General features: G+C 36.0%; 4 protein-coding genes and 1 long non-coding RNA gene across 6 annotated transcripts; 1 reads left to right on the top strand and 4 right to left on the bottom strand.

The window, feature by feature from the left end:
* Positions 1–1,759: 1,759 nt before the first annotated feature.
* On the bottom strand, positions 1,760–5,455 carry LOC127088267 (kinesin-like protein KIN-4C). The gene is made up of 12 exons (XM_051029183.1): positions 5,227–5,455; positions 4,877–4,990; positions 4,674–4,790; positions 4,487–4,567; positions 4,250–4,321; positions 4,051–4,144; positions 3,912–3,943; positions 3,716–3,789; positions 3,218–3,280; positions 2,954–3,101; positions 2,388–2,801; positions 1,760–2,222 (listed from the first exon to the last, which is right to left on the bottom strand). Exons 1-12 carry the CDS (start codon positions 5,350–5,352, stop codon positions 2,127–2,129), a joined length of 1,431 nt encoding a protein of 476 aa, XP_050885140.1. The 5' UTR covers positions 5,353–5,455; the 3' UTR covers positions 1,760–2,126.
* A 3,241-nt stretch (positions 5,456–8,696) lies between these two features.
* Positions 8,697–10,393, bottom strand: LOC127079189 (uncharacterized mitochondrial protein AtMg00810-like). Its single transcript, XM_051019610.1, has 3 exons — positions 9,915–10,393; positions 9,633–9,694; positions 8,697–8,764 (listed from the first exon to the last, which is right to left on the bottom strand). The coding sequence occupies exons 1-3, from the start codon at positions 10,391–10,393 to the stop codon at positions 8,697–8,699; spliced, it is 609 nt and encodes a 202-aa protein (XP_050875567.1).
* Positions 10,394–11,021: 628 nt separating this feature from the next.
* Positions 11,022–11,522, bottom strand: LOC127079188 (uncharacterized). Its single transcript, XM_051019609.1, has one exon. It carries the CDS (start codon positions 11,520–11,522, stop codon positions 11,022–11,024), a length of 501 nt encoding a protein of 166 aa, XP_050875566.1.
* Positions 11,523–18,158: 6,636 nt separating this feature from the next.
* Positions 18,159–42,589, bottom strand: LOC127088265 (kinesin-like protein KIN-4C). Of its 2 annotated transcripts, none has more exons than XM_051029181.1 (27): positions 42,011–42,589; positions 41,788–41,934; positions 41,541–41,693; positions 41,207–41,451; positions 40,944–41,083; positions 40,660–40,784; positions 40,272–40,308; positions 40,104–40,195; positions 39,900–40,016; positions 39,708–39,821; positions 39,520–39,603; positions 39,224–39,431; positions 38,452–38,552; positions 38,265–38,363; positions 38,069–38,182; positions 37,880–37,996; positions 37,576–37,656; positions 37,229–37,300; positions 36,756–36,849; positions 36,644–36,675; positions 36,372–36,457; positions 22,104–22,175; positions 21,771–21,998; positions 21,287–21,431; positions 21,008–21,100; positions 20,399–20,887; positions 18,159–19,051 (listed from the first exon to the last, which is right to left on the bottom strand). In XM_051029181.1, exons 1-27 carry the CDS (start codon positions 42,128–42,130, stop codon positions 18,611–18,613), a joined length of 3,846 nt encoding a protein of 1,281 aa, XP_050885138.1. In that variant the 5' UTR covers positions 42,131–42,589; the 3' UTR covers positions 18,159–18,610. The 2 variants fall into 2 exon arrangements, with proteins under 2 accessions (XP_050885138.1, XP_050885139.1); XM_051029182.1 differs by having other exon boundaries at positions 38,452–38,549.
* On the top strand, positions 36,829–38,014 carry LOC127088266 (uncharacterized). The gene is made up of 2 exons (XR_007790159.1): positions 36,829–37,130; positions 37,250–38,014. It is a non-coding gene; the product is annotated as an uncharacterized LOC127088266 (long non-coding RNA).
* Positions 42,590–58,187: the final 15,598 nt, after the last annotated feature.

Raw genomic sequence — 58,187 nt, 5'->3', positions numbered from 1 at the left:
GAATTGATTCAATTTAGGTCAACGAATTTGTGGGTCGACTCGCACCCATAAACACCATTAATAGACATTTTATATTACTATACCCTAATTTTTTATCATTCTTTCAATATATATATATATATATATATATATATATATATATATATATATATATATATATATATATATATATATATATATATATATATATATATATATATATATATATATATATATATATATATATATATATATATATATACCAATTCCACTTCTAATCTATTTCATAGCCAATACCATCTACATACTATTTCACATGATTATATACCAATTGTCACACTTAACATTTACAGTAGGAGACCACAACAAAACTAACATTTTAAAACATGTGACCACAACTAAGCTAACATTTCTAAACATTGGGTCCACATATGTAAAACAAAAGAAAATAAAATAACAAGGCCCCACAAATTTAAAACACGAGTTATTTCAGAAAACAACAACACCAACACTTTTTTCGGTAAATAATAAGATGAAGAGAATAGTTTTGTATAAGACAGAGAAAAACACACCTTGTAATATATTGTTGGTTACTCATTCTTAAATGATGAAGAACACAATTCAACAATTTACGGTTTCATAAAGAACATGATGTAGCTTTGTTCACATTTGCACAAAGATGAAAATGGACGCAAATCCTCTAACTTTCCCTAACTTTAACTTTAGGCACTTTTCTTGAGAGAGAAGTGAATAAGCGATGAAAATGGATGGAAACAAGATTGATGAATTGTATTATTAAAGAGATGGAGAAATTTATGGTGTGGTTTCCACAATAAAGTTAGAGGATTCAACTCTGTTTGCACGAAGACGAAGATATGGTGAATCCAAGAACAGAATGCGTTTTGATTTAAAATTTTAGATTACATAATGAAGATTTAGGTCTTAAAAGTGTTTCTCTCAAGATCTTAGATTTGAATCTTACAAATAATTTCGTTAGATTTGAATCTAATTTTAAAAGGAGGCTCCCGCAAAGAAACGGTGAAATTTTACCTTTGCATTGAAAGAAATTAAAAATTGAGAAATCACTAAGATTGAGACATTGTTTTGGATCAAAATGAATTTTGATTTGAATAACACGATTTTTCTTTTGTTTTTTTAATATTAATAAATAAATATATAATAATAAATAAAAATAATAGGATATAAATTAATTATTTCAATTAAGTCTTAATATAATCAAATAAGTGAGACGCCATTTAAAATAAGATTAAATAAAATGGAGATTAATTTTTTTAAATGAATAGAAGAATTAAATAACCTATTTTAAAAAATAAAAATTGGGAGACCAAAATACATTTAATCTTTATTTTATTAATTAATCATCTATTAGTCAAAATCCGAATAATAAATATTTAAATTTTAAAATTTGATTTCCTCACTTTACTAACTAAAGGAGCTAATTCCATAGATATTTTTAACATTTAGTTATTACTATTACTTATAGTATATGGTATATTAGTTAGTATTTTTTAAATAGTATAATGTTTTGAAAATTGTTTTCATTATAATAATTATTTTGGTAAAATGTTTCCTTATTGCAATAATACTTTTTGCAAAAAAATTGCTATAGAGGAAAGGTACTTGGTATTTCCACAGCATCATTCTAAGTCCCAAATTCATGGCTTTTACAATATTAAGTTTTAAAAGTAAAGAGCAACTCCAAAATTTATTAGGAGTGTAGGCTCTCTAATCCTACTAAGCAACATAATACATAAATGTGTTGATGAGAAACATATTTTACTATTAATTTTGTAGAATTTATAAAATCTTCTTTTTATTGAACGTATCGAATTCTGAAACCACACTCTCACAACTCCATACTAAACAAGACATCCAAATTAACAATGTAAAATCGCACTCGACAATTCAGCATGATACGAGAATAACAAATCCATAATAACTCTATATTATCCCCAGAACAGAAGAATGGGTGTCAAAATGGCAAGTTAATCAAAAAGTTAACTTTGCGCTACTAATGGAAGGCGCCATCACAGTTGCTCTTTCCTAGCTGGTTTCTTCACCTAGTCCAACCTCATTGAACTATTTTCCCATGTTACAATTTTGTATGTTTCAACACTTCTGTTGTTTTATGGCGAAGAGGACATTGGATCCTTGGTAACAAGGTGAATTGCTGGCTTCCGGACATTCTTTTTCCTGCCTTTCTTTTGAGCATCCATGTTACCCTGCAATCAAATTGTTCTCTGGATTAGAAAGCAAGTTGAGAAAACTGCAGAGCACATTTCAAACTTAAGCTGTATATATCTCAACCATGTTATTAAAATAGGTGCCAAGTGCAATAAAGGAATTTTTTCTGGTGACTGAGATCAGAGTGTTGGAATGGAGAATACCAGTGAGTTCTGAATGTCACATAACGGTTTCTTTTTGGGCACCTGGTTGGCAGGTTTTTGAACAAGTGCGTTCTGGAGTAGTTTAGCACATTCAGAAGCGATCACAGTTTCGCCATCTTTGTTTGTAGAGCATTCTGAATCTTCTAATTTTAGTGACTCGTTTTCTGGTAATGTGCCTAGCTCCCTATTTGTGCACTTAGAAAGTGAGCAGCCACATGATGGTCCACAGCTCCCACCAGTGGATCGGCATTTGCACTTTGTAGTCTTGCATAAGGACTTCTTACTACAAGAACAGCAAAGCCCTTCATCTGCTCTCCCCCTCTTAACACTATTTTCATTTGAACTAGTCCTTTCAAGGGTATCCATTTTTGCCGTAGCATAACTTGCTTCAGAAAGAGCATGGGCTAGATCCTTCTGAATAACACACCATAGTTTAAGAAATTAGCAACCTATTTTACTTGTAATTCATAAATAATTTACTTCTTCTCCCTAGTAAACGACTTGGTTTAAAATGAATCTAATGTTATATACGGATATAGTTATAATTTGATGTCAATGGCCCAAACCTGGCTCTTATCCCTGGGTTCATTCTTTTCCTTCTGCAATTGTAATTCTTTAAGCAGACAACTAAGGTTGTCTACTTGTTCCTTTAAATCTTGAATATCATCATAATCCTTCGTCGGGCTGTTGAGGTCCTCTTCGCGTAACTCAGACCTTGAAGTAATAAAGGGAGTTAAAATTCACCATCTAAGAGAGTCATAATTGGTACTACAATCTCGTAGAATTCAAGCATTAAATATGGCAAAATCTAACCGACTAAAAGTTTTCACCTTGAATTATCTTGCCTCTGCATTTCAATTTCTTCTTTCAGATGTGCATTCTCCTCAATCATCCTGACCATACAAGCTGTTAGAATAATATAATACAGAGCCAAATATTTCTTATAACCTACACCAAATATAATAGAATGCACCAATTACTGAATGTGTAATCATATTTGATTGATGTAGGTAAGAAAACTTCAAATTTCTTCAAATTACAGATATATTCCTCTCATGTAAGTTTCTTACCTACACCAATCAAATATAATTACACATTCAGTTGTAACAAAAACCAAATGTCCAAGCTACAAAGACCTCAAAAACATTTGAAGAATGTAGAGCCAACAAATAATAAAAGATAAATAAAATGGCACCTCTAATCTAAGTCTCCAACAGAATTGCTAAGAGTATATGACAATCATTGTTATTGACAGTTCAAACCAAATTATACACAGACTTTCCTGAAGTAAAATCATCGCAAAATCTAACACAATAGGAGTGACTTACTTTTCAATTTTGGATTCGTATTGGGAACATAACTTGTGCAGCTGAGTTGTGACTTCAAGTTCATGCTCAGCATCCTGCACCAGTCATTATATATACATCAGATCGAAGTGACTGCCTATCGACCTTAAATAACATTGTATCGTATGTTGTTTGATTTATATGCAAACAACAAACAATTAAGTAGATGGGGAATTACCTGAATTACTTGACTACTTTTATTTTTGGCACCTACATGAAAAACAGCAAATAACGCAAGGAAATGAATGAATGTAACCGGGCAAACACTAGTTAAATAATTTATCATTCAAACTAAACATATATTCAGATCTTCCAACCTGATGATCGATTTGATGTAGCTTTTCGTGCAGCTATCATATCTCTTAGACGCTTGATAGCAACAGAAGCTTCCTCAGTCTTCCGTTGCAATACCTTATGTAAGAAAAAACGAGAGAAAAGTAACATGTATTAAAAAACAAGACTATAGTAACAACCATGAGAGCATAAAAAGCCTGGAGTAAGATCCTACAAACTAACCATTTTAAGCCTCTCAATAGAAGTCAGCAAACTGCAAGTCTTGATTTCATTCCTTCTTCCTTCCTTCTTAAGCTAATTATACACAGAAACATATTTCCAAAAGATAAATATACTAGATAAAGGTAAAACCACTGAATCAAATTATACCGATAACATACATAAGCACTATTACATTATTACTCAGATTTTTCTCAGTCCAAATCTCAATCATGATGTAAGATAAGGTTAAAAACATACCTGGAGAACTTCTTTTTCAAGTAAGGCCTTGCTTAGCCTGAATCGCACAGACTCTAACTTGTTCGTATATTGCAGTTTGGCCTATATGCACACACAACCTTTCAATACCCAAAGCTAAAGAAAACTTGGCAAAACCAAAAAACAGCACTAAAACAAAAGATTAAAGAGAACATTCAAGCAATCTCACCTTCTGAGCCTTCAAATTCTGAATCTCATATTGCAATTGCCTAGTCGACTCATCGGCCTTTTTCCTATGAGTTGAAAATTGGGATTGAGATCCCAGTTTTTTCTTCAATTCTGATACCTGCAACAGCATAGCAGAAAAGCACATATTACAATCTTACCCTGACATTTATCATTTATCATTTCCCACTCGAAACTAATGTTTACCTGGTCTTCAAGTAAATTCAGCTTCTGAAGATATTCTTTCTTAAGCTTCTCAACTCCATCATTAGAATCTGAAGAATCATCCCCCTTTAGTTTCTTCAATTCTGCATTCTCAGTCTGCCAAATTACACAACACCAATAAATCATTTCCTCTTCATCAATTAATATTCAACTACAGTAAATAATACATCATCAAGTTTAAGAAATTGAATTAAACCATCTCAGTATCAAAATCCCTAAGAAATCAACAATCTCAGTTTCAAAAATTCCAAACATTATCTATACAAAAACTTCTAAACCTATCATAATCCAGATCCAAAACGAACAATACGCGATGAAATTCAAACACTGACCTCATATGCATTGTTCTCTTGTTCGAGTTGGCGAATCCTCTCTTCATAATGTTGCTTTTCGATTGCGAATGAAGCCGCGACATCGACGGGAGTAGATTGCTTGGATCTACGAGTTGTCTTCTTCATGGTGTTAAAGTAAAAAGAGAGAGATTGAAGATTTGATTTTGAAAATGGAACTGGTTTTCAATGGCTTCCAGAAGAAGATCGAAATTTGAAGCCGCTATATAACGTTCTTGTTTGGACCAAGAAGAAAACCAATGATAAAGTGACACGTGCGAAATGTAATTGAAACCCTATGGAGGGAAACTCCTTCATTCAAAATTTTATTTTCTTTCGTTTTGTTTTTCTGGACAAATTTATTTTTTATTTTCTGAATCTAACTTTTTTTTTTTTACCGAAATTTTCTGAATCTAATCTATAGGTATATACTATTGGGTTTTATAATTATATTGCACTTGTGGTAATAATTTTTTTTAAACTTATGTGAAAAGAATGTCTTGTTTGATTGTAAATTTAAAAATTTTAATCAATAAATTCTATGAAAAGAAATATCTTGTTTTAGTATAAAATATAAATAGAAATGTATTTTTAAAATTTTCAAGAAAAGAATAAAACTTAAAGAAAGTTAAAATATTTCAATATTTACATCAATTTTCATTCGATTTTATATATATAAAGATTATTTTATTGTTGGTAGTAGTTTAATTGACAATATTTTTAGTTCACTCAGGAGTAGAAAGCAAGAGAAGATGAAATGATAAGGAAAAGTAAATTTTACACGTTATTTATTTGATTTTATAGAAAAAATAAAATAAAATAAAAATAAAAATTGTTATATTAAAATTTTATTCTACAATTTTTATATTATACATTGTCACATGTATCTCCTGCATGTTAGTCGCCTGATTCGGGAATCATTTTAGGTGACTATAACTTTTAAAGCTTATAAGAGGGAGATAAGAATTCTTATGAATGAATGTAAGGAAGTTAACTTTTATCCAGATAGTTCTATTTGACGGGAATTAAGGTTGGAAGAAGAATGTGTGGAAGAAGAAGAAAAATGCATGACATCATATGAGAAAGATACATTAAGAATAGAGAAATTTGAGATAAACAAAAAATATGAGGAAGGAGAAAGAAGATAACTTGAAGATGATATAGTTATGGATGAAAATCCAAATTTAACAATTTGTGAAGATGTAGACATCCAACAAGAAAATCTTCAACAAAAGAGTATCCTTAAAAACTATTTTAACAAGACAGATGAGAGACAAGAAATTCATAAAGTATTGGATGTCATTTATGTCTTGTTCACTAAAATCAAACTGAAAATGATTTGGAAGCAACATCATAAAGTTCATGGGATTGCTACCAAACAAAAGGAAAAAAAAAACAAGATGTGTTATTTTGTGTCATATATGTCACTCTAACATGGAATGAGGCGTCAAGCTAATGACGGTAAATGAGCGCTTCTTGGAAGCCAACCCAAGGGAGGTATCTGTAGTTTTTTTATAGTGTTTAATTTTATATTAATTTTTTAGTTTTGATTGTTTTAAGTTGGTTTATTTTCTAGTTATTTTTACTTTCATCTAGTAATATGATAATTATAGCTTTAGTGGTTGTGTGTAAAAGTACCAAGATTAAATGCATGTGTGTCCTCTGTGCATGTTAACTCGCCAAAATATTTTATTATATACTTTTAAATAATCTGATTGGTTTAATTGAGTTGGACTGAAGGTTGAGCAGATTTACCACAACTGATTGAGAAGTCACATCGAGCAAGAGGTATTGCGGAGGTTGTCAGCTCTACCCAACATGATGAGAGCAGAAAAATCCAAACACAATGTACATCATAAGAGAGCATTCATGTATGTCTTTATCATTCAGAACTTACGTAAGTTACTTTCTGATTTCGGTTGCATGATTACACACATTGAGACACATTTTTGTTATTACCCCTAAGCCTTTCTAACCATCATTTTTATTATTATCCATTGTTAACTCCATCCATTTGTTTGCTTTAAAAACCACATCATATTAACTCATGTACCAAACACTTTCCCATCATGTTCAGAATATTTTTGTGAGTTATCAGATCTATGTTCATTCTAAGTTTGGGGGTGTTGTAGGGATACCAACCTTTAAGTTTGGGGTAGTTGTGCAACGTTAGTACAAATGAGGGCACTCAGTGATTAAAAAGAAAAGAAGAAAAACAAAAGATGAAAATTTGAAAAGTCAAATTGAAAAAAAATAAAATAAAAATAATCAGTAGGGAACTCGAAAGAATGAGAAGTCAGCGAATATTGAAAATAAAGATAAATCCAAAAGTTGATGCCTCGATAACAGTTGATCCTAAAGGACGAGTGCAAGAAATATTTTCAGCATTAGTCCATCAGAATGAGCATAGTGAAGATAACGATCATATTGACTCTGAACCTTAGCCTACTTTGCCAAAGTTATCCCATCTTAACCATACCCCCATTACAACCATAAATGCCTCAAAAAGTGTGCGTCGTGCACCTTCACATCAAAAGACAATTTATTCAAGTTTACGATATGATATTGCGTACTATGAATTTTGAGTGTAAAACATATTAACACCCGAGAGATTTGGTGAGAGTGTGAGTTGAGTTGACAGGTGAAGCAACACTTTCAAGTGAAGGTGTGGCCAATCAATCTACCTCTATAATCTAGCAAAAACCGAAGGTAGCAACAAATGAGAGCCATGGAAGATTTTAGAGGTATTGTGGTACGTGAAAAGTTTTTCTTTCACTTGGGGGTGACATTAGTTCTTTGTTCTTAAAGTTGCTTGAGGACAAGCAACAGGCCAAGTTTGGAGTTGTAATCAGTCATCATTTATGCTATAGTTATTATCATTTTAACATGTGAAAGTAGACGAGTTATTTGTATTTTTCATATAGTTTAAGTGGTTTATATGTTTGTTTCTTTAATTTCATATTTATCTACGTTTTAATCATTCTTTGTATTTTTGATTTTTTTGGGAAGGTTAACGTGTTTTGTAGGTTGGAGGAAGTCAATGATATGGTCGAAAAAGGAACATGGAGAATTTTCAGACCATATCATTGACTTCCTCCAACCTACAAAACACATTAATCTTCCCAAAAAGATCAAAAATACCAGGAATGATTAAAACATAGATAAATACGAAATCAAAGAAACTGACATATAAAACATTCAAACTATATGAAAAATGTAAATAATTCGCCTATTTTCACCTGTTAAAATGATAATAACTATAGCACAAATGGTGACTGATCAATAGTGTTTGTCTTAAACTAGACTAGATTGAGGATAGGTTAGAGTCAGCTATCTTATAGCCGAGGCTAACATTATCTACCCTCGTTTTAAACACATGCCCGACAAAGATGTTAAGTGAACACTAAGTTAAAGTTAAAGTCAATTTTTAGAGCGTTGGCATAATATTTTAGTCACCACTAATCATTGTTTTTCTAGTGGTTCCTAGTAAAACCAAATGATAACCTTAAACCAAACTTTAGATACTCCATCAATGAGTGAACTGCAACAAATAATTTTAACCATCAACAATTTAAGACATTTCTAAACTCTCACAATTAGCAGCATGCATATTCATGATTCTCGTAATAATAACATTATTGTTGTCATCCATTTTCCCATGGAAACCACTTCATTGTTGGTGCACAAGGTGAAGAAGATGAAGATGGAAGAATATATATATATATATATATATATATATATATATATATATATATATATATATATATATATATATATATATATATATATATATATATATATATATATATATATATATATATATATATATATATATATATATATAGAGAGAGAGAGAGAGAGAGAGAGAGAGAGAGAGAGAGAGAGAGAGAGAGAGAGAGAGAGAGAGAGAGAGAGAGAGAGAGAAGAAAAGGCATTTAAATAATAAACTTCCATTAATCTTACAAATAGTTACAACAAATGGTTACGCACACCCATTATACACAAGTGTTGACAGCTACACTTATTTATATATACAAACAATAATGTCACGTAGGCAAAATGCTAACCTATAATAGCTAGGTTAAGCTTAACAAAAACTAATACTACTACTATTGAATATGAATTATTTATAACATCATCCCTTAATTCATATTCGACTAATCAAAACTAACAACATCAATTCCATCCCTCAAGTTGAGAAATTGATCAGTCTTGAATACTTTCGTCAGAACATCTACCAGTTATTTATGGGTGCTACAATGCATAACTTTTAGCACTTCATTTTGAACCTGACTTCTCGGAAAGTGATACTTAGTCTCAATATGCTTGCTTCTCCCATGCAACACTGGGTTCTTGGCAAGATTGATTGCAAATTTGTTATCATTCATCAGCTTCTTAGGCTTGTTTACCTTGATCTTCAGATCCTGCAGTAAATTCAAAAGCCAAACAACTTGACATGCAACCACAGTACCTGCAATGTATTCAAATTCATGGGTTTAGAAAGCAACAACTGGTTGCTTTTTGGAACACCAAGAAATAGGACCTCCCATATACTTAAACAAATATCCAGAAGTACATTTTTTTCAACTCTGTCTCCACACCAATCAGAGTCTGAGTAACACATCAGCTCTGAATTAGCCTTTTCACCAGAAGGGAACAACACTCCATACTTCAGAGTCCCTTTAATATACCTAAGAATCCTGATAGCATCTTGGTAATGAGACCAATTTAGTTTACTCATGAACATACTAACCATTCCAACTACATAGCAAGTATCAGGTATGGTATTACACAAATACCTTAGAGATCCAACCAACTGCTTGAAATTTATAGCATTTACATCATCACCTTCAGGATCAGAATCCAATTTTTGATTTATTTCTGAAGGTGTGAGCACAACCTTACAATTTTGTATTTCAAATATCTTCTGAAGTTCAAGTTCATACTTCAACTGATGCAGAATGATACCCTTCTCAGAGTACAAAATCTTCATCCCTAGAAAATATGTCATATTTCCTATATCAATCATCTCAAACTCATTCATCAACACCTTCTTGACCTTAGCTATCTCATGTTCACAACTTCCTGTTAGCAATATATCATCAACATGCATATATACTAGAACTATATTTCTTTCAGAAGTATGTTGAACATAGACATTATACTCCATCTCACACTTTCTGAATCCTTGAAGCTTGAAAAGTGAATCAATTTTCAAATTCCAACCTCTAGGAGCTTGTTTCAGTCCATACAACGATTTATGTAACCTGTACACCACCCCTTCCCGATTCTTTTTCATAAATCCAGGAGTTTGTGACACGTATACCTCTTCTTACAATGGGCCATTCAAAAATGCATATTTCGCATCTAAATGCATCAAAGGCTAATTCCTGTTAGCAGCTATCACAATCACCATTATGATTGTCTCATGTCTCGCTACAGGAGAAAACACCTCAAAGTAGTCTAACACAGGTTTTTGTAGAAAACCTCTTGCCACTAACCTTGCTTTGTATTTTCCAATTGATCAATTTGCTTCAGTTTCACCTTCAAAACCCATTTGACTTTAATCGCTTTCTTGTCCTTTTGAAGCTCAATCAACTCCTAAGTCTTGTTTCTCTTTATAGCCTCAATTTATTCTTTCATGACCTTCGGTCACACTTTCTTCTTGAGCGCTTCTTCAGTACTCACTAGTTCAGAGTCTACTAGCATGGCACACTGAATGACTTCTCCTTCAGAGTCTACTCAGTACCTTGCAGCATGTCAAACTCTGCAAATCTTCTTAGAATGTTTCTGATTCTTTATGGCCTCTGAACTTGTTCATAATCTTCTTCGGATGCTGGAACAATATCAGATGTTGGAACCCCAAAAGTATCACCTTCATAGGTATGACCACCTTCATAGTCTGAAATATTCCTAGAGTCTGAATCACCATCAGAATCTATATCAGAATCAGATTCACCCTCAGAGTCAGACTCATCTTCAGAGTCAGGCTCACCTTCAGAGTCACCTTCAGAATCATCTTCTGATTCTGACTCATCTTCAGACCCTTTAGATTCTGAAGTATCTTCGGAAGTTGGCACTACACTAGAGTTGGATTGAGATTTACTCCAATCTCGCGCTTCTGATACCTTCACAATGACAACTCTGTTGAATTCAACCTTGTTAGTGACAAGACAATAAAGTTTATAAGCACTTGTATTGTGGTACCCTACAAGCAACATAACTCTGCTTATGTCATCCAACTTCTTTATCTTAGCATCTGGAACATGTTTGTAGCAAACAAAACCAACTATCTTCATATGGCTCACACTTTGCTTATCTCCAGTCCACTTCTCTAAAGGAACAATTTCCTTCAGCTTCTTGGTTGGACACCTATTGAGCACATATGTTTTAGTGGCAACAACTTCTTCCCACAAGGTGTGAGGTAATTTCTTCTCTTTCAGCATGTTCCTTGTCATATCAAGCAAAGTTCAGTTTCTTCTTTCAGCAAGACCATTGTGTTGAGGAGTGTATGAAGCAGTCACCTCATGCTCAATTCTATTCTCCTCACATAAATTTCTAAACTATGTAGAGTTATACTCACCTCCACCATCAGTTCTAAGAATTTTTTGCTTCTGACCATTCTAATTCTCATCCTTGATTCTAAATTTCTTAAATTCAGCAAACACCTTGTGTTTGAATTTTATAAGGGAAAACTCATGTCATTCTTGTGAACTTATCAACAAATGACATAAAGTATTTATTCCCTTCAAGTGAAGGTATTAGAAATGGTCCACATGCATTAGAATGCACCACACCCAAAACATGTTTTGCTCTTGGAGGCATTTCAGATGCAAATGATAGTCTTGGTTGATTCCCTCTCATGCACACATTATATGACTTCTTTGACTTCTTAATTACAGTAATTCCATGTACCAACTTTTTTGAATTCAAGTGCCCTAAGATTCTGAAGTTTAGATGACCAAATCTTTTATGCCACAACTTACTTTCCTTCACAACACTTGTTGCACTAAGGCATTCAGAGTCTGCAGTCTTAACATTCACTTTGAATATTCTATTCCTCCTCTATTCTGACTTCATAATTAACTCGTGATTACGGTCATACAACTTCAAAGGATTGTCCTTCATGGCAACTGGAAAACCTTTCTCAATTAATTGATCCACACTCATCAGATTACTTTTCATGTCAGGAACATACCACACGTTCTGAATCAATGTTGTTTTACCATTATTCATAATTACTCTAACATTTCCCATACCTTTAACATTGATGTATTTATCATCAACACATATGATCTTTGTCATCTTTTTAGAGTTAAATTCAACTAACCATTTCTTATTTTTAGTATGATGATTTGAGCAGTCAGTGTCCATATACCACCAGCTTGCCAAATACGCATCATCAAATTTAGAAGCCATCAATAGCACAAATTCATCATTAAAATCTCCTCTAACTACATTTGCTTATTTTAACTTTCTTTCCTTGTTTGACCAACAATTAACAGCGAAGTGGTCGAACTTCTTACAACAGTAGCACTAAATTTTCCTCTTGTCATACTTCTCCTTCCCCTTCTGAGCACTTTTCTGTCTTTCAGAAGTTAAGGTTTATGACTTCTGACCAAGACTGCTTCTGATATTTCTTACCGGGAGCTGCTTTCAGAACCTGTTGCTCTACCTCCATCTCAGAGTTTCTCTCAATCAAACAAAACTCGTGCGCCTCTAGACTGCTTTGCAACTCTTCAATTATCATTATGCCAATATCCTTAGAATGTTCAATTATTACCATAATATAATCAAACTGGGGAGTAAGAGATCTAAGTACATTCTCAATGATCCATTCATTAAAGAGAGTTTTTCCACACGACTTCATCTCATTTGTGATCAGAATCATTTTGGAGATATGGTCAGGTACCTTCCCATTGTTCTTCATACTGAGATTCTCATACTGCTTACGTGGAGACTGAAGTTTTACCTTTTCCACTAATGTATCACCGACGTAGCACCGTACCAGATTATCCCACGCAGTATTCGTCATCGTCGAATCAGCGATTTTCTCAAACATGTTCGCATTCACACACTGATGGATGTAGAACAAATTCTTCTGATCCTTCTTCCTTAGATCACGCTGAGCATTTCTCTACTCATCCGTTGTATTTTTCGAAAGTGCAACCGGAACGTAATTGTCATTGACGAGATCAAAAACATCTTGAGCGCCAAACAACACACGCATCTGAACCATCCACCAATTTCAGTTCTTGTCGTCGAATACTGGAAGTTTAGTACTCAGATTATCGTTTTCGTTCATCTTAAACCTTGTGCAAATCACTCAGATCTCACCAAACACTAGTGTTTTCCAATCCAGCAGAATCAAGAAATATGATTCTGTTATGATTCCAATCAGAAATTCAACACGAATTCAAGAAACAAAATCAATCACACAACGCCTCACCGTTCACTCGTGTTTCCCTGTGCTTTGCTATGGATCTGAACCAGAGTTCTAGATACCAATTATTGGTGCACAAGGTGAAGTAGATGAAGATTGAAGAAGAGAGAGAAAAGAGAATTGAAATAGCAAATTTCCACTACTCATACAAACGGTTAAAGAAAATGGTTACACACACCCATTGTACACAATTGTCGATAGCTACACTTATTTATATATACAAACAATAATGTCATGTAGACTGTTAAGAATATATTATCAATCAATTAGTATTGATTGATATTCAATTAGTCATAACTGTAATTGATATTATTTCCTATTGTATATTCCCTATTTGCATATAAATATACACCATGTGTGATCATATTAGACACACAGAGATACAATTACAATATGGTATCTAGAGCTGGTTGACCTACTGTCTTCCACAAAATCAAAAATATTTTTTTTTCTTTTTTTTTCCGGCCACCCACAGCGCCGCCGCCGTCTCCGCCGCTCCTGTCGACTTTTCGACGAGATTCCTATACGCCGGAATCGCCTCCTACAGATCGGCCAGATTCACTGCCTTCCGCCGCCGCACGCGTCCGCACACGTCTCTCCTTCATCGCACGTGAATCTCACGCGCCGGAAAATCAGTCGCGCATCCGCTGCCCCCAGCCGTCGCCGTTTTTCCAGATCTGCTCTCGGTTTTTCGTTCCGAGCCATCAAATATCATGGGAGATACCGATTCCATCATGTTCACTAAAATTTCACTTATTCCGTGTGAGAACCAATACAAAGCAGCCCATCAACAATCATCATCTGCCGCTGTTGCTCAGTCGGGTAATCCTGTAGCTTTTGTCTCTACATCTTCACTTGGTCCCTGGGTCCTTGACTCTGGTGCATCTGATCATATGACTGGTAATAAATCTCTTTTATCTCATTTGTCTTATTCTGATTCTTTGCCTTCTGTCACTGTGGCGGATGGTTCTAAAGCCAAAGTTCAAGGCCTTGGTCAGGCACATCCACTTCCAAACTTGTCTTTAGAGTCTGTCCTTTACATTCCTGGTTGTCCCTTTAATCTAATATCTGTTCACAAGCTTATTCGTACTCTTGATTGTTCAGTTCTTTTTAATGCTAATTCTGTTCATATCCAGGATCGACGTACAGGACGGACGATTGGAGCAGGGAGTGAAGCTGGAGGATTATATCATCTTTCTCCACCGGTGGCCTGTGCTTCTATTACTTCTCAAGAACTCACACATCAACGTTTGGGTCACCCTAGTCAAAATAAAATGCGTCTTTTAGTTCCTAGTCTTTCTAAGCTTTCTTCTTTTGAGTGTCAGTCCTGTCAATTAGGCAAACATACTCGTAGTACTTATTGTCAACGAGTAAATAAAAGTGTTGCATCACCTTTTGCTTTAGTTCACTCTGATATTTGGGGTCCTAGTCGTGTGAAGTCTACTTTAGGATACTATTACTTCGTAACGTTCATCGACGATTACTCACGATGCACTTGGTTATTTCTAATGAAAAATCGTTCAGATGTTTTCCGTATATTCCAAGAGTTTTATGCTGAAATTAAAAACCAGTTTAATACTACCATTAAAATTTTACGCACAGATAATGCTCGTGAATATATGTCATCCCAGTTTCAATCTTTTTTAACATTACAGGGAATTATTCACCAATCATCATGTGCTCATACACCACAACAGAACGGTGTTGCTGAACGGAAGAATCGTCATTTAGTTGAAACTGCACGGACTCTTCTTCTTCACCACAATGTACCCTCTCGTTTTTGGGGTGATGCTCTCCTCACCGCATGTCACCTTATCAACCGAATGCCTTCCTCGGTCCTTCAAGATCAGATTCCATACTCTATCTTGAATCCGGAACACGATCTCTATCCCATTCCCCTTCGTGTGTTTGGTTGCACATGCTTTGTTCATGATCTTAATCCAGGTAAAGACAAACTTTCCGCTAAATCTCTCAAATGTATTTTTCTAGGCTACTCACGTATACAAAAGGGATATCGTTGTTTTTGTCCTCAACTTCAACGGTACATTGTCTCTTCCGATGTAACATTTTTTGAAGGTTCTCCTTTTTTCTCTGCCTCTTCGTCCTCCCAGGAGATTTGTAATCAAGATATTCCTTCTGTCATCCCCACACCCATTAAACCTCCTTTGCAGGTATATCAGCGACGCACAACGCGTCCATCGGCAGTTAGAGATGATATTGATCCACCAGCACCATCTCCTACTCCAATTGTTCCTCCAGCTACGTCACCTGAACTTGACCTTCCAATAGCATTACGAAAAGGTATTCGATCTCATAATCCAAATCCTAAATATGTCTGTGCTTTAAATTATGACCGTCTATCTACTTCCTATGTTTCTTTTGTGTCTGCTTTGGATTCTGTGTCTATTCCTAAGTCTACAGGTGAAGCTATGACTGATCCCAATTGGCGTCAGGCGATGGTGGAAGAAATGACTGCATTGCACTCAAATAACACTTGGGACATTGTTCCTTTACCTCCAGACAAAACTACAGTGGGCTGTCGATGGGTTTATACAGTGAAAATTGGACCAGATGGTCAGATTGATCGTTTTAAAGCTCGTTTGGTAGCCAAGGGATACACACAAATATTTGGCCTTGATTATGGTGACACCTTTTCTCCAGTGGCCAAGATTAGTTCAGTCCGTCTCTTCCTTGCATTGGCTGCTATTAATCATTGGTCGCTTCATCAGTTGGATATTAAAAATGCATTCTTACACGGAGAATTGGAGGAGGAAGTGTATATGGATCAACCTCCAGGTTTTACTATTCCTGGTAATTCAAGATTTGTTTGTCGGCTCAATCGATCTCTTTATGGGCTAAAACAATCTCCACGTGCTTGGTTTGGTCGCTTCAGCTCTGCCTTGATACAGTTTGGTATGACTAGATGTGAAGCAGATCATTCTGTTTTCTTTCTTCACTCTTCCAACGGACAACACATCTTTCTTGTGGTTTATGTTGATGACATTGTTATCACTGGAGACGATACAAACGGTATTCAGCGACTCAAAACTCATCTTTTCAAAAACTTTCAGACAAAAGATTTGGGTCCACTCAGATACTTCTTAGGTATTGAGGTTGCACAGTCCTCATCAGGCATTGCAATTAACCAACGTAAGTATGCATTAGACATCCTAACTGAAACTGGTATGCTTGACTGTCGTCCGATTGATACTCCTATGGATCCCAATGTCAAGCTTCTTCCGGGTCAGGGGGAGTTGCTGAAAGACCCGGGAAGATATCGACGTCTAGTGGGTAGACTCAATTATCTTACCGTCACCAGACCGGATATTACTTTTGCAGTGAGTATTGTGAGTCAATTCCTTAATGCTCCTTGTGATACTCATTGGAATGCCGTTATTCGGATTCTCAGATATATAAAGAATGCACCAGGAAAAGGCCTATTATATGAAGATAAGGGTGATGCTAAAATCACTTGTTACTCAGATGCAGATTGGGCAGGATCACCGTCGGATAGGAGATCCACTTCTGGATATTGTGTTCTTATTGGAGGAAATATGATCTCATGGAGAAGCAAGAAACAAAACACAGTTGCATTATCTAGTGCTGAAGCTGAATATCGGGCTATGGCAGCAGCCTCAAAAGAACTTGCTTGGCTTAAGAATTTGCTCTCAGAACTTAGGTTCGGTGACCTTCAGAACACAAAACTCATATGCGACAATCAAGCGGCACTCCACATTGCGTCCAATCCGGTTTTCCATGAACGGACCAAGCACATAGAAATAGATTGTCACTATGTAAGAGACAAGGTACTGTCGGGAGAAATAACCACGGAATTTGTCAAATCTGAAGATCAATTGGCTGATATGTTTACCAAGTCTCTCAAGGGTTCTCGAGTGAATTATATTTGTAACAAGCTCGGATCATACAATATATACGATCCGGCTTGAGGGGGAGTGTTAAGAATATATTATCAATCAATTAGTATTGATTGATATTCAATTAGTCATAACTGTAATTGATATTATTTCCTATTGTATATTCCCTATTTGCATATAAATATACACCATGTGTGATCATATTAGACACACAGAGATACAATTACAATATAGACAAAATATTAACTTACACTAACTAGATTAAACTTAACAAAACTAATACTATTAGTATTGAATATGAATTATTTCTAACTCATTTGAATATAAGAATTATATTTGATGCTCCTCGAATTTCACTACTATAAATGTGATATTTTTTTTTTGGTATGACAAATGATTTTAAGCTCGAACTAGAGCCACAGGAAAGCAACAAGATTAGCTTCCACATATGTACATAATGGATATCCCGAGAGATTTCAAGAAACTATACATGGCAGTATAAAAATCCGGTAGCACAATTAACTTTGGGTTGTTTGTTTTAAGTTTTAAAGAATAATTTTTTCTTTTATATTTTTAAAAATGATTTTATAACACACAACAACAACAACAACAAAAAAAAAAAGGAAACTTCAAATTTAAATTTTATTCAACTATATCCAAATATTGCATGATATTCCTTCTGATAACCAAAAATGACAAAACACGTCTGAAAAAATAAAGAAAAGTCAGTCAGGAAACTATACAAATTTTCATCTTCATTTACAGTGAAAAATAATATGGCAATTTAACAGTAAATATATCTCCCACTTCAGCATAATGAGCCCCCAGCTGATTAGGACATGATTCAAAATACCTATAGCTGCTTCTCCTGCCTTTCATCTGAAATCTTCTCGAGTTCTTGAGCACAACATGCTTAAACAAACAATGTACAATAACCCCCCCAAAAAATCAAGGCAATTCATCTATGTCCCTGTTAGTCTGCTGCAGATCCTAAACATCAAACTAGCCCCCTATGGCCTTTTGGGTATATATACACACATCACCGAAAAGGGTAACAAATTAATATTAATCAGCGCCTGCTGTTCTCTTTCTCCTCCTGTGTTTTTTTCTGTCGTGGCCTTCTTCTATCTTCAAAAACTTCAGGCTCCTTACTGACAGATTCATCAGACTTACCAGAAGCATTCCTGTCCCACAATGGCCCACCACCATTCGATGATGATGCCTTTCGTGCACTCCTTGATATTTTCACAGGTGGGTATGGCTCCACAAAACTACGCTCTGCCCTGGGGGCAGATGCAGCGTATTCCGGTTTAGATTTGGGCAATTTTAGTGGTGTATTGGCAGCATCATTTTGTTCATTGACATTGTTCATGTAAATTTGTTTCTTGGATTTGGGTTTGGTGACTTTGGAGTTCCGTGGTTGCAATGGAGGCGGTGATTGATCCGGAATAAGAATTATAGTGGCTTTCTGCCATTTCTTTTTCTGATTTCCATGAGCATTTGATTTGACCTGCGATGGGTGTACTGCAAATTAGACTGTTGAAGAGTTTACTTTTCTATTCTACTATATTTGTCCATAATATTACACATTAAAAAAAATCACTCGTTCCTAACTAAAAAGTATTTAATTCTATTGTATACAATTTGATAACATGCAGTTTCTTGTGTTATCTATTAAAGATAGTAGTACTATTTATCAAATATACTTTCATTAAAAGACAAGAATAATTTGTATAAAAATCTATTTATGATTGTCAAGACGAGAATTCTTTTATAAAAATCCATTGATGATTAAGTTTTTTGAAAAAAAAATATCATTCTAAAATAGGTTACAATTATGAAGATGTACTTACTAATATTAGAACCATAAAGTTAAATATATAATTATGATCGTGTATATGATGTTTTGGCATTTTTGAAGAGTATATTTACTTATTGTTATTATTTCTTAAAAAATAGAACTTTTATATATATATATATATATATATATATATATATATATATATATATATATATATATATATATATATATATATATATATATATATATATATATATATATATATATATATATATATATATATATATATATATTCAGTCAATAACTCTCTAGTTACTTTTCAACTTTTTATTATAATTGATAAAGTGGTTGTTGACTTTAATTACTTCTAGTAATGTGTAATGGCGAGTATAAAATGTGCGATGGTTCAAAACTTGGCAAGAAAAGATGGGATGCTTTAAATTAAATGAATTTACCTAATGTAAAGAAATATTTTTAAAAAACAAATGCTAACAAGTCTTTTAAGTGTATTGGATTTCTAACTAATATTAGAAAAACAAATTATTGACAATTATGGTTTTTTTAAAATTTATTAATGCATTGAAATAACAATTTTAAATACACCGATCATTTAATACATTTTTTAAGGTATCTATCAAGTCCTACTTTTAACTAATAAAAGACAATTTAGTCTATGAACTATCATTTTCTTATCAATTTAGTCATTAAATGATCAGATCAACTAAAAGGTTCCTAAATTAGGGACTAAATAGTTTGGCGGAAGAATAGCTTAGATATCTTTTAGTTAATTTTAATAATTTATGAACTAAATTGATGAAAAGTGCACGATTCTTCATTTTTAACTTAATAATATGGATGATGTAAATTGACTTTAGGAAAATGTTTAATTGTATTTAATAATCTTAAAACTAGATTATGAAAGAAAAAAAATTAAGACGTGTTTAATTGATAAAATATAGTATAAATCTATTTACTGCGTTAATTTGTAATTATTAAACTCATTAAAAATGAAAGAAATTTTGACTTTTTAGAGTATGAGAAACGAGTAACACTCACCTGTGTGTTTCCTATGTCAGAGAGAGGTTTTCTGGGGTCTTGATCATTGTTTGCCTCGGCAGGCCTATCAGCTAGTGCTTCCTGAAGTAATTCTGCACCTTGAGTAACAAGAAGTGCTTCGGATTGTATTGGCTCATGTGACTCATTTAAGAATGATGCTCTGTTATCACACTTGGTTGCTAGGCAACTGCAAGAACTCCCACAACTATTTCCTACAGTTTTGCACTCGCAGTTTATTGTCTTGCATGCTGAGCTTTTGCTACAAGAACAGCAAATATCTGATGTAGCTTCCCCGCGTGCACCTCCAAGCCTATTACTCAAATTGCCTTTGAAATCTTCTGAACGGCCGCTTTTAGATTTTCTTTTCCCAGCCCTTAATTTTCCTGATTCTTTCCACTCATCATCTGTTTCCTCTGCATCATAATCGTCTGATTCTGTCTCGTCGGATATATCCATGTCCTCCTGTAGAAGGGTAGACTGCTGGAGTTCCTAAAGGTAAAATAAGTAGCAGTTGCGTAAATGATAGCGCCATATGCTCGTAACTGCAGAGATAAAAGCCTTTACAGGCATAGTTGTAGGAGGAGCCAGTAATACTAATATGTGATTTACCTGTTTGCGCAAGTCATAATTTTGACCTCCAACATTCAAGTCAGAATATTCTGAATACCCGGGATATTCTGAGTATCTTTTCAAAGCCGCACACTGCCACAGAGTTCAAGTGATATGGGAAAAAGTTGTTTTTTTAAATAAAATACTAATATAATTGAGGAATCAAAGTGCTAGGATAGTGCTTCAATCTGATAAAGTTTGGGGAGGAGAAAGATTGACAAGTTATTCACATAAAGCTTCATCGGAATGATGCTATCTATACAGGTAACACATACAGACCTGCAAGTTCAGTTTATGAGTAAGCTCAGCATTTATCATTTCCAGCTGTCGAAGTGAGTAACTTAGCCTTACTAGCTTTTCTTTTAGATCTCTTATTTCCATGTCCTTCTCTCTGCAAATTACTTCTTTATCTCGCAATGAACATCTGGGATAGAAAAAGAAAAAAGCCATAGGAGAATGTCGGCCATATCATAACAAAGGGAAAATATTTTGATTGCTTGTGATTTAATAAATATGTATTTAGAGTCCAGTTTAAAATTAAAAACATATAAGTTGAAAGGATTTAACTTCTATACACTGGCGGCCGTTGCACATGCATCCAATTAAATTACAATATGATGCTACTTTTTTATGTTAGTTCGTAAGATATATATAAAAATATCTATTGAGTAATTTGAATGGATCCACATATAAAAAAAAATTTATAGTTTGGTATATGGAAATTAATCTCAAGTTGAAATCATGGGCGCATGCAAGCTAATACCTGGAGGAAGATGCTATATCGAACAAATAGTTCATCAGATTCTTGGCATCAGCAAGGGACCGGACATGGTTCCAACGTCCTTTGCCACTAAAAACCCGTCCCGACTCTTCGGCCTCTGACAACTGGGAAGCCATAGACACTAGAGTTGCGGAAGACGTTGAAAGCATGTTTTCAAGGGCAAAAATCCTAGACTTTCTTGCACCAGAGGACATTGATATGGGGGAATCACTACATTAACAACCAATCAGAGAGTCAAACATGGATTGCCAGAGAAAAAACCTGACATTATGTTGTACAAATTTAAGAAAAAAAGTAACTCAACGGGCAATTCACCTGGTATTGTTTTGCCTCATCAATTCTGCTGCTTCCTTTAACTTGGTCATCTCCTCGGCCATTTTAGCTCTCCTAAAATGAAAACAATGACCACACTGAACAAATAAAAATAATATAAAAGTCTGTATAAAACATACAGAAATAGTGATTCTCCATAGAGAAACTTTAAGCCTCGCTATAAAAGTGTCACGCCAAGTCTGTATAAAACATACAGAAAAGTCTGTATCCGTAATTCAACTCAATTACTATGTTATAGATTTCAATGCAAAAATCAATCATAATTACAAATGCAGAATAAAGTTGATATAAGTTCATCAAATGAACTTATGAAGAAAATATTAAAAGTATCTTTGCAGTATCCGTGGGTTTTAAAGAATAACTTCTGGTATGTTGAAAACCACTTTTACGTGTAAATTTTTCAGAGATTCTTATTTAACTTCTCTATGAGAACTTAACTTACCACGACTTTTTTGCAAGTGAAAACTATAAACAGATTTTGATTAAGAATACCTATAAACTACATGCTATACTTTACAGTGCTGATTACATCAAACAATAGAAATTTGTAAACAAAGGGAATTTAAATTGTCTAGAATTTCCCATTACCACGTCCAAACCCACACTTGCTTACTTGTTGTTGGTGCAAAGGTAGAATATATGATGAATGGAAATATTCTTATTCAGAGAATGATGGCTACAAAAAGGATTAAAAGTTACAATGATTGACACCCTATTTATAAGCCTCTAACAAACTTAAATTTGAATCAAATCTAATATTTAAATCTAATATCTAACAAACTTAAATATGAATCAAATCTAATATTTAAATCTAATATCTAACAAACTTAAATATGAATTAAATCTAATAATTAAATCTAATATCATCCCTTAATTCATATTCCATCAAAACTTGTAACACCAATTCCATCCCTTAATCTGAGAAATTGATCAGTCTTGATAGCTTTCGTCAGAACATCTGCCAACTGCTTCTGAGTGCTACAGTGTACAACTTCTAACACTCCCCTCTGAACTTGATGTCTCAGAAAATGATATTTGGTCTCAATGTGCTTGCTTCTCCCATGCAACACTGGGTTTCTGGCAAGATTGATTGCAGACTTGTTGTCAATCATCAGCTTCAGAGGTTTGTTTACTTTAATCTTCAGATCCTGCAATAGATTCAGAATCCACACAGCTTGGCATGCAGTAACAGCAATCTTACAATTCTTCAGATCAAATCTCTTCAGAAGTTCTAATTCATACTTGAGCTGATGCAAAATAATACCTTTCTCAGAGTATCTGAACTCCATCCCTAGAAAGTATGTCATTTTGCCTAGATCAGTCATTTCGAATTCATTCATCAGAACTTTCTTGAACTTGGCTATCTCTTGTTCAGAACTTCCAGTCTTGTTTCTCTCTATAGCATCAAGTTCTTCTTTCATGGCCTTCAGCCAGAGCTTCTGCTTAAGAGTCTCTTCTGTACTTATGGGTTCAGAGTCTACTAACATGACACACTGAATAACTTCTCCTTCAGAGTCTACTTCAGTGTCTTTCAGCATGTCAAATTCTGCATATCTTCTGGGGATGTTTCTGATTCTTTGTGGTCTCTGAACTTGTTCAGAGTCTTCAACTTCAGAGTTTCTACCTTCAGATGGTTGACTTCCTCTAGAACTTTGACCATCTGAAGGTTCTGGCATATTTCCAAAGTCTGAATTGCCACCAGAATCTGGATTACCATCAGAGTCTGGGTCATCAAAGTCAGGATCATCAGAGTCTGAAACATCAGAGTCTGCAACATCAGAGTCTGGAACATCAGAGTCTGGAACATCAGATTCTGGATCACTATCAGAGTCAGAATCAACGTCAGAATTTACTCCAACCTCAGAAATTCTGAACTCTGACCTTTCTTCAGAAGTTCTAACATCAGAATCAGATTGAGACTTATCCCAATTCCAAACTTCTGATTCCTTCACAATCACATCTCTGCTGAATTCAATTTTATTGGTTTCTGGACAATAGAGCTTGTATGCACCTGTACTGTGGTACCCTATCAGAATCATCACTTTGCTTCTATCATCCAGCTTCTGTCTTCTGGCTTCTGGAACATGTTTATAGCAAACAGAACCAAACACCTTCAGATGACTAACACTTTGCTTATCTCCAGTCCACTTCTGTATTGGAACTATTTCCTTCAACTTCTTCGTAGGACATCGGTTGAGTACATACGTTGCAGTGGCAACAGCTTCTCCCCAGAGCTTCTGAGGAAGTTTCTTCTCCTTTAGCATGCTTCTCACCATATCAAGCAAAGTGCGGTTTCTTCTTTCAGCAAAACCATTGTGTTGAGGGGTATAAGGAGCAGTAACCTCATGCTCAATTCCATTCTCCTCACAGAATTTCTGGAATTCTTTGGAGTTATACTCACCTCCACCGTCAGTTCTAAGAATCTTCAACTTCTGACCACTCTGATTCTCAGCCTTCATTCTGAACTTCTTGAATTCATCAAACACCTCGTGTTTAAACTTAATAAGGGATACCCATGTCATTCTTGTGAATTCATCAACAAATAACACAAAGTATTTATTCCCTCCAATCGATGCTACTGGAAATGGACCACACACATCAGAATGTACAACTCCCAAGGCATGTTTTGCTCTTGGAGCAGTTTCTGACGCAAATGACAATCGTGGTTGTTTTCCTTCCATGCAAACTTTGCATGACTTTTCAGGCTTCTTAATTGCAGGAATTCCATGTACCAACTTCTTTGAATTCAGATGTTTTAAGCTTCTGAAATTCAAATGACCAAATCTTCTGTGCCACAGCTCACTCTCCTTCTCAGCACTTGTTGCACTAAGACATTCTGAGTCTGCAGTTCTGACATTCACCTTGAATGTTCTATTCCTTCCCTGTTCTGACTCCATAATCAACTTCTGATTGCAGTCATACAACTTCAGAAGATTGTCTTTCATGGTAACTGAAAAACCTTTCTCAATTAATTGTCCCACACTCATCAGATTGCTTCTGATGCCAGGTACATACCACACGTTCTGAATCAATGCTGTTTTCCCATTGTTCAGAATCACTCTGACATTTCCCATACCTTCTGCATTAAGATATTTGTCATCAGCACATCTGATCTTTGTCCTCTTTTCAGAGTCCAAGTCAACCAGCCATTTCTTGTTTCCAGTAAGATGATTTGAACAGCCAGTGTCCATATACCACCAGTCTATCAGATCCATATCATCAGATTCAGAGGCCATCAATAGCACAGATTCGTCATCAGAACTTCTGGCTATATTTGCTTCTTCTGATTTTCTCTCCTTGTTTGACCAACAGTCTCTAGCAAAGTGACCAAACTTCTTACAACAGTAACATTGGATCTTCTTCTTGTCATACTTCTCTTTTCCCTTCTGAGCATTCTTTTGTCTATCAGAGGTTGAGCTTTCTGACTTCTGACCACCATCAGATCTTCTCCTGGCTTCTGACTGCTTCTGATACCTCCTATCAGAAGTTGCTTTCAGAGCCTGCTGCTCTACTTCCCTTTCAGAAGTTCTCTCAGTCAAACGCAACTCTTGCGCTTCTAGACTGCTCTGCAGCTCTTCAATTCTCATGGTGCTCAGATCTTTGGAATGTTCTATTGCTACCACAATGTAATCAAATTGACAGGTAAGGGATCTCAATACCTTCTCCATGATTGTTTCTTCAGAAAGAGTTTCTCCACACGCTTTCATCTCATTAGTGATCAGAATCACTCTGGAGATGTATTCAGAAACTTTCTCATTATTCTTCATGTTGAGATTCTCATATTGCTTTCTCAAGGACTGAAGCTTCACCTTCTTCACTGATGCGTCACCACCATAACATCTAACCAGTGTGTCCCACGCAGCCTTTGCTGTCGTTGAATCTGCAATCTTCTCAAACACATTTACATCAACACATTGATGAATGAAGAACAATGCTTTCTGATCCTTCTTCCTTACTTCCTTCTGCGCGTTTTTCTGTTCATCCGTCGCATCTGCTGCTACCGGAACATAACCATCAGTGACAAGATCTAGAACATCTTGAGCACCGAACAGTACACGCATTTGGATCATCCAACGATTCCAGTTTTTACCGTCAAATACTGGAAGTTTGGTGTTCATGTTGCCGTTTCCGTTCATCTTTCTACCTTGCACAGTACACTCAGATTTCTCACACAGTGTTTCCCAACCCACAGAATTAAAATTCTGATCAGATTTTGTTCAAGATTCAACACGAATCTAAGAATCAAAACCAAACACACAAGACCTCACGTTCACTCGTGTTTCCCGTGTTTCCCAATGAATCCGAACCGGAGCTCTGATACCAATTGTTGGTGCAAAGGTAGAATATATGATGAATGGAAATATTCTTATTCAGAGAATGATGGCTACAAAAAGGATTAAAAGTTACAATGATTGACACCCTATTTATAAGCCTCTAACAAACTTAAATTTGAATCAAATCTAATATTTAAATCTAATATCTAACAAACTTAAATATGAATCAAATCTAATATTTAAATCTAATATCTAACAAACTTAAATATGAATTAAATCTAATAATTAAATCTAATACCATCCCTTAATTCATATTCCATCAAAACTTGTAACACCAATTCTTGTAAGCCAAGAAATTAGTAAATAATAAGTCTAGGTTGTCTCATATTTTAGGTTAGAATTGTATGGAGAAGAAGGTATAACGAGCAAATTTAGCATACAAAATACATACAAGGTCAAATAAACCAATATGTACAGTTCAACTGGCTAATACCTACTTAAAAAAAAGGAGAATATAACAATAAAAGCTAGATTTGCAGATTCTTAATGTTATAAAAGGCATGGTTTCCAACATCCTAGTCTTCAAAATTCATACATACTCATAATATATATATATATATATATATATATATATATATATATATATATATATATATATATATATATATTTTAGGAAACTCCGCAACATTTCCTCATAGTCAGATTCGTGGAATAGCGATATAACTGCGGAATAATAACACAATGAAATTGATATCGGCTGCTGCAGACTTTTTATTTACTGGAAATATAAGATACACATTGTATTTAAAAATTTCTTTCACTCAGAGTTTTTCTCACCGGTGTAGTTCTCTAGTTATTGAAAATGCTCTCAAAATTGGAATTAATATTGTTTTGGCTTTGACATCTTATATAGCCAAAGCATTGGATGCATCATCCGTAACCCATTCATTACGGTTCCTATAAAGTGGAAACATCTTCCATTTACTTCTAAATAATAAGAAAACAATGACTTTTTCAACAATCTCCCACTTGAAGATTGACTTCAGTCGGTCTTCACACCTCGATCATGCAGCAGCCTTCTCTGGTATGTTATTCTAGAAGGCCAACTGAAGTTGAGCACAACTTCAGTTTATCAATAGTCACCACTTTTGTCAACATGTCAGTTGGATTCTTACTTCCGAGAATCTTCCTCAACGTTAGTATCTCATCCTCAAGCAGAGTTCTGATGAAGTGATAACAGAGATCAAAGTGCTCCGTTCTAGAGTGGAATGTTGAATTCTTAGCCAAATGTATTGCACTCTGACCGTCGCTGTGCAAAACACTCCTCTCTTGGATGAATCTCAACTCTGTCAACAATCCTTGAAGCCATATCAACTCTTTGCTAGCTTCTGTTACTGCTACATACTCAGCCTCTGTAGTGGATAGAGCAACGATCTTTTGTATCCTCGACATCCAACTAACACTTGTAGTACCAACAGTAAATATGTAGCTGTTGGCGGACCGGCCCTGTGCAAGTGCAGCATGTGCTGCAGCACAGGGCCCCAAATATTAGAGGGTCCAATTTTTTGAAAATTTCAATTTTTGTTCATAAATATTAATAAAAATAAATAAAATATTATTAAAAAAACTCAATAATTGAAAGAAATATTATGATAAAAGCTCAATACATACAGAAATCAAGATTGATCAAAACTCAAAATAATTATAATTAAATTTATTTTTAATTAATACATAATTGTATTTTTGATATATTTTTTTTAATTATTATAATTGTATTTTGAAAAAAAATTGGACCCATTTTTGTAATTAGAACGGGGCCTCCGATATGATTGGGCCGGCCCTGACCGTTGTGACGTCTTCGGTGATCAACTTCACCAGCAAAGTCCGCATCTACATAGCCCTGTACTTTTAATTACCTTTATTAAAGCACAAACATTTCCCCTTAGTGCCTCGTAGATACCTCAATTCATTTCTCAGCTTCTCAATGAGCTTTACCTGGATTTGACATAAACCTGCTTACAACTCCCACTGCATGGCCAATGTCTCGCCTCGTGCATACCATCGCGTACATCAAACTTCCAATGACTGAAGCATACGGAATCTTAGCCATCAATTCTTTTTCTTCCTCGGTCTCTGGGGTCTAGTCCTTTGATAAGTAAAAATGACTAGTTAAAGGTGTGCTAACTGGTTTGGCATTATCCATGTTGAATCTTTGCAAAACAGGTTGATGTACTCCGCCTGAGATAACTGCAAAATTCTTCTTTGCTTATCTCCCGTGATTTGCATTCCATGAATCTTCTTTGTCGGACCCAAGTCCTTCATGTCAAATTCTTTTGACAATTACATCTTCAAGTTTCTGATTTCATCAATATCTGGACCTGCTACTAACATATCATCGGCATAAAGTAATAAAATGATATAATTTGAATGATATCTCTTGAAGAAACAACAGTGGTCGGCATTGCACTTCTGGAAACCTTCCTTGTGCATGAAGCTTTCAAACTTCCTATACCACTGTCTTGGAGCTTGTTTTAGACCATACATGCTTTTCTTTAATCTGCACACCATTTTTTGTTTCCCTTCTTCTGAGAAGCCTTCTGGTTAATGCATGTAGATCTCCTCATCTAAGTCTCCGTGAAGAAACACAGTCTTCACATCCAACTGTTCTAGGTAGAGCTCTTCACTGGCAACAATACTTAACACATATATGATAGCATTGTGCTTCACAACTGGAGCAAAGATTTCAGTGTAGTCAACTCCTTCTTTTTGCTGAAATTCTTTGACAACTAATCGGGTCTTGTATCTCTTGAGCCATCATGGTCCTCCTTCACCCGATACACCCATTTGTTGTGAAGTGCCCTTTTTCCCATAGGTAACTCAGCAAGTTCCCATGTCTGATTGGAGATCAAAGACTTCATCTTGTCTTTTATAGCAAGTTCCCACTTGCTAGCATCTGCGGTCTGACATGTTTCTACATAATCTTCAGGCTCCCCTTCATCTGTCAATAACATGTAGTCCAAGTATCTCCTGTTAGGAACACGAGTTCTAGAAGACCATCTCAATACAGGAGTTGGAGTTTGAGGCTCTGATATGTCAGGCTGCTGCTCACTGCCTTGTTCAGTTGTTTCCTCTAGTTGAGGATTATCAACTATAGGACTTTCTGGTACACCGTCCACCTCTGCATAAACTGGCCCACTCGAATCTAAGTTGATGGCACCTATATTCTATTTGTCCTTGTACATCACTTTTTCATTGAAGATCACATCTCTACAGCGGATCATCTTTTTGTTTTTGTTGATATTTGTAAATATAGTATTAAGAATATTTGTATATCGAATAGTCTCACATCGACTATATCATGTAATTAGTTATAATCTCTTTATATATAATAAAGTCTCCGTAGTGCTTTTCAAAACACACGGTTTATTCAAATGTCTCTTAGTCTCTTGTATTTCAACATGGTATCGAGAGCCTGCTAAGAGGCAATTCTTTCTTCGTCGTGCTTTACCCGGTTGACCCACTGTCTTCCGGTGAGAATTTTTTTTTTTGCAAACCGTGTCATCACTCCGGTTTGCCTCTCACTTTTCAAAATTCTCCGGTAACCTACCAGTAGAAGTGCCTCTTCCGATCCATCCGTTCCCCACTTTTCATCGGCAGAAACCTCTGCACGTGACAGCACGTCCAACGGCCGATCCCGACAATTTTTCCACCGCTCCACTCTCCATAGGGCAATTGTTTCAGGTCCGATATTCATGGCTATTCCTCATAACTTTACACCAAACTACGATGATTTCCTCAGGTGGTATCATAATTATCAAAACTTAGATTCTACTGCTTCGGTAGCACACACTGGTAATTCATCTGCTTGTCTACCTCAATCATCTTCTCTTGGATCTTGGACCCTTGATTCTGGTGCATCTGATCATGTTACCGGTAATAAAAATCTTTTCTCTTCCCTCTCTACATCCGATTTCTTACCTACTATAACTTCTGCCAATGATTCTCAAACCCGATCTGAAGGGATTGGTACTGTTCAAATTCTTTCTTCTCTCTCGGTTACTTATGTCCTTTATGTACCTAGTTGTCCATTTAATTTACTTTCAGTCAGTCGTTTAACTCGTTCTCTTAATTGTAGTGTCACCTTCACTAATAATAATGTCACCCTGCAGGATCGGAGTTCGGGACGGACGATTGGTGTCGGATGTGAGTCTCAAGGCCTTTATTACCTCTCAGTGTCATCTCAGACATGCTCAGCCCAAGATTCTCCACTCACTATTCATGCTCAGTTAGGTCATCCCAATCTTTCCAAATTACATAAGTTGGTGCCAAATTTATCGAATGTATCTAATTTACATTGTGAGTCGTGCCAGCTAGAGAAACACATTCGTGGTCAGTTTCCCAATCGAGTCAATAAACGAGCTTCGTTCCCTTTTGCTTTAGTTCACACCGATGTTTGGGGTCCCTCGCGTATTGTCTCTACTCTTGAGTCTAGGTATTTTGTCACCTTTATTGATGATTTTTCACGTTACACGTGGTTATTTTTAATGAAGAATAGATCTGAATTATTTTCTATTTTTGAACAATTCTATCAAGAAATAAGAACTCAATTCAGTATGTCTATCCGTACCTTAAGAAGTGACAATGCCCGTGAATATTTATCCCAACAATTTCAGAATTTTATGCCATGCAATGGTATTCTCCATCAAACATCTTTCCCTCACACACCTCAACAAAACGGGGTAGCCGAACGCAAAAATCGGCATCTTGTAGAAACCACTCGAACCCTACTTTTCCATGATAATGTTTCACTTCAGTTTTGGGAGGATGGTGTGCTAACGGCATGTTACCTTATAAATCGCATGCCCTCGTCTGTCCTTAACAATAAAACCCCTCATTCAATCATTTTTCCCAATTCCCCACTTCACCCAATTCCTCCCCGAGTCTTCGGGTCCACATGTTTTGTACACAATCTCTCTCCTGGTCTTGATAAACTCTCAGCTCGATCACTACTTTTCCATGGTAATGTTTCACTTCAGTTTTGGGAGGATGGTGTGCTAACGGCATGTTATCTTATAAATCGCATGCCCTCGTCTGTCCTTAACAATAAAACCCCTCATTCAATCCTTTTTCCCAATTCCCCACTTCACCCAATTCCTCCCCGAGTCTTCGGGTCCACATGTTTTGTACACAATCTCTCTCCTGGTCTTGATAAACTCTCAGCTCGATCACTAAAGTGTGTCTTTCTTGGTTATCATCGATCCCAAAAAGGTTATCGTTGTTATTCACATACTCTACAACGATACCTAGTATCGGCCGATGTTACCTTCTTCGAGTCGGTTCCATATTTTGAGTCCAGTCACGTAATCCAGAATCCACTCAAGAAAGTACTCTCATACCTTTTCCGACAGTTATTAATGTCCCACCTACCATTATCCCCCATCAATCTAGGGCTCTTGACCCACCCGCTTCTCGACCACTTCAAACATATCAGCGTCGTCACCCATCGCCTGTCATCCCTGTCCCTGAAGTCATACCTGTCTCTGAGGTCATACATGTCCCTAAGGTCATTGAAGACTCTCCTCCGACGCCTCCGCCATCACCAGATCTGATCCTGCAACCTGAGTCCGATCTTCTGATGCCCTTCGAAAAGGTATACGTTAAACACGAAATCCTTCTCCACATTATATTGATTTATGTTATCATCGTCTTTCTCCTTTGCAGTATACTTGTTTGTCTTCTTTGTCTTCTGTTTCTATTCCTAAAATTCAAGGTGAAGCATTATCTCACCCTGAGTGGAGGCAAGCAATGATTGATGAAATGTGTGCTCTTCAAAACAATGGTACCTGGGAACTGGTTCCTCTATCCCATGGGAAATCTTTAGTAGGTTGTCGTTGGCTTTATACAGTGAAGGTTGGTTCAGATGGTAAGATTGATCAATTTAAAGCTCGCTTGGTAGCCAAAGGATACACTCAGATTTTTGGATTGGATTGTAGTGATACCTTCTCGCCTGTAGCCAAGATGACATCTGTTAGACTTCTTCTAGCCATTGCAGCCATTCGACATTGGCCTCTTCATCAACTTGACATAAAAAATGCTTTTTTACATGGTGATCTTGACGAGGAAGTATATATGGAGCAACCACCTGGATTTGTTGCTCATGGGGAGTCATCGAATATGGTGTGTAGGTTACACAGGTCTCTTTATGGTCTTAAGCAATCTCCGAGAGCTTGGTTCGGCAAATTCAGCATTGTAGTACAACAGTTTGGTATGGTCCGTAGTGAAGCTGACCATTCTGTTTTTTTATCGTCACTCAGCCCAAGGGTGTATTTATCTTATTATGTATGTAGATGATATTGTCATAACTGGTAGTGATCAGCAGGATATACTCCAGTTAAAGCAACATCTCTAGAATCAATTTCAGACAAAAAATCTTGGTAAACTTTCCTATTTCTTGGGTATTGAGGTAGCCCAATCTAAAGATGGTTTGGTGATTTCTTAGCGAAAATATGCTATGGATATTTTGGAAAAAACAGATTTGTTGAATGCTAAACCAGCTGATACTCCTATGGATCCAGGTGTCAAACTACTACCCAATCAGGGGGAGCCTCTATCTGACTCAGGAAGGTATAGAAGATTGGTTGGAAAGTTGAATTATCTCACAGTCACTCGTCCAGACATTTCTTTTGCAGTTAGCGTGGTAAGTCAGTTTTTAAACTCCCCTTGTCAGGAACACATGGATGCTGTTATCCGGGTTCTGAGATACATCAAATGTTGCTCCAGGAAAAGGTCTAGCGTATGAAAATAAAGGACATACTCAGATAGTTTGATACTCCGATGCTGATTGGGCAGGATCACCCATTGATAGACGATCCACCTCTAGGTATTGTGTACTTGTTAGAGGAAACCTTATATCTTGGAAAAGTAAGAAACAAAACGTAATTGCAAGATCAAGCGCCGAGGCAGAGTATAGGGTCATGACAATGGCAACATGTGAACTTATTTGGTTAAAACAGTTGCTCAAGGAACTTCAAATTGAAGAAACAAAACCAATGACACTTATTTGTGATAATCAAGCCGCATTGCACATTGCTTCAAATCCAGTCTTCCATGAGAGGACCAAACATATTAAGATAGACTGTCACTTTGTCAGAGAGAAAATCGAATCAGGTGACATCGTCACAAACTTTATCAACTCTAATGATCAATTGGCAGACGTGTTTACAAAATCTCTGCGAAGCCCCAGAACTAATTATATATGTAACAAGCTTAGTGCATTTGACTTATATGCCCAAGCTTGAGGGGGAGTGTTGATATTTGTAAATATAGTATTAAGAATATTTGTATATCGAATAGTCTCATATCGACTATATCATGTAATTAGTTATAATCTCTGTATATATAATAAAGTCTCCGTAGTGCTTTTCAAAACACACGGTTTATTCAAACGTCTCTTAGTCTCTTGTACTTCAACAGTTTTCATCATCCCATAGGCGATAGCCAAATTCATCGTCACCATAACCGATGAAAGTGCACTTTTTTTATTTGGGATCAAGCTTATTCCTGCCATGATCACTAATGTGCACATATGCTACACAATCGAAAACTTTAAGATGTGAGAGTTTTACCTCTTTTCCGCTTCATACCTCTTCTAGTATTCTAAGCTTCAATGGTACCGATGGACCTCAGTTGATTAAGTAAGCTGATGTGTTGACTACCTTTGCCCAGAACTGCTTCGGTAAGCCTGACTGCACACGTAAGCTTCTGGCCTCTTTCAGTCAACGTTCGATTCATACGGTTAGCTACACCATTCTATTGAGGCGTCCCCGGCACAGTCCTCTCCATTCTGATTTTGTGCTCATAGCATAAATTCTTGAAGTTGGTGTCTACATATTCACCACCATTGTCAGTTCAGAGCTTTTTGATCTTCAATCCGGTCTCGTTTTCTACCATCGCTTTCCACACCTTGAAAGCCTCAAATACGTCAGACTTATATTTCAGAAGGTATACCCATACCTTTCTGGAATGGTCATCAATAAAAATCACGAAGTATTTCTTCCCACCAATAGATGAGACGATAGTTAGACCCCAAGCATCAGAGTGGACAAGCTCGAGTCTTTCCTTCTTTGGGGTTCTCCCACTTGTCTGAAAGCTAACTCGCTTCTGCTTTCCAAGTATCCAGTCTTCGCACATGTCAATTTCTATTGACTGAAAACCCGATAGTTTTCCATTTAAGTGCATGACCTTCATCCCTTTCTCACTCATATGGCCTAGTCTTTGGTGCCATAGATTGGGACTTTCATTTGTTGCAACTGCAATCAAATGACATGCTTCAGCTGTCTTGTAAAGAGTACCACTCTTTTGAGCAACTGTCATTGCACCTTTTGAAATCTTTCAATGATCTCCATGGAAGATTGTTGTGTAGCCATCACTGGCCAACTGGCCTACTGAGATTAAGTTCTTGGTCAGGTCAGGAATGTGTCTGACATTCTTCAGCTCCCAAATAGACCGGTTCAACTTGATCTTCACTACACCTTTTCCCACAATCTCACAAGATTGTTCATTACCAAGGTAAACTTTACCGAGGTTCCCAGGGACATGATTTTCGAAGAACTGTTTCTGTCAAGTTGCGTGAAAGGATGCTTCAGAGTCTAACACCCAAGACTCTTCCTTGCTATCCAAAGAACATATCAACGCATCACCTCCTCCTGAGGTTGAAGCAATGTTTGCCTCATCTTTCGCCTCCTGATTCTTCGGTGCACTCCTGCATTGATTTTTATAGTGTCCGATCTTTCCGCAATTCCAACACTCGATAGTCTTCGAGCTGTTAGAACTATGATGATTTCTGGACTTTGATCGTCTCACCTTTGATTTGCTGCGTTCGCTTCCTCTGGTTGAACTTCTACCTCTTGACTTTGTATGCAATACTGAAGAGGTTGATGATTCACCCGACTCTCTCTGTCGGATCTCTTCATTGAGAACTAAATCACGAACATCATCAAATTTCAACTTGTTGCTTCCCAACGAGCTACTCACGGCTGTGACTATAGCATTCCAACTTTCTGGCAGGGAAGACAAGAGTATCAAAGCCCGTACTTCTTCATCAAAGTCGATTCCAACTGAACTCAATTGGGTTGTAATAGTGTTGAGTTCGTTCAGATGTTGTGCCGTTGGCGCACCTTCTGTCATCCGTAAGTTGAACAACGCCTCAATAAATGAACTTTGTTTGAGGCCAACGGTTTTTCGTACATGCTGGAAAGAGCCTTCATAAGATCAGTCGTAATCTTTTCTTTTGCAATGTTGAAAGCAACATTACGGGATAACGCCAATCGAATGACTCCAAGAACTTTTCTATCGAGAAGGGTCCAGGCACCGTCCTCCATTGTCGCTGGTTTCGTGCCCGAGAGGTTCATGCATACCTTTCTGATACAAATGATCCTCTATTTGCATCTTCCAAAAGCTGAAGTCCGCACCATCGAACTTCTAAATTTTCACCTTCCCTTCGTCTGTTGCCATCGCTCCCACTCGATTCTGACTCCTTTGGATCGCTTCTGAAACGGAAAGAACCAACCAGCTCTGATACCAGTTGTTAGAAAATTACACAACATTTCCTCATAGTCAGATTCGTGGAATAACGATATAATTGAAAAAGTCATTGTTTTCTTATTATTTAGAAGTAAATGGAAGATGTTTCTATTTTATAGGAACCGTAATGAATGGGTTACGGATGATGCATCCAATGCTTTGGCTATATAAGATGTCAAAGCCAAAACAATATTAATTCCAACTTTGAGAGCATTTTCAATAACTAGAGAAATACACCAATGAGAAAAACTCTGAGCGAGTGAGAGAAGTTATTAAATACAATGTATATTTTATCTTTCCAGTAAATAAAAAATCTGCAGCAGCCCATATCAATTTCTATATATATATATAACGTACTGATTTTAGAAAATCTCAAAGTATATAGGGAACTTACTCTTGAATTTGACGTTCATATTCGGAACGAACTTCATGCACTCGGACAGTGACTTCAAGCTCATGCTCAATTGCCTTCACCAAAGCCTTTCAAAGAGAAAATTGTGTGTGAAGTAGCAGATACCAAAACAAAGACATCCACTCATTATAGCATGCCTAAAACTACGATACATAGTCTAATGAGAATGCCAAGAAGTGAGAGGAATAATCTACACCAATGTTTACTAAACAATTTAGTCGCGATTTAAAAAGTCATCATAAAGTTACTAGTACCTGAACTCCAGGACCACTCCCTCCTCCAACACCTATGCATAAAACAAGTTTACAGTTATTAGTATGCTCACAAAATAGGAAAAAGTACTACATGCCCAATAAGTCTCCTAACCCATAGTTTCACGTGAGGAAGCCCTTCTAGATTCTAGAAGTTCTTTCAGCCTTTTTGTGGCCATGGAAGCTTCTTCGCTCTTCCTTTGCAATACCTGCGTTAAATATATAAAAAAGTGGGATGAACGACATAAAATAGACCACAACAACTGATAGGATGCTGAGTCCAGGCCTTAGTCTAACAAGAGTTAGTTAGGATATTTCCTTAATTTTAGGGAATATTCTGGTATGAAAGAGAGGGAATGGGATTAGAGAAGGCATTCAGAAAGTTTGTTAGAAAACAGTTAGGAGAGATTTCTCTCTGGTTTAGGAGCTTAGCTCTGGATTAGGAGTTCATAGAACTCTGGTTTACTTTTCTTTTTCCGTTTTCACCATGGTAGAGCTTTTGAGCTCATTTTTACATTTAATAGTATACAATTTGGTTATCTTGATTTTATGGGTTCTATCAGCAACAAGTGATTTAAATTAACTTACCATCTTTTGTCTCTGATTCAGGGCTAGCAACTTGTGCATCTCGTATTCGTTCCTTCTGCCTTCTTTCTTAAGCTGGTAATAAATCAAAATATGCATCAGAAGGCTTGTTACCATCTTTCATAACTAATTCGTTTGTTGAAACAATGTTTTGTTAAGGATGTCATATGCTTTCTGAGACTAATAAGAGTGATTCCCTTGTCCCTCCACTAGTAGGAGTCAAAGTATAGATGAGACCAACATCTAATGGGAATTATAATTCTAGAAGTTAAGAAATAATTACTCTCCATATAACACTATAGAGATTGTTATAAAAGAAGGTTACGGGAAGTTTTCCCTTGTGCATTGACCTGGAGAACTTCTTTTTCACGAGAAACTTTCCATAACCGAAATTGTTCAGACTCCTGCTTAATCTTATTCTGAAGATGAACCTAAAGAAAAGAAACCATCAACCATGAGTAACAACCAAAAAGGATTAAGGAAATAATTGGTTCCTCAGTGGCACCACAAGGCAGAGAGAGGCTACATATTGAGATCTGCAAAATCACTGCAAATTAGCATTGAGATGCAAGAATGACTAATTCAACTCGGATTCAAACATGATATAGAAAAAGTTCAACTCTGCATGTATATAGTGTCCCATGATAATTGCACCTTTTGGGCTTTAATTCTTTGGATCTCATCTTGAAGTTGTTTTGTAGCCTCATCAGTCTTCTGTTTTTGTTTCAAGGCTTGAGTCTGAGCTTCTTGTTTTTTCTTCAGTTCAGATACCTGTAAAGCAATTAGTCAGTTTATGACTTTGAGTAGCCATTCAGTACTTACACACTCCAAATAACAGTTTACCTGTGCTTCAAGAGAATTCCATTTTTGAAGGTAATCTTGCTTTAACTTTTGAGCACCGTCATCAGATGTGGATGAAATATTTGTGAGATTGAACTTAAGTTTCTCAATTTCTTTCTACCAACAATATGCAAAAGACGTCATTAATACAGTGTCTTTTAAAATGTATGAGAACCTAGAGATCATATAACAGACCTACCTGCAAAATTTTCTTTTCTTGTTCCATCTCAAGGAGTTTCTTTTCATAATGATGCCTGATAATGGAAGTATCAGAATTACTATACAACTTCATTTCAGCCTTCAACCAGAGGGAAAAAAGTAGAAACGTATCAGAAATATAATCATATCCCCACAATACAGTACAAATAGATAACAGAAACTTTTACCTCCTTTTGTTCAAGGTTCCTATCCAATTCTTTGAGCTCTTTATCCAACTTTTCTTGAAGAGACGAGTGTTCTAGCTCTTTTTCATCATCTTCCATATCTTCTGTAAACAAATTATAGGTGTTCAAAAATATAAACCCTTTGTTATTTAGGATGAAATGCCAATTTACAACGTAGTAGGCTAAATCATAAATAAATAAATAAGGAAGAAGAATGTGCAAATGTTTCAAGGGAAGAGCAATGGTGTAATAGTTGAAATGGTTGGCATGTGACTATGACATACACATTCCAATGGTGAGATTAGTATCTTGTAAGTGCAAGAGGTAAGACTACCTACAATAGGCCACAGTTAGTTTAACACTTCCCTAAACCCAACATAGCAGCAGTTTTCTGACACCAAGTTGCCGTTTTTTTAAGAGTTTCAAATGTTGCAGCAGAATCTATTAGAACCCATGAAGTCATCTTATATATTTAATAGTTGGATCTTTTTCAACCAAACAAATAAGTCTAGAGCAATATTTTTAGCATCAGCCAGAGGCATTGATATAATTAACACTCAATGAAGAGTTATAACTATCTCAAAATCTCCTTTTGTCAGGCCTATTTTATACTTTCTCTCCCTTTCTTTCTCTTTTCTGTGGCATCAAATTTCCAACTTTTTCTCTATTCCTTTTTTTATCTTGCTCTTCTCAATATTGTTCTCAGACTACTTTTTAATCATAAAAGATCACCATGCTACAATACTTCACTAAATCAAATTTTCCAACGTATTACCTGGTAATTCCCCAGCTTTGGCATTACAATCAGACGGAAACTCATCACCATGATTGAATAAAGCATCCTTTAACCCATATTCATCATCATCATAATCAGCACATTCAACAAGATGGCTAGAACTCATGGATTTTGGGGATTTCAAACGTAGCAATTCCCTTTCCAGAATTTGGATCTTTGACACATAAGATTTCACTAGATCATAATCCTAAAAATCGATTCAGAATGTGTTTCAGTCATGCATTCATTTCTGAATATTATTACCACACATTAACAAAGACTTAACGCAGTCAAACCTGATTTGAATTTGAGTCAACCTCATCCCATGAGTTACCGTTTCGAACTGATTCTATTTTCAGAATCAGTCTGTCTCTTTCAACCTAAAAATATTTTAAACACCTTAAGTGAAGCTCAAGCACTTCAAATAAAAAACACAGAATTTATTATAACTGATGAGGAAAAACATAAAGAATCAAAAGAAGACCTGGGCATCAAGAGCTCGTTGTACGAAACTCTCGGAAGTTACTTGCTGCCTTTTTAGCTCCTGCTTTAGTTCGGCATTACTTGCTTCGAGTAAGGATATTTTGTGTTTAAGAATCTGAAAAATTGAAGAAAATAATCAAAGGACAATAGAAATATATGAACACATCTAAATCTTTCTAAAATAAGGATGTACCTGAATCTCATCAAATGGTCCACTTGCATCGCCTCTGTAAAATAGAAGCTCAGCTTGCAACTGCTCAATTTGATTCCGCATTGTCTGCACTTGAGCGGCCACTGGATCACGATTAATCTGAAACAAGAAAATTCAAATTGTCAAGAAAGAAAGACCAGCGGCTCGCACAGAGAAGAGTATGATGACAGAGTATACAACACTTACAGTTGCCTTGTTCTGAATGTTTCGAGCACGGTTTGAGTATTTTAAAGTGTTCAGTGTCTCTTCAGCATTTGAGTCAGCAGGACTAACACATGCTGTAACATACCTAACAAGTAAGAAAATAGATGTAATGATAGAAAGTACCAAACTATCACAACTTTCTCATCATACCTATCATCACTGTTTTGCTGTTTCCTCCAAGAGAATCCTACATATACATCATCCAATTATATATCATGATAAGATATCAACTCATGTTGTAGGGATTTTATAAATACTGTAATCAAAGCTTTGTAGTAACATGTGGCTGTAATACATTGTACCCGTGTTGGACTTGTTTAAATGTTTTTATATCCTAGACAGAATGATGAAGCACACTCCAACAATGCACAAATGCATGAGTAAACTTTAATATGCAAGATGTGCTTTTACGATCCATTTTACTTACATTATATTACATTGTTGAAAGAATTATCCATGTACTAGTAGGCAAGATAGGCTATGGAGTAAAAGAAATTAAACATAAGACTTGTTTTACTTCAACAAAATATGCACAAACCTGCAAAAGTCGTGTTAATTTGCTATCACGGTAAGGCACGTGTCCTCCTTCTTTTCGCTTTTTTTCATCTCCCAAAGCACTAATTACGTTTCCAAGCGCCAATAAACCCTTGTTGATATGAATTCCTAATCAATTAATAAATTGATTATTAAATAACATAGAGAAAGAACTTATCTAGCAGCAAAAAGGCATTATTAATTGACTAAAATTTCAAAATACATAATATATTAACAATTTTATCCCTAACCATGTAATCAAATTGTATCACTGACAAACATAAATACCTTCTTTTAAACGCATGCCATCTGCACCAGTTCGTTTTGCACGTTCAGAGCCAGCTAGGTCCACTAAATGAAATTTGGCACATAAGATATCATCACCCTTCTTTTGCTCCATAGTGATTGTGAATATAGCATGTGAGCGACTAGTCAAAACGTACAAACCAAACAATTAATATTCCATCAATTTGTTTCATATAGTACATACTAAGTCAGTATAAAAAATAGCCACAAATCCAAAAAATGTGGATTTGTTGTTAACATTTTACCTCGATTGACTATTCATATTAGTACTCCCTGTTGCACGTGACAATGAACCACTTGAAAGATAGGATGCCATTTCTTCTTTTGTTTTAACTTCGGGCTCAGCCACACCAGCAAGTGTTATTCCTCCATGTAATGTTTCTCTGATTTGTATAGGAACTCTGTTAGGCAGAGTGATCTTTGTAGCCGATGTTACTTCTCCTTTAGAAACATTGGGATCAAGCAAATCATAAACCTCTTCCTTGAATATCTGTAATTTTTTAGCAGTTCCAGTCTTAAAATATTGATCTCAATTGATGATAACAGAAAAATCCCATAACAGATGACACTGTAGCTCACCTCAATAAACGATACTCTAATACAAAACTCTGTAGAGTTCTTCATAGTCTCAACTCTTTTGAATATGGTCTCCATGACCTTGGGTATAATTCCACCACTACTTCTGTCTCCATTATAATCCGTCCCCATAGTGTATGTTTTCCCAGAGCCAGTCTTCCAAAATGAGAGGGAAAATACTCTATTACAATTCGCAACAAAATTCTAGACTACAGTTAACAAATTTACAAGCAACATTTGAAAATTATACCTGACCATACGCAAGAACCGTAGCATTATATGCATTGAAGAGTGCATCGACTAGCGGTGCGACACAATCATCGTATATTGCAGATGATGATTGTCCTGTGCTACCATATAGATAATCATACGTGAACGAATGAGATCCTATTTGCACCTATCAATTAAACACAGCAATGCATGAATTCCATGATAATTTTCAAAATTCAAACAAAATAGAAACAATGCAGCACCTGAGGTTCGCCGGGAACAACAGAGATACAATCGGTGCAACCAATGAGAAGCTCCGGTGTGATCAGAGGACGAATGTTGACGGCAACTCGTACGCTTTGTGCGGAATCTGCGTTCTCCATCTATGGAAACCCTAAAACCGCAACTGGAATGCGAAAATCAAAACGGCATTGGATTGATCATGGATCTTTGAGCTTGTGAGATTACTGATTGAATGAAACTGAACGAGATTTGTTGTTTAACTAAGTTAATTGTGCAATGAGATGAAGGTTGAAGATGGAGGAGAATGAAAAATCTGCGTTCGCGATGGAGAAAGAAGAGAACGCGAAGGGGGGTTTACGTTTTTGGAAGAGATATTTGAGTAACGGGAACGTGTGGTGTATTGAACTGCATGGGAGAAAAAGGCGCTTGGGTGTAATTCAAATACAGAATAGGATGATCACGCGCGTCGCGCGTGTAAATGAAAGTACTAATAATGGTATATCTTCTTCAACTTTGATCACCGACGAAGTGAATCTGTTTTCGACTCTTTGTTCAATTCATTATGCTTTGTCGTGTCTTAGTGGAAGGCCGGCAGTGGCCGTAGAGGAAGGTGACACGTAAAAGTGGTTGAGTTGTGAAAGAGGAAAAACGTGAGGAGGTACCGAAAAAGCAATTAAAAGTTGGTTTTTTTTAAAAATTGTTATTGACTAATTACATTTTACCCTTCTAGAAATGGAAGGGATTACATTTCAGAATATGTAAACTATTGTGATACCGCGTATTTATTTTTAAAATAGGATAAAAATATTTTTACAAAATTATTTTATAAAAAAGTTTATTATTTTTAAAAGAAAATAATTTTTTCATAAATAAAAATATTTTGATCAAAAGATAATTTATTCTCATTTAAAAAAAAATTAGGGTATACCTGAATTAATGGAATGAAATGAAATAAATAATTAAAAATTGATGGAATGATATGTTCCGCTCCACTTCACTCCACTTCCTTCCGCTCCTTTCCGCCTCATTCGTTTTACCGTATTCAAACATAGTCTTAAGGTTGACTCATTAATCTATTAATAACATATATTAGTGAAAGTACTTAGTTTTTCATATATTATCTTTAAAAATATTGTATTTTAAATTAAACATAATTTCAAAATAAAAAATATTATTAACATAAATAATTTTAAAACAACATATTTTTTTCGTATTTAGATTCATATTAAAATATATTTATTTTAGTTTCTTTAATTATACAAAAAAATATAATAACACATGCGTTTGCACGAATTATGATCGGGATACTTGTGTGTTTGCACGAATACTGATGTGTTACATGCATTTGTTTTTAAAAAATAATAAGAATGAAAAGAAAAAAAATTGATTAACCAAAAGAGTTTATTATTTTTAAAAGAAAAATATACTTTCATCTATATAATTTTTCATATATAAAAATATTTTCTTGTATGTAAATATGATTTTATTTTGACATTATTTATAAAAATATATGGATCAATAAAAAATTATTCTCATTTACAAAAAAAATATATTAAAATTCACCATTAATATTAAAGTATTTTAAATTGATTTATAAGACACATATGTTTTATGGTTTTTAGATATTTGGATTAATGATAGATTATTTTCCGGTATTTTAATTTGTTTGTGTTACATGTTTGATTATTTGCCCCATTTTTGTTATATTTAGAATATTAAACATACATTTTAATTGTATCATATAATATTATTAAATTATAAACTCAAACTAAAAATAACTATTTAATATAATTGATAAATTCTATAAAATAATATCAAAATAGTATTTACTTACACCCATGACTTTTTATTTACATTTATACCAAAAAATATGAAAAAATTTATTAGTATTTTTTTATGTATAAATAACACATATGTGAAAATTTTATTTTATCAAATATTAAAGTAAATGATAAATTAAATTATAAACTTAAAACTATCATTGTTAGATATTTATATCAAATATAAGGATTGGAAAACAAAAATCTGTTTTTTCATGACCTTTTATACACTAAAACTAACTCCAAAAAAAAAACATTAATTCCTTTTTAAAAGCAATAATTTTCTTATATATTATTTTAATTATTAAAGCAAGAATTTTGGAAACTATTTATTAAAAACTATTAGTCATAAAATTATTTACTTAAAATAAGAATGTTGGTTAAGTCAATTCTTATAGAAATTATTTCTATAAGTCCTATTTTTCAACCTGAATATTGGAGAGCTGATAAATGAATTTCATAAGTTCTACTGATTATTGATTGCAGTTTTATTATTTCATATTATTGATATTATAATCCATTTTATAGTCATTTTAACAAAATGTTTTTAGATGTTCCATTTCAAAAGTTAATACTTGATTTGATAACTATCCTCCGATACATAATTTATACAATAACCAATACAGAAAAGTTGAAATGGTGTCAAAAAAATTATAAAAAAATCCTTAACTTTATTTAAATTTTTATAGAAATTCCATTGTGAGTAATTGTTAATGAAAAAAATTGCAGAAAAAGTATGTACGTCATTTTTAAATATTTTTCACATGTTAAAAAAAAAAAGTTATAAATGCTCATATTTTTAACTCTTTTATTTTTATAAATGAACTATAATTAAAAATGATTTATAATATAAAAATTTGAAAGAAAGAAAATGTATTGTATTGTACCTACACCTAACAGATGAAAATGATTTTTTTACCAAAATATCTCTAGTTTTTTTAAAAAATTCAAAATAATTTGGATTTTAAAAAAAAATCTCAAACTACCCCACTTTTAGAAGAAGACGTCAATCCAATTGGCATCTCCTCTTAAAATTAGAGAGGAGACACCAATTGGATTGACTATGGCACATGGTGAAGCCAATTCAATTGACGTCCATGTGTATGGTTTGAAAGAAGGCGCCAATTGGTCTGACGCCTTAGTGTAAAGTGCAATTTTTTTTGTTATAAATAGAGGTGTTGTGTGAATCATTTTTCCACATCTCATTTCATCATTTTGCATTCATGTTTTGTGTTCGTCGCCGCTATGGAAAGGTGATATATTCGAGAGACAAACCTTAAATGCTGATGCTCTTCTGGAACATCACTACTTTCGATCAACTGAAGAGGGAGTTGGTTCGTTGGTTAGATGGGAAAATACCAGAAGGGGAAAAAATTAGAAGTATTGAGAGACTCCACAATATCTTTGGTTGGGTGCGAATGAAAACTGATAAGGATGTTAGGAAAATGATGTTTGGACGATATGACATCACTTTGATTGTTGTAATCAGTTAGAAATAGTATGTTTTCAATTTGCTTATGTTGTAGTGATGTTTGTTGTGAACCTCGTTGTAACAAAAACTTAATGATATATAAAAATTGAAGGTTACAAAAATCCAATGTTACAAAAAGATTATGACTCAGATGATGCTCCTCGATTGGGACAGTTGTTCTTATTATGTCCTGGTTGACGACAGATACTACGTAGTCTTATCATTTTATTTGTCGTATCTATGTCTGTCCTGATACGTGTGTTGTTTGGTCGTCCTTTTTTCTTTCTACGCATCTCGTCGTTGTGCCAAACTATGTCACCTTCATATGGAGGTCAGTATTCCTCCATTGGTAGCACCGAGAAGCTTTTGTTATAGACATTCATGACGGTGATGGCCTTATAAATATCATATAGATGGTTCTAAGCGTCCTGGAGAGTATGTGCGCATGCCGCAATGACATGGGAGCAAGGAATGCGGAAGCCCTGGAATTTTCCACAGTCGCACCAACTTCTGTTTAGTTTGACAGCATAGGCTAAATTTGGTCTCCCCTCATTGTGGTCAATTATTTCCTGCACACTGAAATTTTGCCTATGACGGTCAAAGATTGTTACCGCGTATGTGCTAGCTTTGATGCTCTTCTCTTTCATCACTTTCATGCAACATTCACTGAATATTTGCCCAGACATTAACACCGCATTTCATCTTTCACCTCTGGTTGTGAAGGTAGAATCCAACCTATAATAGGTTGATCTGACCAAGGTGGTTATTGACATATTTCTAATGCCTTTGAATACGCCATTCATGCATTCCACAAGGTTTGTTGTCATGTGGCCCCATCGACAACCTCCGTCAAATGCCCTTGTCCACTGCTCTACTGGTATGTTATTCAGCCATCTTCATGCATCTTCATTAGATAATCTAGTTTCATCACGGTAATATTGAAATGACGACTGAGTTAGAGCATACCCAACGTTCACCAATTTCTTGCGCATGTTCTTATCTTTTATTGCATGCATGAAATTTTGTGGGATATGTCTAATGGAATAGACATGGGTAAAAGGAGGATCATGCCATCCGTTGTCATGGTTATTGTAAGCACTCTCAATGGCAACATGTCTATCAGAAATCAAACAGAGATTGACTTGTGGAGCCACATGTGTTCTAAGATGTCGATGAAAGAAACCCCTGTTCGTGTAAGCCCTAGAGGCCAATACTTTTGGTACTTGTATCGAATTATTTATTAATAATAAAAGGCTTTTTCTTTATTACGTTTGGTTAATAAAGTCCCTAGAATAGCTAGTCTGTTTAATGTATCAAGTATGACTTAATCATGAGATCACATTAAACATAAGGACACTATTCTTAAAGTATCCGTAGTCGAGCTTTATTGTGAAGTGGGATGACATTAAAGCATTAAGACTATTATGTTTATAGACTGATGATCACATCTCATGGATCATGGATAAGGAGTTATCAAGTCTTAAACATAGGTATGAATATTAAGAGTAATATTTATACCGGATTGACCCACTATGAGAATATTATATAGAAAGTTATGCAAATGTCATAAGTTATTCTCATAGTGATAATGGTGTATACCACTCTTCGACCTGAAACCACTATGGACCCTAGATGTAGAGTCGAGTGCTTTATTGCTGATCAAACATTGTCCGTAACTGGATAACCATAAAGACAGTTGATGGGTACTCCACGAAGCATGCTGAGGGACATGAGTGACCTAGATGGAATTTGCCCATCCTGCATAACAGGATAAATGTCTATGGGCCCAATATTGAACTGGACAAGGATGACACGGTCTATGCCTTGTGTTCGATATAGACATAAGGGCAAAAGGGTAATTATACACATAAGTATTATCACAGAAGGAATTGTCAGATCACATGACATTTTCGTGTCTTGGGTAGCAGTGATGTGTTGCTAGATACCGCTCACTGTTTATTATGTTAAATACGTGATTTAATATAATTGCCAACGTCACGAAAACCTACAGGGTCACACACAAATGACGGATTTATGAGAGGTAGAGTAACTAAGGAATACCGTAAGGTACGGTGCCCTTAAGTGAATTATAGAACATCGTAAGGTACGGTGTACTTGAGTAGAATACGAAATATGGTAAGGTACCATGGGAATAAGTGATTTTGGGCATATTATAAGATATGGGCCAAAATACACTTAAGTGGGCCTTTTAGCTTGAAGCCCACACAAGTGGTTCTATAAATAGAACCCTTGTGCAGAAGCATTGATTGCGGTTGCATTATTTTCGTTTTCTCTCTCTCTCTCTCTCTCTCACTCAAAGCCTTCATTCGTACCAGCTAGCACTGAGATTGAAGGAATCCGTTCGTGTGGACTGAGTAGAGACGTTGTCATCGTTCAACGTTCGTGATCGCTCCGTGGATCTGCACCAAAGGTTTCAATCGTCAAAAGAGGTAAATATTCTATCACTGATCATGACCATTCGTAAGGATCTCTAAAGGAGAAAATTTTATTTCCGCTACGTTTTGGACCACAATTCTCCATTAGTGGTATCAGAGCCACTTACGAAACCATGAATCGGATAGCTGTTTAATTTCTGTATTAATATGATTAAAAGACAGAATGAATCAATTAATTAAACGGGTAATTAAATTTGGCATCATGAGTGTACGAGTTGGATGATTGATGTTGACTATGCTTCGGAACCGACATTAGTATGGTGAAGCAGCGATACATCGATCGTCGATATGTTACGCAATTGAGACCGATCAACTTATATATGATATAAGTAATCCTAATGCAAAGTACGGTATATATGATATACTGTTTCCGTTTCGTTCATTCAAACACTAAATGGTTGTTTTCCTTTGAGCGATCAATGGTCATTTGCTTCGGAATCCGACATTAGTATGGTGAAGCAATGACCTGTTGATCAATCATACTGAATCAACAATCGAGGTGTGTTTGACGGTCTGAAATTGGCGCATTAGGGTTGGTGACGGCGCAAGGGTTGTGCCGTCAAGGAGTTGTGAATTTAGGGCTTTTTGGAACACGTCTGTTGACTATTTCAAAGTTCTGTTATTTTGGCCGCGTGACGTTCGTCACGAGCTTGTGACGATCGTAACAAGCTGGACGTGACGGTCGTCACGTGCTTTGTGACGGTCGTCACATTCACAAATCCAAAATTCTAGGCGTTTTTGTTTTTGGCCGCGTGACGTTCGTCATGGGCCTGTGACGGTCGTAACAAGCTTGTGAAGGTCGTAACATGCTTGTGACGGTCGTCACACTCACAGAGTCAGAATTCTCGGGGTTTCTGTTTTGTGACTGCGCAAGAGTTGTGTTGATGCAAAACGATGTCCATTTCGGGCAGCAAAACCCCCGGCTAACTCTGCGTAGTGTGATCGGTCGTGGAAATTTAATTTGGTTCTAATTAATTAAAGGAATTAAAAATTAATAATAATAATGTGTTTGTTATTATTGTCTTGTTGTGATCAGTTATGGCCTTAGTCTTCCTTTATTTTGTTTTGGTTTTTTTTTTTTTAAAATACGACCTGCGTGTCGTGCCTCTCCTTTTAATCTCTTAGTGTAACTTCTTTTCTCATCTCAATCCCTCGTATGTAAAACGAGTTTCTTCTGTAAGATAATGATATGAAGAAAGAGAAGAATTCAATATCAAAGGAAGACAATGTTATGAAGAAAGAGAAGAATTCAATATCAATGGAGGACAACCTTGAAGATCTTGCTTGGAGAAGCTTAGATCGTTATTAGGTTAGCTTAGGTTCTCTCATTGGCTTGGGAGAACAATTGCGCTAGGGGCCATAACTGTTTCATTATGTATGTTGATGCATGTGTATGTATGTTGATGCATGTGAATATATGTTGATGCATGTGAGAGACGATTTATATGATAAATAAGCCGGTGAGATCATAACAATTACAATTCCCTCAAATTAAATATTAAGTTTATGCTTTCCAAGTTTTAGCACTCATCAAGACTAGTATCAGATAATGTAGGTTCCGCCTACGCGAGGTGCATGTTCTATATTAGTAAGGTGCGATGGGATAATTGTAATATCCAATTGCTAAAACAATGGGTCAAACTTAACTAAATAAATTATAATAAGATTATATATGTTTAGAAGTAAGAGTCGGGAATGATCCATATGATGGATTGGAATAAGGAGTTATTCACCCAACTGAAATTTTCGAGAGTTATATGAGATACAATTGGAAGGAGTTCCTACCTAAATAACCTAGTTTTATGTAATCCGCCTACGCGGACTTAGAACAAAGTGAAATATGGATCTCGACCCACTCGAAAATCTTCCAACGGGATTTTCCGAATCAAATGATGAGGGTCATTTGTTTTGAGTAAAATAGTGGGAGCATATTTAATTAAAGGCCTAATTAAATATGTTATTGATACTTATATTTTCATTAATTCTTATGTAGATTACCATGACAACAAACACCTCTAACAACATCTTACGATCAATCCTTGACAAGGAAAAATTGTCTGGGACAAATTTCCTGGATTGGCACCGAAATCTGAGGATTGTCCTCAAACATGATAAAAAGCTGTATGTCTTGGAGAAACCTGTTCCTGAAGAGGAACCTCCTAGTTCTGCACCTAAGGCAGAAAGAGATGCTTATAAGAAGCATGTCGATGATGCCAATGAAACTGCTTGTCTCATGCTAGCTACCATGAACTCAGAATTGCAAAAGCAACATGAGAACATGGCAGCGTTCGATATGATCGAACACTTGAAGATGCTCTATCAAGAGCAAGCAAGGCATGAGAGGTTTGAAGTTTCAAAAGCCCTTTTTCAAAGCAAGTTAGCTGAGGGAGCCCCTATAAGTCCCCATGTGCTCAAGATGATTGGGTATGTGGAAAACCTTGAAAGGTTGGGTTTTCCCCTCGGAAAGGAACTTGCGACTAATTTGATCTTGCAATCGTTGCCAGATAGATTCATTCAATTTGTCCTAAATTTCAATATGAATGATATGGATAAATCTCTTCCTGAACTGCTAGGCATGTTAAGAACAGCTGAGCAGAATCTGAAGACAAAAGGGAAGTCCATTCTGATGATCGGAAATGGAAAGAGACAGAACAAAAGGCCCACCAAGCAGGGTGATAAAGGGAAAGGCAAGGAAGTTGCCAAACCCAGACCCATTGTTGCTGCTTTGAAGCCTAGTGGAGGCATAGCAAAGGCAGGCACCTGCTTCCATTGCGGTAAGACCGGACACTGGAAGAGAAACTGCCCAAAGTACCTGGAAGATACGAAGAATGGAGTAGAGACTTCAACTTCAGGTATTTTTTTTATTGAAATAAATTTATCTACTTCTGCATCATGGGTATTAGATACTGGATGCGGTTCTCACATTTGTACAAATGTGCAGGGGCTAAAAAGAAGTAGAGATTTGGCAAAAGGTGAAGTTGACCTACGAGTTGGTGTAAGACCCCAATTTTGTCCCTAAGATCCCTCATGGCATCATATCATAGCATTACATTGCCTCAAGGATCATTGGACACCTTGCTTCCTTCCCTGTGGGTGGGATCCCTCTTGAGAGTGGTTCTTGATCACCAAGCATTGCTTGCATTTGTACATCATTGCTTTTCTTTTAATCACTAACCAAAAATGTACAAAAATATGTCATTAACCTTTGTTACTTGCAGCTTAAGCAGTCAACAGGTCAAGGCATTCAAGTGGACCCTTTGTGTAAGAGAAGGAGTTTCCGATGAGATATGGATCATGTGATCATTATTTTGAGCTTATGTGAGCTATAGGTCCATTGTGAAGCAAATTCCCCAGGTGATTGAGGCCCAAGTTCATCAGAACATTTTCAGGTCATCTAAGGGCCTATGCCAGTCAACTGAAAGTCAAACTGTGGTTTTTGAGTGTGGGAATTGAGTTTCTTCATCCCATTCATGTTCAAACAATGCTTATTCATCATGTCAAACATCTACATGGAAGAATTTGAAGCCAGTGCAAAAGTTTCCCAAAATGGAAAGTGACCTATAATTTCAAGTTTCCAAAAATGGAAAGTTTTTGGACCAACTTCAACTCAACTTTCCCAAATCAAAGAAGCTTCAAATGAAATTTTGTCCAACATGAGAGTTGAATATCTCTCTCTCCCATTTCCAAAAAGTCCAAGATCATGAGCATCTGATGAATGGTTGAGGAGATATGATCCAATCATTGCCAAGTGTGCATGGAACTTCAAAAGGCCATAACTTTTGAACCATAACTCCAAATTTAGTGCTCCTTTTTGCATAATGTTTCTCATGACATGTATTTTCCAAATCATTCATCACATTGCATGAAAATTCATCACATGATCATTTGTTCTTTCATGACTATTTTGGAGGGAAAATGCTAAATTTAAAATTGGTGCATTACATGAACTAATTTCCATTGCCATTGTGTTCATAAAATGATTTTGAGTGAATTTAATCATGCATGTGGTACTGTTCACGTCCACATTTGCCATGCACCCTCCATTTTCAAATTTTGGTCACACACCCCATTTCACTTAATCACAATTAACCAATGCTTAATTTTAATTAGGATGAGATTAGGACAGAGTATATAAACTAAAACCTAACAGAATTGTAGAGGATTCACCATTTCTAGATCTAAATTCTCTTTCCCACCAAAATTTTCTCTCAATCCAAATTCAAAATTTCTTCACATAGCATAGCATTTTTCTTCCATAATCTGGTTTGTTGAGTGTTGTAGATGAAAATACAAGCATTCATTTGAAGAAATCGAGCCAGAATCCATCGCATGAAGTTCAAGAACACAAACATGGAAGTTCAAATCTGAGCTAGATCTAGATCGTGCCAAGCCTCAATTATTGCATCAAGCTTCATAGCAAGTGCTCAGGAGTAGATCTATACACTTGTCAGGCCTTGAATCTGCTGAATTCAGTAACTGCTCTTCAAGAGGTCAGATTTTCGAGTAGCTTAATTCTTCTTTTTAAGTGCATAGACTTATAGATCTTATCATGCTGATTAATCTGATCTAAATTTCATGTGAAATGATTGAGTATTGGCTGTGATATGTGGATTTAAAGTTTTATACATCAAAATGTTTTGTTTCGATTTGCAATGTACATGATGAATTAGACTGAATTGATGATAGATTTGAGTTCCTCATAGCATAAGCTTTCGAATGGTATAAGTATTGCATGATTCTGCAAAAAAAAAATTGGAGCTTCATACTGTTCACCACCGTCTCAAGGTATGAGACGGTGGTTTCCTCCCTAAGCGCCACCGTCTGGTTCAGGATGAGCTGGCTAGGGCTTTGTCCTCGTGTTCATGCCTCGTTGGCTATTCCATTGGCCAATGTTCTCTTGACTTCGTCCACTTGTGCTTTGACTGATGACATGGATGCCAGCGTGCTTAAATGAAACTGCATCGTTTCATCCCTCCCTCGCTTCGATCCTTGGCCATGACATTTTGAATTATTATTTTGTTCAGCGCGCACACACGCTTCGATTCCGCCTGGCAGCATATTTCAAATTAATTCCTCCATTTACCTTTCCCTCCATTTTCATGTACATTGTTGATTTTTATTTCAAACATTTTTTCCAAACTTCAAAAATTCATATCAAATTGAATATGCATCTAATTAATTCCAAATTTTTTGCAAAATGATCATATGAATGTCTTCTATTTTTTGATGTGGATTTCTGGAATTGTGCCTGGCTGGAATTTTAATTGTGTTAGACTAATTGAACATGTATGCATATGTGACCTTGCTCCATTCTTTCTATCATGAAATGCTCAAAATTGATCTTATTGCCATGAAATTTTGTATGATGATTCCTAACATGTTGCTGGACCTTTGAGGCTTGATTGTGCATTTTTCTCATTTTTCATTTCTGTTTTATACACATGGACTCTAGGTGTGACATTGTGTGTCACACAATTTGATGTCTTGCTTATGCATTTTCATATCCATATCAAATGAGCTCCTCTGTTTATGATTTTTGGCATGATGATTGTATTGGACATGTTGTGTGCACATAAAAATTTCCACAATTGTTTGATTCATTTCTGTTTTGACATAGAATTTTGATTCTTGATGATCAAATGTGTGCTTTGAAATTGTCTTTGTCTTCTCTTGCTTACTACATGACTTTGCTTAATGATTTTGACTTGGTCCTTTTTAGGACATGTTCATGATTGTTTAAATGAGCTTTATGTTGAGTTTTAGCTTCTATTTTGGCTTTTTACTTCACCTTTGACCCTAGGCTTTGCCCTGTGCATTTCAGGTTCAAGCAATAAGTCCTAATGGATGATGTGATCCTCTTGCTTGAGATACAATTTGCTTTGTTTAACTAATGTTGATCGTGTTGTAGGTCTTTGGGTGGCTAACTCATTTGAGTTCTATGGCTTACTCATTGTGTATATTGGTTGTCTGACTGTTGTTAACTGTTGTGGATTGTTTGATTTGTCTGAATGTAAATATTAACTGGTTTAGCTTTTCTTACAGGTACTTTAGCCGCTTTAACTCATTATTTGAGTTGCCTTGCTTTGCTTGTGGTTTGCATACCACTTAGGTAAACCTCTTGATCTCCATGTAGTCTGGAAGACCTGCTATCTTTGGCAGGCACCTGTCTGAAACCCTCCTTAAGAGGCCATGTTTTTTATTGTTTAATTTTGTGCTAAATACCTCAATGAGGCATGGTTACATATTAAGACCTCCTAAGTGAAGAGGCATTGGCAGATAGAAGGGATGTGCAATCCATCCTCTGCTATTCAGTTGAGTCCTTCATCTTGCTCACACCATGTGTTGATGCATTTTGAATAAAAACCAAAAATCTTGTATATAGAGTCAGTCATTGTGGAATAGAGTTCCTTATTCTGGACTCCCACACTTTCTTTGATTCAAGCTCACCCCGGCCAGGGTTAAGAGCTATGAGGTCTAACCCTTATCTCCCCTTTCATCTGCTCACCCTAACTCTCAATGTTAGAGGTTAAGAGCCTAAAAACCCTTACATATCTGGCTTGTTTGTTGAGGTTGATATGACCCCTTGACTAAAGCCCAGCCTTGTACGAGCCTTTTGGTTGTAAATAGTGTGTGCTAATTGATTGATTGTTTGCTTACTTGTGCATCCTTCATGGTGCTTTTGCATATTGTTTGCATTTTGCTTTTGCATCTGTTATTTGTTTTGTTTGAGGAGTCAGACGTAAGACCATTGATTGGCTGTCTGTTTCCTGTTCCTTTTGGGGAGCTGGATATAAGACCATTTATTGGCACTCCATTTCCTTTTCTGTTTCTTTTTGTGGAGTCAGGTATAAGACCATTGATTGGCCATCTGTTTCCTATCTTGTTTTCTTTTGTGGAGTCAGGTATAAGACCAGTGATTGGCCATCTGTTTCCTATCTTGTTTCTTTTGTGGAGTTGGACGTAAGACCATTTATTGGCACTCCGTTTCCAATTTGTTTTCGGAGTTGGACGTAAGACCATTTATTAGCAATCCATTTCCAGTTTTGTTGCTCTTTGAACCTGCTTACTTGCTTATTGCTTTGTTGCTTATTCCAAAGGATGGTACTTACTTGGATCATCTACATATGATCTCAAGAGAGGAACTCTTAATGAAGTTTTACTCCTCATCCTCACCTTTTGTTTCCTTACAACCTCCACTTGCATTTGTAACCCAAACCAGAAAACTTTGTGCAAACATTTTCATCTGTTTTCAAACTAGAAACCTAGGCCTTAAGCCTCTGATTTTCAAACTTCATTTTCTCAATACTTCTTCTGAATTGAATCTAATGTCAACTTTGACTTCATTTTGTGAATACTCCTAATTGGTTAATTTCACTCACTCAATTGCTTTTGTGGCCTTGTCCACTTCTTGCTAAGTTTTCATACATTAGTCATAGATCTCAATTATCTTAGTGGTTGATGTGAATCTCACCTTTTGTCCTTAGTGATTAAATTGTAAGACTTCCTTGCTTATTATAGGGCATGGTCCCTCACTAGCAAGTTGAAGTTGTTCTCACATGGTGGACTTGTGGTTGTATAGGTTGAGTTTTCTCCCGTGGATAATGAAGGACCTTAGGGCTTTTGTTTAAAATCAATCCACTCATTCTTTTTGGAAATCTTTTAGCCAAACTACGAGGTTTTGATCCTGTAAAGGCACGTAGGCAATGGGTTCATCCATCCAAACACAAAAATAATAAAATTTGTATATTCTTCTCTCATCCTCTTCCCTTATGTTTGCATAATAAATCTTTTCATAAACATAATCTGATACAACAAGTTGTGAAAAGGGTTCCCTAGGAGTACCTAGGATGCATTGGGTGCCTAACACCTTCCCTTTGCATAATTACCTCCTTACCCAGATCTCTGTACCCTTTTATTAGTTTTCTTTGCGTAAAACTTCTTAGGCTTTTGTTCGCTTTCTAGCCATTCCTTTGGATAAATAGAAGTGCGGTGGCGACTCTATCTTTGTATGCTTTGCTTTTGATTTAGTCAATAAATCTAAAGGCGATGAATACACCGCTACAGAAAAGTGGCGACTCTGATGGGGATAATCTCCTAGTGGGTTGGCCAACTTTTCACACTTTGTTGTATCATATTTTGTCTATTGTTCATGACATATTTTTGTGCAATTTGGGATTACTGTATTGTTTGTAATGATTGATTTGCTTTATATATCAATTGCTTGCTTGCTTGGTGATCTCTGTGAGATGAGTTCTATACCCGAACTCGAGTGTACCTTATGATAGGAGAATGGCATAGTCTCGTCGACTTGTGTGGAGTTATTCCTTAGCAAGTTGACTTGCGAGTCCATTCACTTGGTGGAGGTCATGTTGGATTAATGATGTCACACAAGTTATTTGTGGTTAGGCATCATTCTTTCAATGTGTGCCATAGAAGCCAAGGACCTTAGTTTACCAAGCCCATCTTGGCCTATTTTTAGGATGTAGTGCGGAAGTCGTTCAAATGTCAGATTTGATGCGATTGTTACGCGATACTACACTCATAAGAGTCTCTCTTGAGAATATTTTTGGAATATGAGTATTCGTTCCTCCGATAATATTCGAAAGATGGGATGATGACTATGGGAACCTCTGGTAGAACATGTTCGGCAGGTTTAAACCATAGTACACTCCCTTTGGGTGGTTCTTAACCGAGACTCCATGCTCGTGACTTGCAACAAACTCGTGATTCATGGTCGATCCGTTCAACTATCGTTAATATCAATGGAACTTGGATGTTGATAAGGTGAAAACCATAATCCACCAAAATGGATGATTGATATTAAAGATGGTTGAACCGTTCGTATATCGTTAATATCAATGGAACTTGGGTGTCGATAAGGTGAAAACCATAATCCACCAAAATGGATGATTGATATTAAGGATGATATGAACCATCCCATGACCTTTGTCTGGTGTGCTTTGCTTGATCCTTGAGTGTGATTGTTGCATTCATGCATTCATCTGCATCCATATCATCAGAAAAAAAAGGAAAATTTTCAAGGAACTTAAGGGGTTTATTTGCAAAATTTTCAGATATGGAAAGACAAAAAAGGCATACAAAGAAGTACAGCTTCAGACAACCCGATTTGAAAGAGTTAAGGAATCTGATATCTTATGTATTAGATCCCTTGGGTTTCAAAGCTCGTTATGGGAAGCTTCTGCCTCTTCTGACTACTCAGGTTGACGAAGGGTTGATGAGTACTTTGGCGCAGTTCTATGATCCTTTGTATCACTGCTTCACTTTTCCAGACTTTCAGCTATTGCCTACCCTCGAGGAGTATGCTCATCTCGTGGGTATCCCTATTCTGGATCAGGTGTCGTTCAGCGGCTTGGAGAGTATTCCTACTTCTCGGGAGATAGCAGACTTGTTGCATATAAATGAATCCTTGGTAAAAGCTCACATGACTACCAAAGGTGGAATTCAAGGTCTCCCTTCTGATTTCCTCATTGCTCAAGCTACCGTTTATGGGAAGGCCATGAGTGAGGATGCCTTTGAAGCCATATTTGTGCTTCTCATCTATGGATTGGTATTGTTCCCCAACATCGACAAATTTGTGGATGTGAACGCTATTAGGATCTTCTCGGTTCTTAATCCCGTTCCGACTCTGTTGGGTGATGCCTATGTCTCTTTGCACCTGAGGAATGCAAAGGGTGGTGGCGCTATTGTGTGTTGTTTGCCTCTGTTGTACAAGTGGTTTATTTTGCACTTGCCTCAGACGGTCGCTTTCAAGGAGAACAAGGGATGTCTACGGTGGTCTATGAGACTCATGTCTCTCACTAATGATGATATCTCTTGGTATGATCGTGCATATGATGGTATACAGATCATTGATTCTTCTGGTGAATTCTCCAATGTACCTCTTCTTGGTACATGTGATGGGATTAGCTACAACCCCGTGTTAGCACGACGTCAGCTTGGGTTCCCCCTAAAGGATAAACCTAATAACATTCTGTTAGAAGGTGTGTTCTTTCAGGAGGGTAAAGATCCCCAAGGCCTGAAAGCCAGGATGGTCCACGCTTGGCGCAAGATTCACAAGAAGGGTAGAAGTGAATTGGGTCCGAAGAACTGCATAGCTTTGGAGCCGTATACTACTTGGGTGAGGAAGAGAGCATCCGAGTATCTCATGCCTTATGATTATCCGAGACCTACACCTTTGGTTGTGGCTGGGCCTTCAATCCTCCCTAACCAAGGCGTAGAGGAGTTGAGAGACGAAGACCTTTCACGTGCCTGGATCCGTGAAAGAGAAGAGTTGCTTCAACAGCTTAAGGAGAAGGATGCTCTGATCGAGTTCCTCGAGCATCAAGTCATTGATGATCCTGATGATACATGGACTTCTCTACTTCCTAAGTCTTCCAAGTTCTGGAAAAGGAGGTATGACAGACTCGCCAAAGAGAAGCCGGATATGGAA

Source organism: Lathyrus oleraceus, chromosome 5 (genome assembly GCF_024323335.1).
Source record: "Lathyrus oleraceus cultivar Zhongwan6 chromosome 5, CAAS_Psat_ZW6_1.0, whole genome shotgun sequence".
In the NCBI taxonomy this organism is placed as follows: domain Eukaryota; kingdom Viridiplantae; phylum Streptophyta; class Magnoliopsida; order Fabales; family Fabaceae; genus Lathyrus; species Lathyrus oleraceus.
Note: the sequence above shows the minus strand (reverse complement) of the source record. Positions and strands in the feature narration are given on the sequence as shown.

What these genes read in the sequence shown, in the direction of transcription:
- LOC127088267 (XM_051029183.1), bottom strand. Translation starts at nt 5,352, where the DNA reads ATGAAGAAGACAACTCGTAGATCCAAGCAATCTACTCCCGTCGATGTC. An exon ending in TTGAAAAAGAAGTTCTCCAG is followed by an intron (nt 4,322 to 4,486) that starts GTATGTTTTTAA and finishes GTGTATAATTAG; the next exon opens with CTTAAGAAGGAAGGAAGAAG. An exon ending in AACCCAGGGATAAGAGCCAG is followed by an intron (nt 2,802 to 2,953) that starts GTTTGGGCCATT and finishes TGTGTTATTCAG; the next exon opens with AAGGATCTAGCCCATGCTCT.
- LOC127079189 (XM_051019610.1), bottom strand. Translation starts at nt 10,393, where the DNA reads ATGGAGTATAATGTCTATGTTCAACATACTTCTGAAAGAAATATAGTT. An exon ending in GATGCTATCAGGATTCTTAG is followed by an intron (nt 9,695 to 9,914) that starts GTATATTAAAGG and finishes AATACATTGCAG; the next exon opens with GTACTGTGGTTGCATGTCAA. An exon ending in TGCAGGATCTGAAGATCAAG is followed by an intron (nt 8,765 to 9,632) that starts GTAAACAAGCCT and finishes TATTTGTTGCAG; the next exon opens with TTCACTCATTGATGGAGTAT.
- LOC127088265 (XM_051029181.1), bottom strand. Translation starts at nt 42,130, where the DNA reads ATGGAGAACGCAGATTCCGCACAAAGCGTACGAGTTGCCGTCAACATT. An exon ending in AACGAGCTCTTGATGCCCAG is followed by an intron (nt 39,604 to 39,707) that starts GTCTTCTTTTGA and finishes AAATATTTTTAG; the next exon opens with GTTGAAAGAGACAGACTGAT. An exon ending in TGAATCAGAGACAAAAGATG is followed by an intron (nt 36,850 to 37,228) that starts GTAAGTTAATTT and finishes TATTTAACGCAG; the next exon opens with GTATTGCAAAGGAAGAGCGA.
- LOC127079188 (XM_051019609.1), bottom strand. Translation starts at nt 11,522, where the DNA reads ATGAAGATAGTTGGTTTTGTTTGCTACAAACATGTTCCAGATGCTAAG.